The sequence below is a fragment of the Arachis ipaensis genome, chromosome B9, assembly GCF_059453495.1.
Source record: "Arachis ipaensis isolate K30076 ecotype BB chromosome B9, ASM5945349v1, whole genome shotgun sequence".
Lineage (NCBI taxonomy): Eukaryota > Viridiplantae > Streptophyta > Magnoliopsida > Fabales > Fabaceae > Arachis > Arachis ipaensis.
The window spans coordinates 62,181,840-62,253,928 of record NC_142444.1 but is presented as its reverse complement, the minus strand read 5'-3'; the positions used below and the strand labels follow the sequence as shown (position 1 = coordinate 62,253,928).

Sequence of the window (72,089 nt, the reverse complement as noted above, 5' to 3'; positions counted from 1 at the left end):
TGGACTTTCACTTATGTATTTTTAACGGTAGAGTTTCTACACTCCATAGATTAAAGTGTGGAGCTCTGCTGTTCCTCAAAGATTAATGCAAAGTACTACTATTTTCTATTCAATTCATCTTGTTTCGCTTCTAAGATATTCATTCGTACTTCAATCTGAATGTGATGAACGTGACAATCATCATCATTCCCTATGAACGCGTGCCTGACAACCACTTCCGTTCTACCTTCGACTGAATGAAGTATCTCTTAGATCTCTTAATCAGAATCTTCGTGGTGTAAGCTAGAATGATGGCGGCATTCAAGAGAATCCGGAAAGTCTAAACCTTGTCTGTGGTATTCCGAGAAGGATTCAATGAATGAATGACTGTGACGAGCTCCAAACTCGCGATTGCTGAGCGTTAGTGACAGACGCAAAAGGATAGTAAATCCTATTCCAGCATGATCGAGAACCGACAGATGAATAGTCGTGCCGTGACAGGGTGCGTTGACCATTTTCACTGAGAGGATAAGATGAAGCCATTGGCAAGGGTGATGCCTCCAGACGATTAGTCGTGCCGTGACAGGGCATTTGGATCATTTTCCCGAGAGAAGACCGAAAGTAGCCATTGACAATGGTGATGTATCACATAAAGCTAGCCATGGAAAGGAGTAAGACTGATTGGATGAAGATAGCAGGAAAGCAAAGGGTTCAGAGGAACGAAAGCATCTCCATTCGCTTATCTGAAATTCTCACCACTGAATTACATAAGTATTTCTATCCCTATTTTATTATATTATTGTCGAAAGCTGCATAACCATTTTATATCCGCCTGACTAAGATTTACAAGGTGGCCATAGCTTGCTTCATATCGACAATCTCCGTGGGATTCGACCCTTACTCACGTAAGGTATTACTTGGACGACCCAGTGCACTTGCTGGTTAGTTATGCGAAGATGTAAAGATATGTTTAGACCATGGTTCTGTGCATCCGTTTGTGGTGCCATTGACAGGGAAAGAAAGAGCGATGAATTTTACATAATCAAAGTGTAATCACAATTTCTGCGCACCAAGTTTTTGGCGCCGTTGCCGGGGATTGTTCGAGTTTGGATAACTGACGGTTCATCCTGCTGCTCAGATTAGGTAATTTTCTTTTTGTTTTCTTTTTCAAAAAAATTTTCAAAAATAAAAATGTTTTCAAAAATATATTTTTCTTCAGAATTTTTAAGAATGAATTCTAGTGTTTCATAAAGCATGTTGAAGCCTGGCTGGCTGTAAAGCCATGTCTAAATTCATTTGGACTGAGGCTTGCAATTTGTTATCAAGAGAAAGCTAGTAGTTGCTAATCCACCTGCTGCTATTCCTGATTTACATGCTGAAGCTTGGCTGGCCATTGGCCATGTCTAGTGTTTTGGACCGGAGCTTTCATTGAAAGCTTGGCTGGCTAGTGAGCCATGTCTAATTCCTGGACTGAAGCTTTAGACTAAGAGTGCAAGATTCCTGGAATTCATATTAAAAATTTTGGAATCCTTATTTTTCTTTTTCACATTAATTTTCGAAAAAATACAAAAAAATTAGAAAATCATAAAAATAAAAAAAAAATATTTCATGTTTCTTGTTTGAGTCTTGAGTCTTGTTATAAGTTTGGTGTCAATTGCATATGCATCTTGCATTTTTTCAAAAATTTCATGCATTCATAGTGTTCTTCATGATCTTCAAGTTGTTCTTGGTAAGTTTTCTTGTTTGATCTTTGCATTTGCATGTTTTGTGTCTTTTCTTGTTTTTCATATGCATTCTTGAATTCTTAATGTCTAAGCATTAAAGAATTCTAAGTTTGGTGTCTTGCATGTTTTCTTTGCATTAAAAATTTTTCAAAATTGTATCTTTGATGTTCATCTTGACATTCAAAGTGTTCTTGGTGTTCATCTTGACATTCATAGCATTCTTGCATGCATTCATTGTTTTGATCTAAAAATTTCATGCATTGCATCATTTTTCTTGTTTTTCTCTCTCATCATAAAAATTCAAAAATAAAAAAAATTATCTTTCCCTTTTTCTATCTCATAAATTTGAAAATTAGATTTGACTTTTTCAAAATTTTTTTTTAAAATCTAGTTATTTTTATGAGTCAAATCAAATTTTCAATTTAAAAATCTCATCTTTTTCAAAATCTTTTTCAAAAATCAAATCTTTTTCAAATTTCTTAGTTATTTTCAAAAATTCCAAAAATATTTTTCAAAAATCTTTTTCTTATTTTTATCAAATAATTTTCGAAAATAACAATACCAATTAATGTTTTGATTCAAAAATTTCAAGTTTGTTACTTGCTTGTTAAGAAAGATTCAAACTTTAAGTTCTAGAATCATATCTTGTGATTTCTTGTGAGTCAAGTCATTAATTGTGATTTTCAAAAATTCAAATCTTTTTCAAAAAACTAATTTCTATCATATCTTTTCAAAATATCTTCTTATCTTACCTTTTTCAAAAATTTGATTTCAAAATATCCTTTCTAACTTCCTAACTTCTTATCTTTTTCAAAATTTGTTTCAACTAACTAACTAACTTTTTGTTTGCTTCTTACCTTTTTCAAAACTACCTAACTAACTCTCTCTCTCTAATTTTCAAAAATATCTTCCCTCTTTTTCAAAAATTTCTTTTTAATTAACTAATTATTTTTATTTTTGATTTCAAAATTTTTCAAAAATTACTAACCTTTTTCAAAAACTATTTTCGAAAATCACTAACCCTTTTTCAAAAATTATTTTCGAAAATTCTCCCTCTCCCATCTTATTCTATTTATTTATTCATCTACTAACATCTCATCTCACATCTCTACCCTCCTCACAGCTGTGTTTCTTTCATTACATTACATTCTTTATCTCCCTCTTTTCTTCCACTCACAAAGGGATCCCTATACTGTGGTATAAAGGATCCATATTAGTATTATTATTTTTTTCTGTGCCCTCTTCTTTGTCATATGAGCAGGAGTAAGGACAAGAATATTCTTGTTGAAGCAGACCCAGAACCTGAAAGGACTCTGAAGAGAAAATTAAGAGAAGCTAAAATACAACAATCCAGAGATAATCTTTCAGAAATTTTCGAACAGGAAGAGGAGATGGCAGCCAAAAATAATAATAATGCAAGGAGAATGCTTGGTGACTTTACTGCACCAAATTCCAATTTACATGGAAGAAGCATCTCCATTCCTGCCATTGGAGCAAACAACTTTGAGCTGAAACCTCAATTAGTTTCTCTGATGCAGCAGAACTGCAAGTTTCATGGACTTCCATCTGAAGATCCTTTTCAGTTCTTAACTGAATTCTTGCAGATCTGTGATACTGTTAAGACTAATGGAGTAGATCCTGAAGTCTACAGGCTCATGCTTTTCCCATTTGCTGTAAGAGACAGAGCTAGAATCTGGTTGGACTCTCAACCCAGAGATAGCCTGAACTCTTGGGATAAGCTGGTCACGGCTTTCTTATCCAAATTCTTTCCTCCTCAAAAGCTGAGCAAGCTTAGAGTGGATGTTCAAACCTTCAAACAAAAAGATAGTGAATCCCTCTATGAAGCTAGGGAAAGATACAAACAGTAGACCAAAAAGTGTCCTTCTGACATGCTTTCAGAATGGACCATCCTGGATATATTCTATGATGGTTTATCTGAGCTATCAAAGATGTCATTGGATACTTCTGCAGGTGGATCCATTCACCTAAAGAAAACGCCTGCAGAAGCTCAAGAACTCATTGACATGGTTCCTAATAACCAGTTTATGTACACTTCTGAGAGGGATCCTGTAAGTAATGGGACGCCTATGAAGAAGGGAGTTCTTGAAGTTGATACTCTGAATGCCATATTGGCTCAGAATAAAATATTGACCCAGCAAGTCAATATGATTTCCCAGAGTCTGAATGGAATGCAAGCTGCATCCAACAGTACTCAAGAGGCATCTTCTGAAGAAGAAGCTTATGATCCTGAGAACCCTGCAATAGCAGAGGTGAATTACTTAGGTGAACCTTATGGAAACACCTATAACTCATCATGGAGAAATCATCCGAATTTCTCATGGAAGGATCAAAAGCCTCAACAAGGCTTTAATAATGGTGGAAGAAACAGGTTTAGCAATAGCAAGCCTTTTCCATCATCCACTCAGCAACAGACAGAGAATTCTGAGCAGAATTCATCTAGCTTAGCAAACTTAGTCTCTGATCTATCTAAGGCCACTGTGAGTTTCATGAATGAAACAAGGTCTTCCATTAGAAATTTGGAAGCACAAGTGGGCCAGCTGAGTAAAAGGATCACTGAAATCCCTCCCAGTACTCTCCCAAGCAATACAGAAGAGAATCCAAAAGGAGAGTGCAAGGCCATTGACATAAGCAAAATGGCCGAACCCAATGAGGGAGAGGAGGATGTGAATCCCAAGGAGGAAGACCTCCTGGGACGTTCAGTGACCAATAAGGAGCTTCCCTCTGAGGAACCAAAGAAATCTGAGACTCATCTAGAGACCATAGAGATTCCATTGAACCTCCTTATGCCCTTCATGAGCTCTGATGAGTATTCCTCTTCTGAAGAGAATGAGGATGTTACTGAAGAGCAAACTGCCAAGTTTCTTAGTGCAATCATGAAGCTAAATGCCAAATTATTTGGCATTGATACTTGGGAAGTTGAACCTCCCTTGTTCATCAATGAACTAAGTGATCTGGATCAACTGACATTGCCTCAGAAGAGACAGGATCCTGGGAAGTTCATAATACCTTGTACCATAGGCACCATGATCTTTAAGGCTCTGTGTGACCTTGGTTCAAGAATAAACCTCATGCCCCTCTCTGTAATAGAGAAACTGGGAATCTATGGGGTGCAAGCTGCTAAAATCTCATTAGAGATGGCAGACAATTCAAGAAAACAGGCATATGGACAAGTAGAGGACGTGTTAGTAAAGGTTGAAGGCCTTTACATCCCTGCTGATTTTATAGTCCTGGATACTGGAAAGGAAAAGGATGAATCCATCATCCTAGGAAGACCTTTTCTGGCCACAACAAGAGCTGTGATTGATGTTGACAGAGGTGAACTGGTCCTTCAATGGAATGAGGACTCCCTTGTGTTTAAAACTCAAGGATATCTCTCTGCATCCATGGAGAGGAAGCAGAAAAAGCTTCTCTCAAAGCAGAGTCAAAAAAGCCCCCACAGTCAAACTCTAAGTTTGGTGTTGGAGAGTCTCAACAATGCTCTGAACATCTGTGAGGCTCCATGAGAGCCCACTGTCAAGCTATTGACATTTAAGAAGCACTTGTTGGGAGGCAACCCAATTTTTATTTATCTAACTATATTTTTCTTAGTTATATGTCTTTATAGGTTCATGATCATGTGGAGTCACAAAATAAATATAAAAATTGAAAACGGAATCAAAAACAGCAGAAGAAAAATCACACCCTGGAGGAAGCACCTGCCTGGCGTTCAACGCCAGAACAGAGCATGGTTCTGGCGCTGAACGCCCAAAATGGGCAGCATCCTGGTGCTGAACGCCCAGAACAAGCATGGTTCTGGCGTTCAACACCAGAAATGGCTAGTAAATGGGCGTTGAACGCCCAAAATGGGCACCAACCTGGCGCTGAACGCCCAGAGTTGTGTGCAAGGGCATTTTGCATGCCTAAATTGGTGCAGGGATGTAAATTCCTTGACACCTCAAGATCTGTGGACCCCACAGGATCATCTCAAGATCTGTGGACCCCACAGGATCATCTCAGGATCTGTGGTCCCCACAGGATCCCCACCCACCTCACCTTCTCTCTCTCCATTCATGACCATCCCTTCTGTTTTCCATTCACCACTCACATCCATACACACATCCCTCCATCTCCTCCGTATCTTCTTCTTCTTCTATTCTTTCTTCTTTTGCTCGAGGGCGAGCAACATTCTAAGTTTGGTGTGGTAAAAGCATAAGCTTTTTGGGAGATGGAAAGATTCATCTCAAGGGTCTATAGCTCAGTGGTAGAACATGTGACTGCAAATCAAGAGATCCCTGAGATACCTCAGGGGATGCACTTCCCTCCACATAAATATTAGGAGCAAATCAACACCTCCCTAGGAGAATTAAGTCCCAACATGGGACAATTAAGGGTGGAACATCAAGAGCACTCCATCATCCTTCATGAAATAAGAGAAGATCAAAAAGCAATGAGGGAGGAGCAACAAAGACAAGGAAGAGACATAGAAGAGCTCAAGGACATCATTGGTTCCTCAAGAAGGAAACGCCACCATCACTAAGGTGGATTCATTCCTTGCTCTTATTTCTTCTGTTTTTCGTTTTCTATGTTATGTGCTTATCTATGTTAGTGTCTTCATTACATGATCATTAGTAGTTAGTAACTTTGTCTTAAAGTTATGAATGTCCTATGAATCCATCACCTCTCTTAAATGAAAAATGTTTTAATTCAAAAGAACAAGAAGTACATGAGTTTCGAATTTATCCTTGAACTTAATTTAATTATATTGATGTGGTGACAATGCTTCTTGTTTTCTGAATGTATGCTTGAACAATGCATATGTCTTTTGAAGTTGTTGTTTAAGAATGTTAAATATGTTGGCTTTTGAAAGAATGATGACTAGGAGACATGTTATTTGATAATCTAAAAAATCATAAAAATGATTCTTGAAGCAAGAAAAAGCAGCAAAGAACAAAGCTTGCAGAAAAAAAAAATAGGCGAAAAAAAAATTAGAAAAAAAATAGAAAGAAAAAGCAAGAGCAAAAAGCCAATAATCCTTAAAACCAAAAGGCAAGGGTAAATAAAAAGGATCCCAAGGCTTTGAGCATCAGTGGATAGGAGGGCCTAAAGGAATAAAATCCTGGTCTAAGCGGCTAAACCAAGCTGTCCCTAACCATGTGCTTGTGGCGTGTAGGTGTCAAGCGAAAACTTGAGACTGAGCGGTTAAAGTCAAGATCCAAAGCAAAAAAAGAGTGTGCTTAAGAACCCTGGACACCTCTGATTGGGGACTTTAGCAAAGCTGAGTCACAATCTGAAAAGGTTCACCCAATTATGTGTCTATGGCATTTATGTATCCGGTGGTAATACTGGAAAACAAAGTGCTTAGGGCCACGGCCAACACTCATAAAGAAGCTGTGTTCAAGAATCATCATACTGAACTAGGAGAATCAATAACACTATCTGAACTCTGAGTTCCTATAGATGCCAATCATTCTGAATCTCAATGGATAAAGTGAGATGCCAAAACTATTCAAGAGGCAAAAAGCTATAAGTCCCGCTCATTTGATTGGATCTATGTTTCATTGATAGTTTGGAATTTATAGTATATTCTCTTCTTTTTATCCTATTTTATTTTCAGTTGCTTGGGGACAAGCAACAATTTAAGTTTGGTGTTGTGATGAGCGGATAATTTATACGCTTTTTGACATTGTTTTTAGTATGTTTTTAGTAGGATCTAGTTACTTTTAGGGATGTTTTCATTAGTTTTTATGTTAAATTCACATTTCTAGACTTTACTATGAGTTTGTGTGTTTTTCTGTGATTTCAGGCATTTTCTGGCTGAAATTGAGGGACTTGAGCAAAAATCAGAGTCAGAGGTTGAAGAAGGACTGCTGATGCTGTTGGATTCTGACATCCCTGCACTCAAAGTGGATTTTCTGGAGCTACAGAATTCGAAATGGCGCGCTTTCAATTGTGTTGGAAAGTAGACATCCAGGGCTTTCCAGCAATATATAATAGTCCATACTTTGGCCAAGAATAGATGACGCAAACTGGCGTTCAACGGCTAGCTTTCTGCCTAAACCTGGCGTCCAGCGCCAGAAAAGGAGCCAAAACCAGAGTTGAACGCCCAAACTGGCACAAAAGCTGGCGTTCAACTCCAAGAAGGACCTCTACACGTGCAACACTCAAAGCTCAGCCCAAGCACACACCAAGTGGGCCTTGGAAGTGGATTTATGCATCAATTACTTACTTTTGTAAACCCTAGTAGCTAGTTTATTATAAATAGGACCTTTTACTATTGTATTAGGTATCTTTGATCAGTTGTATGCTATCTTAGATCACGTTTGAGGGCTGGCCTCTCGGCCATGCCTGGACTTTCACTTATGTATTTTTAACGGTAGAGTTTCTACACTCCATAGATTAAGGTGTGGAGCTCTGCTGTTCCTCAAAGATTAATGCAAAGTACTACTGTTTTCTATTCAATTCATCTTGTTTCACTTCTAAGATATTCATTCGTACTTCAATCTGAATGTGATGAACGTGACAATCATCATCATTCCCTATGAATGCGTGCATGACAACCACTTCCGTTCTACCTTCGACTGAATGAAGTATCTCTTAGATCTCTTAATCAGAATCTTCGTGGTGTAAGCTAGAATGATGGCGGCATTCAAGAGAATCTGGAAAGTCTAAACCTTATCTGTGGTATTCCGAGTAGGATTCAATGAATGAATGACTGTGACGAGCTCCAAACTCGCGATTGCTGGGCGTTAGTGACAGATGCAAAAGGATAGTAAATCCTATTCCAGCATAATCGAGAACCGACAGATGAATAGCCGTGCCGTGACAGGGTGCGTTGACCATTTTCACTAAGAGGATAAGATGAAGCCATTGACAAGGGTGATGCCTCCAGACGATTAGCCATGCCGTGACAGGGCATTTGGATCATTTTCCCGAGAGAAGACCGAAAGTAGCCATTGACAATGGTGATGTATCACATAAAGCCAGCCATGGAAAGGAGTAAGACTGATTGGATGAAGATAGCAGGAAAGCAGAGGTTCATAGGAACGAAAGCATCTCCATTCGCTTATCTGAAATTCTCACCAATGAATTACATAAGTATTTCTATCCCTATTTTATTATATTATTGTCGAAAACTCCATAACCATTTTATATCCGCCTGACTGAGATTTACAAGGTGACCATAGCTTGCTTCATACCGACAATCTCCGTGGGATTCGACCCTTACTCACGTAAGGTATTACTTGGACGACCCAGTGCACTTGCTGGTTAGTTATGCGAAGTTGTGAAGATATGTTTAGACCATGGTTCTGTGCATCCGTTTGTGGTGCCATTGACAGGGAATCAATTTAGAACAACAATTCACAACCCGAGTAGCAATTTCGCATACCAGTTACATAACAGAATTATTCATATATCACATGCTATAAATATTGTGCATGAAGAAGAAATAAACATAAATCTATAGATATATTTTATTACAAAATTCAAAATACAAGTATTTGATTTAAGAGAAATATATAAATTGAAATATTATGCATTGTCCAAATTTTTTAGATCTTTTGTAAAACTAAAATATTGGTTTGAGTTCTTACTGTTTACTTTAATCAAAGGAAACATAGTTGCATGCTTGGCCATATCTACTTTGCTCTCTGTTATTTGCTTCTTGCCCATTGGTGCGCGAATTTGTGACTCGCACAACTGAACCGACAACGTCCAAGTAATACCTCAGGTGAGTGAGGATCGAATCCCACGAGGATTGCCATATTGAGCAAGCTGTGGTTATCCTGCAGATCTTGGTCAAGCGAATAGAAAGTTGATTGTTGTTGTTGTAGGCGCATAAACAAAACAATAACAGTAAAACGTAGAAGCAATGGTAAGAAATTATTTAAGGCTTCGGAGATACTTATTCTTCTGGATTAATACCTCTTACAAACTATTCCAACAATGAGTGATTCATTCAATGGCAAGGCTGCAAGTGATTAAGCCATGGGTCGTGGTCATTAATCTCCTCTGATCCAAACTAAATGCCTGAACAGGTCATTCAATCTGGAAGAGGGTGAAGCTCACGCAATTCAATCTCTGATGATCCTACTCAAAACGCCACAGACAAGGTTGGATCTTCCAAATCGGAGAATAAAGCTCTATGATTCTAGCTTTGGAGCCACAGGAACCTTAATTAGCCATGACTAACGAGATTTCAGGTCACATATCCCTATTAGCCCAAGTAACTTGTTGGAACCTGTGATGTACTCTCAAGCTGTAGCTCAATACTATCCAGGTAAGGACTCGTAAAGACACATGTAGAATAAGGGGTCATACTTTTATTCCAGCCTAGCTTCATAAAGATGAAGAATGACAATACTTCATAGAATAGAATCAAACATATATTAAAGTATAAAAGTAATTATATTAATCCATAGGAATCAGCAGAGCTCCTAACCTTAACGTAGAAGGCTTAGCCACTCATACTGTACAGAAAATAATGTATGATAAGTTCTGAGGGGCTGAAGATCCTAAACATGGGTGATCTTTGCCTATATATACAAATCTAATAATTAAAAATTACAAAAATAAAATAAACTATGATAAAAGTGCGAAAATCCACTTTTGGGCCCACTTGGTGAGTGTTTGGGTTGAGCTTAGCGTCCAACTTGAAGGAGTGGGCCTTGAACGCCCACTACAGGGGTTTGTGTGCTGCTTCCTTACTTTCCTTGTGGCATTGAATGCTGGGTTTGGGCATTCAACGATGGCTTGAGTCCTGCTTGAGCGTTGAACGCCAGAAAAGGGGAAGTTTGGGCGTTCAATGCCCGTTTTGAGCAGTCAAATCCAAAGAAAAGTATAAACCATTATATATTGCTGGAACGCTCTGGAAGTTAGCTTTCCAACACCATTGAGAGCGCGTCTAGTGGATCTCTTTAACTCCAGAAATGCTCATTTGAATACATGGAGGTCAGGATCTGACATCTACATTCCTTTCTTTGCTTCTGAATCAGACTTTGCAAAACTTGCCAAGTTCACCCAAAAATCACCTAAAATCATAAAAAAAAACACAAAAGCTCAAAGTAGTATCCAAAAAGTGAATTTCGCACTAAAACCTACTAAAACATAATAAAACTTAACAAAATATACTAAAAATACTAAGAAAACAACATCGAAAAGCGTATAAAGTATCTGCTCATGAGAACACCAAACTTAAATTGTTACTTGTCCTCAAGCAACCAAAAATAAGTAGGACTACAAAGAAGATAAAGATACAATAAGTCTTAGAGTTTTCAATGAAGCTCAGGTCCAAATACTGAGTGGAGCTAATAACTCTTTACTTCTGAACAGTTTTGGCATCTTACTTTCCTTTGAAGTTCAGAAATATTAACATCCCTTGGAACTAGAATCTGGATGATATTATTGATTTTCTTAGTTTAGCTCTTCTTGATTCTTGAACACAGCTTCTTTTGGTGATTTTCACCTTTTGAGCCTAGCCGTGACTCTAAGCGTTATGTTTTCCCGTATTACTACCGGACACATAAACGCCACAGGCGCTTAACTAGGGGAACCCTTTGAATTCAAATTTAGCCTTGCTTAAATTCCCAAAAAATGGTGTCCAGAGTTCTTAAGCGTACTCTTTAGCTTTGGATGACGACTTTAACTGCTCAGTCTCAAGCTTTTTTTCTTGACACCTCCACACCACAAGCATTTAGTTAGGGATAGCAACTCAATTGAGCTTTTTAGGCCAATTTTTGACCCTCCTAACCATTGATGCTCAAAGCCTTGGATCCTTGCTCTTTCAATTTTTCTTTTATCAGCTTTCATTTCTTTCTTTTATTTTTCTTTTTCTTTTTCTGTTGCTTTTTCTTGCTTTAAGAATCAATATTTTTTTTTCTTTCAGAGAACCAGTAATACTTCTCTAAATTCATCGTTCTTCAAAAGCCAACATACTCAACTTCAATATCAATTATGCACTGTTAACTTATACATTCAGAAGTTAAATGCAATGCCACCACATCAACATAATTGGAATAACTCATGATATACTTAAAACTTATGCATCTCACTATTTCTTTTAAAAAAAGTTTTTTTAAACATGGTGAGGGATACAAAGGATATTGTATAACCAAAACAAAACAAGAAAATAAGACTAGAAAAGGACAACAAACTAGATGTGATCATGAACTTAGAAAAGAAAATAGACAATAAATAAAAGTACAGTGAAAACAAAAATAAAACAGAAAAGATGTAATGGGACTTAACAACCTCAGTGATGACGGCTGCTGCTCCCTCTGGAGAACCCAATGTAGTATTTGAGCTCCTCTATGTCATGCCCTTGTCTCTGCTGTTCTTCCATCAATCTTCTCTGATCTTCTCTCATTTCATGGAGGATAGTGGCATGCTCTTCATGCTCTACTCTCAGCTGCTCCATGCTTGAGCTCAGCTCCCCTATTGAGGTATTCAGTTGAGTTGGTAGGGCTTGCCTTGTGCATCTCTCCTCCATGTTGCTCCTTCCACACAAATATCCGCAAAGACTTGATCCAATCTTTGGTTGGAGTTGCCCCTTCTAGTGTAAGAGTGTGGATCTCCTAGCATGTGTGGAAATTGTAGCGCCACTTTCACACTTTTCGGGCTAAAGTCCAATAGTTGCTCTCTCACCATGGTGCGCCAGTTCTTTGACTTTGGGTTCACACTTGTATCATGATTTTTGGTGACCCAAGCATTGGCAAAAAACTCTTGCACCATTAGTGTTCCGACCTCTGAAACAGGGTTGGCCAGAATTTCCCAATCCCTTCTCCAGATTTCTTGTTGGATCATCGGGTACTCCCCTTTCTTGAGCTTGAAGGGGACCTTAGAAATCACCTTTTTGTACCTTACCACATCATATAAGTGATCGTGGTGTACCTTGGTGAGGAATCTCCATGATTGCAAAGGTTTGGAAGTGGAAGCAGGGGCTTTTCCTTTCCTCTTTCTTGAGGCTTCGCCGGTCTTTGGTGCCATACATAGGAATGGTAGAAGTCAAAAACCAAAGCTTTTGGAATACCAAACTTTAGAGTTTTTCTCATCTTCGAGCAAAGAATAATAAAAGAGAAGAAATGAGTAGAAAAAAGAAGGAAAAGATAGAGATAGAGGGAGAGAAGGGCTTCAGCCGAGTGGAGGAATAGGGAAGAAGAGGAGTGTGGAAAGTGTTTAGGGTGAGAAGGAGATAGTGTGTAGGAGGTGTGTGTATGAAGGGGATATTTATAGGGTTGGTAGGGTGTAGGGTTTGGTTATGGAGGGAAGAATAGGTAGGAATGTTTTGAATTTGATGTGGATGGGGTAAGTGGGGAAGTAAAGTGATGGGATTTCTGATGGGTTTGGGGAAGAGTATGTGTTGGGAAGAGGAAAAGTAGGCTGTGGGTTTCAAGGTTTAGAAAGTAGGAGAGAGAAGGGGAAGGTGGGGTAGGTTGAGATTCTGTGGAACCTACTAGTTGAGAAGGCTTTAGAACTCGAGCTTCTTACCCCCTACCTAGCGTTCAACGCCAAGAATGGGTGTTGAACGCGCAAACTGCTCCCTGTCTAGCGTTCAACACCAGCAATGTATCCCTGAGGGGTGTTGAACGCCCAGAGTATTCCTTCTCTAGCATTCAACGCTAGCACCTGGCTCCTCTATGGGTGTTGAACGCCTAACTTCCTCCTTTTTTGGCGTTTAACGCCAGCAAGGGGCTCTACCCAAGGTGTTCTGTTTTCAGTTATGCATGTCTCTGTCTCTGTCCTAAGTGCTGCACGTGATCACAAACATCAAAAAGCAAAGGAAAAACTAAAATGTAAAATTAAACTAAAACAAACGAAAAAAATTTAAAGTACTATGCTAGTAGTTGGGTTGCCTCCCAGCAAGTGCTTCTTTACCGTCATTAGCTTGACAGGCAGCTGATGCGTGAGCATCTTTCTTATCTTTTCCTAGTGAATTTGCATTTAATTTATTAAGTTTTATCAAGAATTAATTATCTTTTAGTCATTATGGATGCTACTTTGAGTTTTGTGAAATTCTGCTTATTTTAGGTAGCATTCGGATGGATTTGATGGAGTTTTTGCAGAGAAAGAGAAGAAACCAAGGAGCTGACAAGCGAGGAGCTACGCGTGCGCGTGTCTGACGCGTACGCGTGAAAAGCGAATCTGCTCAGCGACGCGTGCGCGTACCTGACGCGTATGCGTGACACGCGAAAAAGGCCATCGACGCGTACGCATGACTGACGCGTACGCGTGATATGCGCGACATGCAGAATTCGCAGAAAATGCTGGGGGCAATTTCAGGCCAAGTTTCGACCCAGTTTTCAGCCCAGAAAGCACAGATCAGAGGCTGCAGAGTGAAGGAAACAAGTGGTCCCCTCCCATCAACTGAAGACTTGTTAATTAATTCTAATTTAAAATTCAAATATTATTTTTAGGAAAAGATATTATTTTAGTTTTAGAAGATAGATTTTAAATTAATTAGGATTAGATATAAAAAGGGATTCCAACAGGGGGGTTCCAACTCAACATTATTCCATTCCAATTCACAATCCTTATTTTACTCTGAACCATGAGCAACTAATCCTCCATTGTTAAGATTAGGAGCTTTGTCTATTTGTATGGATTAATTTTATTGCTTTTTCTATTTTAATTCATGTATGGATTTATAATTTAAGAATTGTTTTCGCTCTTTATCTTATGAATTTGGGTGGAACAGAAGTATGACCCTCTTTCTAATTGAGTTCTTGTATAACTTGGAAAAGCTCTTTACTTGAACAATAGCTTGAAAACATATTCTCCTAAATTTTAATTATCTGGATTTAACGGGATACGTGACATATAATCCTTTTATTTTTGGGTAATTATAATTTCTGTGGCATATAAACTAGAATAATTGAATTTCACCCTCTAATTGGAATTAAGTGAGCAAGGAATTGGCGGTTGATAAATTTTAGAGGAGACTAGAAAGGTCTAAGGAATTAGAGTCTAGTCACATATAGTTTGCCATGAATTAAATCTTGCATGATTAAAATAGTTAGTAAGAAAAGTTAATCCGGAAAAATATATAACTGTGAAACCTTAACTGCTTTCTTTATATTTTATTCCCAACCTATTCACCTGCCTGTCTTCAAACTCTTAAATTACTATTTAATGCTCTTGGATTCTCAAACTCTATTTTTTGTTTGCCTGACTATGCCTATCACTTAATTATTGTTGCTTAATCCATCAATCCTCGTGGGATCGACCCTCACTCACCTGAGGTATTACATGGTACGACCCAGTGCACTTGCCGATTAGTTTGTGGGTTATAAATTCCGCACCAGCAGCTCCATTATAGAGGTAGGTAGGGACTCCGATCTTCACCCCTCACAGTGAACTTTCTTCCTGTGCTCTCATGAATGAGCTCCATATGCTCTAGAAACAGGATTCTACTCACTGTGTGTGGAATGACTGGACTCTTAGTGAAAACAACTCTCATGCCAGGTGAGAGGCCTTCAGTAGGGATCTTCTTGTCCCTCCAACCCTTAGGTACCTTCTTCTTTGTACCTTTCTTCCCAGTGCTTGATGATAGTTGCCCAATGCCAAACTTAGAATTGGTGTCTGGGGGCCGATAAACCCCAATTTTAGAGTTTATCTTATGTAGAATTTGAGGGGTTTTATCAACATTCCATCACACTTATCCACATAAAATGCATAGTTTTGTGTCTCCTTCCTAATTTCACTTAATGGTTGAAAACACGCTTTTTTAGGCCCTAAATATGCTATATTTTAATCTCCCTCTATTACCATTCGATGCCGTGATCTGTTTGTTGAGTGATTTCAAAGTTTATATGGTCTAGAAGAGAGAAAGGAAGCATGCACAAGTGGAAGGAGCATGAATAATGGAGTTTTGGAGCATTGGCATCAACGCGCACGCGTGGCTAACTCACACGCGTGGGAGCATGGATCTGGGATAGGTGCACAAAAGTTGACACATTCGCGTGGCTGGTCAGAAATCTCATCGACGTGTACGCATGATTTACGCGTACGCGTGGCTTGCAAAAACCAAGACGATGCGTACGCGTGACCGACGCGCACGCATGACGCTCGACACGTGACTTCAATAGTGAAATCGTGGCTAGCGATTTCTGAAGAGCTCTAGGTCCAATTTGAGTTGAATTCTGGAGGGAAAAGACCCAAGGGACCAAGGATTGAAGGAAAATTCACACATTATACACTTTTTAGCTAGTTTTTGAGTTTATGTTTCTAGAGAGAGAAACTCTCACTTTTCTCTAGGTTTTGGCTTGCTCAATTTCAATTTCACTTGGATCCTTGGTTAGATCTGAATTCAATTCAATTCTACATGTTCTAATTTGTAGATCTCATTCTTCTACTCTCATTTTAGTGTTCTTGTTACTCTAGTATTGTAGATTTTAGATTTGGATGTTGTTTACTTTGATTTCTATTAATGCATTGAGAAATTTCATGTTTATTGTTGTTAATTGCTTGATTGTGGTTAATTGTTTGTAGTAGATTTTTCATTATTGCTTACCAAGTGTTTGAGAAATTGTCAACTATAGTTATGGAGTAGCTTTTTACTCTTGGCTTGGGGGTTGGGTAATTGGAGACACTTGAATTGTCAAAGTCTTTTGTTGATTGACAATTGGAAGTTGCTAGTTGATTTGAATGTCACTAAAGCTAGTCTTTCCTTAGGACTTGACTAGGATTTGTGGACACAAATTGATTATCTCCCCTTTATTTTCCTTCATAGTTAGAGGTTAACTAAGTGGAGCAATGACCAATTCTTGTCACAATTGATAGAGGCAATGATGATAGGAATTCCAATTCTCACTCCTAGCCAAGGCTTTTATATCGATTGATTATCATTTACTCTTGTTAGTCTAATTTCTTGGTTTACTTAGTCCAATAGTTAATCGCTCATTGTCTTAATTCATGCTCATTTACTTTCCTTGTATTCAACTCCAAAAAAACCAAGAGAACTCCTAACCAATGATGTGCATTTTAGGGCAACTTCTAGGGAGAACGACTTGGGATTTTACTCCCGGTTATTGATTTTGAATTGTGGTGACACATTTTCTAAGTTTGGTATGCGATCGCTTGTTGGTTTAGACTATACTCACGATGGAATTTATCGATAAATTCTAGACCGACAAAATATCTCACATCAAAATGTTTCCTCTTTTACTTCCTTTTTTAGGATGGCCACTAAAAAAGGCAAGGAGAAGGCGTCCAAAAAACCGCCTACTAAAAGGGCGCCCCAAAGATCAAATGCCAAGGCGCACTCTTCCCTAAGAGCTAAGCCCATCTCCAGGAGGGCGAAGAGGATCGTTCATATTGATGAACAAGAGAAGGGCAATCCGGCATGGGATCCCACAACGTTTCCCAACCGCTTCTATGAGCTCATGTTTCCCGCTATAGTTGAAAGAAATTATCATTTTGAGCATCTACTCGCCCCTCCGGAGCACATTGTTCAGTATGTGATGCCCCGCATTGATCGGCAACAATGGGATTTCTAATGCGGAGACCACAGGAGGCCAACCTTTCTTGGGTGGTGGAGTTCTACTCTAACTACCACTCCCCTTCTCTTTAGTCAGTTTATGTGCGCCGGAAACATGTCCCGATTTCGGAGGAAGCTATTTAGCGGGTGCTTAATGTTTCACCAGTACCGGAGGAGATGGATGGTTACCAAGAGGTCCTACATTAGTGCAATGAATTTGGGTTTGATTGGGATTCGATCCTTCGGGTCATTGCCCAACTAGAGAATCATTGGACCCAAGGGAGACTTAGGATGCGGCCTAACTGTATTGACACATGCTCACTCACAGTGGAGGCTCGAGCATGGGCCCAGATCTTATCTCACTACGTGCTTCTAAGAACCCATGAGTCATCCATTACGACGGACCTATCCCTCCTTGTCTGGTGCATACTCACGGAGAGGCCAGTCAACATCCCTCTCCTCATCCGACAAGCGATGGGTCGGGTCCATGCCAAGGGTAATCTCCCATTTTTTGCCTTGGTATCAGATTTGGTCGCCGCTACTGGTGTCCCCTGCGAGGCTAAGGACATGAAAGCTATAATTCCGTCAAAGGGCGATATCGTCCTAAGCGGGAAATATCTTCAGCCTCCCACGGATACCACAAGCCTTGACATAGCTCCGTCTTCCGCCATTCCTACCACTTCATCAACTCCACATAAGTCCACCCATCAACTGCTTCTTGAGCTCACTGAGAAGATAGACCGATATGAGCGGCGGAATAAACAGTGATTTACTTACTTGAAGAAGCTTTGGGGTTGTGTCAACCCACCTACGAAAGAGCCAGACATTTCCACATCCGCTTCAGACCACAGGGAAGCAAGCACTCAGGACACGGATAGTGGAAGTTGATCCAACTTTGCGTATCACCAATGGCACAGAAGACCGTGCAAACTTCTAAGTGTAAGGAGGTCGGTTACCGACTTCCATAGGTAACAACCCTTTTCTTTTCAACACCCATGATTTTGATTTTCTTTCGTTAGTTAGGATAAATTGCATGGTTAGTTTTTGTACTTGAACACTTTTTGCATGTTAGGACTACTTGGTTAGGGTGATAACTTTTTTTCCAAGAAATTGTCTTTAGGGCACCCTACCAATTTGAAAATTTTTTTATGTTAATCTTGCTTGAAGAATTTATTCTGGAACATGGTTTTTGAGCTAAGAACACAAGCATGTGAGTTTTGAGCCCAACTGCGTGGTTATATCTTATAACCACTATCTCTCCTTCTTTTGTGATTATTCTCTTTCTATGATTGTGATCTTTGATTTGTTTGATTCTTTATGTCCATTATTCCATGTATACGTGTAATTATATGATTGAGGCCATCATTTCATTTAGCTTACTTACCCAAATAGGCTACCTTTCATCAACCATTGTTAGCCAATTTTGAGCTTATTTTAATCCCCTCTTGTTCTTAATTTTAGCACAATACAAGCATTAAAGCGAAAAAACAATAAATGTCCTTTATTTAGATCTTTGATTAGCTTAGGCTAATGAGTGTATATCATTTAAGTGTGGGGAAACTTGGGACATTGGTTGAGATAAAAGTGTATTTTGAGTTTTTCATTGAAAATATTGGTAATTGGGTACATACACATGTATTAATTAAATGTAAAACCACATGCATTGAGGCTCTTGTATATATATATTTTAGTTTGAAAAGAAAAAAATGAGAAAAACAAAAAGAAAAAAACTAAAAAAAATAAAAAAATGAAAGAAAAGATAAAGAAAAAGAAAGAAATAAAAAGGGGACAAAATTCCCCAAAGTAAGGTTCACTAACAATCAATGCATATGGGATGAGATAAAAAAAGGAAAATGCATGATTGTGTGAAAAAGTGAATAATGGGTAGTTAGGCTTATTTTAGATTTTTATAGGTTGTTATATAGGTTAGATGGGAAGCTTAGGTTAATCAAAGATTCAAATTTGGAGCTCACTTAGCTATATATAACTTTACCTTGACCCTAGCCCCATTACAACCTAAGAAAAGACCTCATGATATATGTATACATGCATTGAATGATTGTTGATTGTTAGATGAAAAATAAATCTTAGAAAGCATGATTAGAGGAAAATTAAGTGGTCAACCCTAAACACTAGAGAGGATAGAGTGCAAAGACTTCCGGTGAGTGTTGATGTGTGGAAAACGATCCAACACAAAACTCACCGGCAAGTGTACCGGGTCGCATCAAGTAATAATAACTCACATGATTGAGGTCGATCCCACAGGGATTGAGGGATTGAGCAATTTTAGTTTAGTGGTTGATTTAGTCAAGCGAATCAAGTATTGGTTGAGTTGTTTGTAATTGACAGAAACTAAATTGCTTGAAATGTAAAGGGAGAGGGGTAAATTGCAGGAAATTAAAGAGCAAAGAAAGTAAATAAGCTGAATCTTAAAGAACAAGTAATGTAAATTGCAGAAACTTAGATTGCAAGAAATGTAAATGACTGAATCTTAAAGTGCAAGAAATGTAAATTGCTTGAATTGTAAAAGGGATTGGGAGTTGGGATTGCAGAATTTAAACAAGAACAAGTGAATTGCAATTAAACAGAAGAGCAAAAGATGAATTGAATTGAATTAGATCTCAAACAGAGAGGTAAAATGCTTTGAGAAGTAAACAGAAAGGGTGCTTAATTTGCAGCAAAATAAAAGATGGTTGAAGATCTCAGGGGTGGAAGAGACTAGATAACAAGTCTAGATCTCAAATCCTTCCTTGATCCAACAAGAATAATTGCAAAAGAAATAAAGAAAAGTAAATTGCAGAATTAGAGAGGAGATGAAACAGTAGAGTAAACAGAAAAGGAAATTCAATTATGCAGAGAAAACAAACAAGAGATCTCAAGGTGAGATTGAAACAAAAGTTCTTCAATTCTTCACCCAAGATCAAAAGCAAGAAAAGTAAAGAGTGCTCAAGCAAGAACAAGGAAGAAGAGAGATCAATTCCCCTTCCCAATTCTCTAAGATCTAAATTCAAAATAGAAACTTAAAAAGAAAATGAAAGTTCAAAAGAAAAATTCAAAGTAAAGTCTCCAGGTGTCAAAGGTTCTAATTACATTAAACTAGCTCCTATTTATACACTTTCTATTCTTGGATTTTGGAATTTGGATGGGCTTCTGATTTGGTGAAGGAATGAATTAATTTGGATTTTTAGCTCAATTTTCAGCCCAGGGTGCACCTCCCAGGGAAGAGTTCGGCTCTTGGCGAGAGCTTTGGCCAAGAGCTTTGGTTCCCTTTCCTTCCAATGTGTTGCGCACGGTCCAAGAGAACAAAGCTCTTTGCAAGAGCTTGAGAGCTTTTGGCAAGAGCTTTACTTGTCCTTGAGGTCCTTGGTTCATGTCTTGGGTGGATCACTTGTGGAGCTAATTTCCTTGGCACTAGAGAAGCCCCCAAAGTCTTGCTTCCTTGACGTGCCCGGTTCAATCCTTGGTGAAGGAAGACAATCCAATTTTTCTTGGCACATGAGTGGCGCACAAGGCCTTGCTTCCTTGAGGTGCCTAGTTTGAACCTTGGTGAGTGAAAACAAGCTAATTTTGGCTTGTTTTTCCTTGTGAAGTAGCGCTGGCCCCCTCCCCTTGGTCATGGATTCAAGTCTTGGTGGGTGCATTAGTGAGCTTTTCCTTCTTGATTTCATCCAAGGCATGCACGAAAAAGCTCTTTGGCAAGAGCTTCAAAGCTCTTTGCCAAGAGCTTCAAAGATCTTTGCCAAGAGCTTGGCTCTTGGTTCCTTCTTCATGTGTTCTTGATAAAGCTCTTGGCAAGAGCTTGGCTTCTGATTCTTTACAGGAAAGCTCTCCATGAGAGCCTTAAAGTTCTTGGCAAGAGCTTTGTGCCCTTGTTTCTTGACTTCACCCACGCTTTTCCTTGTTTGAGCCACGCTTCTCTTCCTTGTGCCACGCTTTCTTCCTTTGCTTAGATCATGCTCCTTAGGCTATGCTTGTCTTATTTTTTTTTCTTTTCTTCACCTACAAGTAATCAAAACAACCAATCAAAGTATCACAAAATTCACAAAGCTTAAAATTCATTTAAGACCAATTAATTTTTGTTTAAACTTCATGATTTTGCATCAATTAAAGGGTGGTTGATTGATTCAAAGAAACCATGCATTTCCATTCCAAATTACTTACTTAGAATGCAAGAAACTACATAAAACCAAATAAAAACAAAGAAAAAGGCTAGTAAAACTAGGCTAAGATGACTTGTCATCACAACACCAAACTTAAAACTTGCTTGTCCCCAAGCAAGAAAAGAATTATGCTCAAAGGTTCTTTCAATTAGAATTGTTTTGAAGAATTACATGTACTATCCTGTGAGTGAAGTGATTAAGTGACAGTGGGGTGAACTCTAAATTATATGCTCATGCAAGGGCTTCAGTGCTTACTAGTCCCTACATCTTGGGAGTCTTAGGTCTTAGAACTTTCATCCAAATAATATCATGGAGATCTCTCTATAGGTAATCACCTTGAAGCAGCTTATAGTTTCTGTGCTTTGGCCTTGACTCTAAGTGTCATGTCTCAAAGCGGCTCTTTAGATAAGCTTTCAATCAATACTCCTAAACCAGTTGGTTTTAAGGTATTAGGTGTTGAAGCACCCCTTAGGATTTACTTGCTCAAGCTTCTCTCTTTGACACAGTTCGACCACAAGCATTTACTAGGATAATAACTCTTTGAGTTCTTGTTTCTTTCTTCTTTTCTGCCTAGTAATTGATGCTCAGAGCCTTGGGCCATGTTCTCTTTGTTTTTATATTTTCTTTATTTTCTTTTGTTTGCTACTTCTTGGATCAATAAATGTTCGAAAATCTCCACAATACTTCTTTGAACTCTATGTTCTGCCTATGAGCTCCCATGCAAGTTTTCATAAGCATGCAACCTCAATGCATAATCACACAACCAGAACCACCACTTCTCCTAATCTTTTGCTTGCCTCAAAATTGTTTAATTCCTCAATCCTTCTTTTCAAAGAACTATCATGTGGTGCCATTTTTTTTTTTTGAAATCTTGAGTGCACGCAAGTTTGAAAAGTGTAGTGTTGTGAATAATCAAGCATCTTAATTATTGAATTACAGAAAAATTATACTATGCAGACAGGCAGGGGTATTATATCACTTTCAATCATAGCAGTATCTGATATAAAATAATCACTGAACAATACAACCTTTTGGAATTTACTTGCTGTCCTCCTCCTCATTATCATCACTGCTGGTCTTCACATTCCTCTTTCATCTCTTTGATTGATGATGCTTAATCTTTCCAAAAGTTTGTATGGTGCTCTACAATGCTATTGAAAGTTGCTTGTTCCCCAAGCACTTAAAAAATTGTTAGCATGCATGATTTATTTGTGGGCCTTTGAACTTACTTTGGTGTGGGAACACCAAACTTAGTACCTTGCCAATGGTTCTCATGCATCAGATTAACCATGTGTGAAAATCTTTTTCTTTTTCAAAAGCAATAAAACTGAAAACTTAGGAAACAGTAGAATAGTTAACTAGTTCATCTAAATGCTTGAAGCTAGAATTATGCAGAAAGTGAGAATGCGTTTTATGATGAAATTTTGGTGGAACACCAAACTTAGAATCCTTCATTCTCCCTTACATTGTTTTGGTGTGCAACACCAAACTTATCTTCTTGTAGTACAGACAAAACTAATTGATCCTTTTTTTATTAAACTCGCTATGAAAAGATAACTACCTCACGTTGGGTTGCCTCCCAACAAGCGCTCTTTTATTGTCATTAGCTTGACATCCTTCATCCTCTGATCATGGAAGTTGAGGCTTCTGTCGCCTTTGGTTTCCTCCTCTTACTGTGGGCTTTTCCTTGATGATTGTTTCTTTTCCCGTAGCCCTCTTCTCACTTGCCTCTATGATCGCTTTTCATTTCTCACACCTGGCAACTTTCTCATTGTCTTTCAGGCTGTCTTCAGTGGCTCTGGGGGACGTAATTGCTTTCTCCTTAGCTATTTCTGCAAGGTGCTTAGCCAGTTGTGCCATTTGCCTCTCAATTCCTCTGATTAAGGCTTCTTGATCTTTACTTACTTCCTCTTGGTGTTTCATCATTCTCTCTATTAAGATCTCTAAGTTGGTGATCCTCTGAGAGTCTTGTGAGATTGGGTGGTCGTGGGGTGTCTGAGGTTGAAAGGGTGAGTGTTGTGGTGGTGATGTGTAGTGGTTAATATTTGTGTGGTGGTGTCTTTATTGGTTTGGGAAATTGGGGTTGTTGTGGTTGAAGTCCCTTGGTCCTTGATTTTGGTGCTCACTCCTCCTCCAGTTGTAATGAGTCCTCCAGGGTGGGTTGTACACATCACCTTGGAACTTGTGTTGGAACATGCTTGAGGTACTACTTGGAGAGTGTGATTGCTCATGATTTTGTTGCCCATGGTCAATTGTTCCAAAACCCTTTTCAGGTTGATTCCAACCATGTGAGTTTTGAGTTAGGTTGTATGCATTTACTATAGCAGTTCGCAGCTCATTGATTTTTCTGACCATTATCTCTAGTTGATGCAGAGTCTGCTGATGCATCTGCTTGTTTTGGTTCATGACTGCACTGACACCTTCAATTTCCACCACTCCCTTCTCTTGTGTGGATGGTTGCACTTCTGCCTCTAGCTTACCGATTTCCTGAGGTGGTTTCAACTTGGCCAGGAGTTCACTCATTAGATCTTCCCATCTGATGATGCTTCCTTGTGGGAAAGCTTCAAACCATTGAGCAACATCATTCATGGTGATGATTAGGTGCTTCAAGTTATGGGTTGCATTATCATCTAAGGTGGGGACATTACTCCCATGATTACTGGAATTCGTTGAGTTCCCCTCCATGATCTGCACAATCACAAACGGTTCAAATGAAGATTGAATATACTCATACCAAAATATGGTCAGAGGGTTAGTTGACACAATATGTCAAACAGTTAATAGACTTGAAAGACCAATAGGAGAAAATTGTTTCTCTCGTATATTCAATCAAGCAACGGCATAGGATTCACACAGATTCAGAAAAACCAGAAGAATTCCACTCTATTGCTAAAGTGGGTTTTAGTTAGCTTAAGCAAAAATTCAAACAGTTAGTGGGTTAGTCGAAAAATAAGGAAACAGAAAAGAAAAAATGCTTGATCTATATCACCACCTTACTTAATCATTGTCAATCTAATTCAATCCCCGGCAACGGCGCCAAAAACTTGATGTGTGGAAAACGATCCAACACAAAACTCACCGACAAGTGAACCGGGTCGCATCAAGTAATAATAACTCACATGAGTGAGGTCGATCCCACAGGGATTGAGCAATTTTAGTTTAGTGGTTGATTTAGTCAAGCGAATCAAGTATTGGTTGAGTTGTTTGTAATTGACAGAAACTAAATTGCTTGAAATGTAAAGGGAGAGGGGTAAATTGCAGGAAATTAAAGAGCAAAGAAAGTAAATAAGCTGAATCTTAAAGAACAAGTAATGTAAATTGCAGAAACTTAGATTGCAAGAAATGTAAATGACTGAATCTTAAAGTGCAAAAAATGTAAATTGCTTGAATTGTAAAAGGGATTGGGAGTTGGGATTGCTGAATTTAAACAAGAACAAGTGAATTGCAATTAAACAGAAGAGCAAAAGATGAATTAAATTGAAATAGATCTCAAACAGAGAGGTAAAATGCTTTGAAAAGTAAACAGAAATGGTGCTTAATTTGCAGCAAAATAAAAGATGGTTGAAGATCTCAGGGGTGGAAGAGACAAGATAACAAGTCTAGATCTCAAATCCTTCCTTGATCCAACAAGAATAATTGCAAAAGAAATAAAGAAAAGTAAATTGCAGAATTAGAGAGGAGATGAAACAGTAGAGTAAACCGAAAAGGAAATTCAATTATGTAGAGAAAATAAACAAGAGATCTCAAGGTGAGATTGAAACAGAAGTTCTTCAATTCTTCACCCAAGATCAAAAGCAAGAAAAGTAAAGAGTGCTCAAGCAAGAACAAGGAAGAAGAGAGATCAATTCCCCTTCCCAATTCTCTAAGATCTAAATTCAAAATAGAAGCTCTTAAAGAAAATGAAAGTTCAAAAGAAAAATTCAAAGTAAAGTCTCCAGGTGTCAAAAGGTTCTAATTACATTAAACTAGCTCCTATTTATACACTTTCTATTCTTGGATTTTGGAATTTGGATGGGCTTTTGATTTGGTGAAGGAATGAATTTATTTGGATTTTTAGTTCAATTTTCAGCCCATGGTGCACCTCCCAGGGAAGAGTTCGGCTCTTGGCGAGAGCTTTAGCCAAGAGCTTTGGTTCCCTTTCCTTCCAATGTGTTGCGCACGGTCCAAGAGAACAAAGCTCTTTGCAAGAGCTTGAGAGCTCTTGGCAAGAGCTTTACTTGTCCTTGAGGTCCTTGGTTTATGTCTTGGGTGGAGCACTTATGGAGCTAATTTCCTTGGCACTAGAGAAGCCCCCAAAGTCTTGCTTCCTTGAGGTGCCCAGTTCAATCCTTGGTGAAGGAAGACAAGCCAATTTTTCTTGGCACATGAGTGGCGCACAAGGCCTTGCTTCCTTGAGGTGCCTAGTTCGAACCATGGTGAGTGAAAACAAGCTAATTTTGGCTTGTTTTTCATTGTGAAGTAGCGCTGGCCCCCTCCCCTTGGCCATGGGTTCAAGTCTTGGTGGGTGCATTAGTGAGCTTTTCCTTCTTGATTTCATCCAAGGCATGCACGAAAAAGCTCTTTGGCAAGAGATTCAAAGCTCTTTGCCAAGAGCTTGGCTCTTGGTTCCTTCTTCATGTGTTCTTGATAAAGCTCTTGGCAAGAGCTTGGCTTCTGATTCTTTACAGGAAAGCTCTCCACAAGAGCTTTAAAGTTCTTGGCAAGAGCTTTGTGCCCTTGTTTCTTGACTTCACCCACGCTTTTCCTTGTTTGAGCCACGCTTCTCTTCCTTGTGCCACGCTTTCTTCCTTTGCTTTGATCATGCTCCTTAGGCTACGCTTATCTTATTTTTTTCTTTTCTTCACCTACAAGTAATCAAAACAACTAATCAAAGTATCACAAAATTCACAAAGCTTAAAATTCATTTACAACCAATTAATTTTTGTTTAAACTTCATGATTTTGCATCAATTAAAGGGTGGTTGATTGATTCAAAGAAACCATGCATTTCCATTCCAAATTACTTACTTAGAATGCAAGAAAGTACATAAAACCAAATAAAAACAAAGAAAAAGGCTAGTAAAACTAGGCTAAGATGACTTGTCATCAAGGGTTTGATGCTCAACTCCTTGTTCCCGGCTTTCACGAGCTTTCTTCATGCAAGTTACATACACTCCACTTTGATGTTTGAATTGGTAGAGTCATGAATTATTTTGTCATTTTGGCCCTATGTGCTCATATATATATTCTTGGAAGTTAATTCACCTTTGACCAAGTAGATAGATACATTCACTATAAGAAAAATACCCATTCAGCCACACTTTTTTTAAGCTATATTTGAAAAGCGTAGCCTATTCTATGAATAGGCTCTCCATGTTGCGCTTTTATAAGAGAAAAGGATATACAATTGTGGCATCATTTAAAAAGTGTAGCCTTAGGTATTTTAGAAATCACTTATAAAGCGTAGCCATAGGTTGATATCTATAGGTTCACTTTTCGTATCAAAGAGGATGCTTTTAGAGGGTAGCCCATTTGTTAAGTTTTGGGTGCGTTTTAAAAGTGATGCCTAATGTATCTAGAGCAAAAAATTTGACACTTAGTGAATTTTTTCCCTCTTAACTTTTTCTCGGCATAAGGACGCACACTCAGTTCACACTTAGTGAAAATTTTCCCTCCAAGAGAAGAAAACCTTTTCACCTTTCACCTTTCAGAGAAGAAAACCAAGAGTGATCGGTGTTTTTGCTACTTCTTCTGTTTGCAGTGGTCTCGAATGACCAAGGGTTATTCTCTTCTTTCTTACGCTTGCTTTTCTCAGTGAAGGTTTCAGAGAAGAAAACCCTCAGCTCACACTCAAAGAAGAAAACCCTCAGCTCACACTCAGCTCATCATCACCCTTTCACCTTTCAGAAAAGAAAACCCTCCAAAAGTCACCACTCACCACACGAAGAAAACCCTTTCAGAAAACCCTCCTGCATCGCGCGAATTGAAAACCCTCACCATCGCAAAAATCACACCCTAGTCACCACTCACCCCCACTCACCACTCACCGCCACACACCACTCACCACTAACCATTGACCGTCACTCCTCTTTGCCCTCCTGCACTGATCGTCACGCGCCGTCCATACCGTCGTCGATCTCTGCGCTTCTCGTCATCCTCTATGTGCTCACGTCGTTGATTAGGTATGTATTAATTTTCATTTAGGGTTCCGATTTTTGAAACCAGTTTCTGCTCTGTAATCACAAACACAACAACTATGGTCTTGTTTATTTCTTGTATTTCAATTAGAATATTGAAATTTGAGAGTAACCAAGTTGATGCAGGAGCCAGATACGCCATTTTTGAGCGGAAATCGTATTTGGTTTGGGTGACATTTTAAGATGTTTATTTATTTTTCAGGTGACATTTGTATTGAACTGTATTTAGTTAATTAGATTCGAGTAATTTGTTTGGTGTTTTGTTCACGGCATCTAAGGCCAAGACATTCTTTTTTACCATTTGATCACGAAAATTTTCTAAACACTTGAATAGTTTTGATTCCATCCAATACTGAATTCTGCATGCAAAATTATTGTCTTACTGTTAAAAGTTCCAATCTTTATAGATTAATTAAAATGAGTTTTGGTGCTGTTGCTATGTTAATTTTCATTTTTGCGGGAAATTGATTCTGGGTTTGGAAATTTGAGCTTTGTGCTATAAAAATACTAGATTTGAAGCCCTAGAATCACCTAAATTCCATGTAAGTTAGGTTTTTTGTGTGTGACCCATTGGTCAATGGAGTAAAATTGATGATCTATTTAATCCTAAATTTGTGTTGTGAGGTTAGCTACTTGATTGTACATTGTGAGATTTATCGAAGCTTTGCAAGTAACTGCTTGAATGTGCTTTGTTGTAAAGGGGTTTTGAATTGATGACATGGTATTCGTGATTGAAATCAAATAAGTTTTTAGTAGATTATCTTGTTACTAGAAATTGTTGATTTTTTGTGGCCCTCACCAGTAATAGATTTCATTGAGATGTTCCTGTGTCTATTACTTAAAAATCATAGACCAGAACACTGCAAACAATTTTAAATGGGAGAAAAATAAAATCTTCAGAGGGTTGTAAATACAGCTGATTATAATTGAATAAACTAATAAGCGCCACATGACTGAGTTACTTTGAGTTTAGGTTATAATTCTGTGAAACTAAATTTTGTTATCTAGAATGTGTTCAGATGTGGCTAAAACAGATACTTGAACTGTAATTTGATTATTATGGTTTGTCTCCTCCAAAATAGAACCAAATAATGTAACCTTTAGTTAATTTACTTCATTTTTTAATCTTATGTATCTGCAGCCTCTAATTTAAACCAATGGATGGTATGACAAGTATCTAATTAACCAAATACTCTTATTTATTGAAATGTATCTAGTCTACATTGGATGTACATTAGCAATCTGAGTTAAAATTTGGGGGTGCAATTGCCATCTATCAAGATATCATCACCCTTTTCTTGCACCTGCTTTCAATATTGAACAATTAATTAATTTAGTGATTCAATCATGCCACCTTTAATTAGATGCAGCTGAGCAGAGGCCTCGGATGCTCAAATTGTACATCGATACATCTCTATTATTTATTGAAAAATAGTCATGTATCTGTATGCTTTTTGTTTATTTTTTCTAACTTCATATATTAATATAATTGATTTTCTTTAATTGTAATAGATGTGATCACTTTTACACGCTAAGGGTTTTAAATGGAATGATATTGCTTGGGATTTTTTCTTTCCTTCAAATGTACAGGCAACTTGTTAATATTAAAAAAAAGAGGTGGACATATTAGGAGTAAAAGGAAGAAGAAATGAATGACTAAGTGAATTTAAAAGTTTAAAAATTTCAATTCATTAAAATTAATTTATGTGAGTAAATTTGGTTTCTTTCGCATTAGAATGTGAAACCAGTTTCTGCAAATTGGTTTATAGATATACATGTTGAAAAATAGTGGTTTTATAAAATTTTTGGTACCCTTTCAAGCAGAATATTACATCTCTAATTTATGTTGTTATTACTTGAGTTTTCTGTTTTAATTATTGTAGTTAACTTGTTATTAATGTGATTCTATTCTGTTGGCTGATTCTATTAGTTGATTCATGTTCTTGTTATTTTTCTTTTTTTCATTTTTTTTGTTTTTACAATGATTTTCTATTTAGATTGTTACTATGATTTCTATAATGTGATTTTTCTCTTGCCATCATCTTCTAACTGCTTCTCATTGCTCACCCAGCACCACCAGTGTCTGCTGTCTTTGCCGCCACTCCTCTGTTTTGCAGCCTCTGAGTCGTGAACTCCATCGCTGGTTCCATCTTCACCTAGCCGTTGAACACCCTTAACTTACACCACGAGGACCACGACTCGCCTTTTGCCTTCTTATATAGATATCATTGGGTAAAGATGCTTTATCTGTTTATTATACTCCACTGACCACTTCTTGTAAGTAAGAATAGTTAAATAGTTTATTATATTTAAATAAATTATTATCTTTTGATATGAAATTATGAATGCAACTTTGAAGAATAGAACTGCATCTGATACTGTACATGTTATACGTACTGACCACTTTCTTTTCTAGAAGAAAAATAGTTATTAAATTTATCTTTTGGGTTTGGGGTTCTACCTAGTGCCATGATCCATTTCTTTCACAGGGATTCCCAACCTATACCCGAAATGCAAATATATGTATGGCATATCTGACTTCAATAATAAAGAAAGATATAGACAAACAAATGCACTTAAAAGTGCTCCTGCTCATGAACCATCTTTTATATTTTTTATTTTCAAAATTTCTCTAAACAAATTAAACCAAAGTCTATCACTGTATGTTCAAGACAAGTGCTACTGTGCTAGTAATAAGTAGTTCACACCCATTTTATATTCAAATATCTGCAAATATATAGATATAGTTAGAAGGTGCGAACGGTAAATTGCAATGAGTTATGAATATATTTTGCACAGATTTATTTAAATTTCTAAAAAAACTATCTTTTAAATGGTATGGATATAAGGTTTTGCACATATCTAAATATCCATCTGTCTTTAATTTTTATACATTTCAAACTATTACAGACTTAAATATTAGAATTTCTTACATGTATACACCGCACATGTAATTGAACACAATTTAATATTTGCTTGAATTCTCTAAATAAAATGTTTTATTTTTTATTTTTATTTTTTATCTACATGCGATGAGTCAAGTTCAGCATTTTTGTTTCTGAAAATATGTTTATCTATTACATCTAGGGATCTGTAGGCAATAAGACATAAGGTGTGGCTATTTTTTTTTAATATGAACATGGAATAAGGCAGTAAAAGAGAAATTTAGTTACTTTATCATGGAGTAAGGCAATAAGACAGGGTACCCTGCTCAACTTAATTTAACAGATATCAAGAAAGAAATGGTAGTTAGAAATTTTGTCCCTTGCTTATCATTGCATATTCATTTTTCATTGCCTTTTCTATGTGCCTCCTATTTAGTTTTCACTTCTAGTTTAAGATTATCTGCATAAATAGGTAGAAAGATTTAGACACTTCTGTTTCTAGTCAGCGTAACTAGAGTTTGGTAGTCTTCCTATGTCAGTCCATGTTTAGTCTATAGTTTCTCTAGTGGCATCATGGTATTTAACGAGAGAGGGGGTGTGGATTTATGTTGTAGTTAACTTGACTTACATGTATAATTATATTTCAACTATAATTATATTTGGTAAATGTAAATAAGAAAATTTAATAAAATTTGTTTTCTCAAAAAGAAAAATATATCATCATCAAGGTTAGTATATTTCCCTTGCCTTTTCTTTTGGCAGTAATTTCTATTTATCAAACTTAAATTACAAATACAATGTTACATTTACAGATATGTTGTTAATGATTAATTAGTTAATTCATGACTACCAATACATGCTGAGAACTGGAAAATAAATACTACCTTTGTTTGGACATAACTGTCTAATTTTTTTTTTCAAATGAAATTATCGAATTGAAAAATTTGCGTTTTAATTTACAAAAATATTATTATAATTTGCGTTTAAGTTTCTTATGAATGGTTGCAAAAATATTATTAGAAAGTTGACTTTGCTTTTATTTGCATTGAGCAAGATTGAAGACGAAAGTTTTTAGTTAAGGTCTTCCAAGCAGATTTTATCAAAACGTTGACCGTGTCATGGCAAGGTACAATGCATACTTTAATTCTTTTGTTTTGTTAGTTTTGAAGTTGCAATTTAACTTATTATATTTGTACTATAAATTCTATGTTTCTCTTTATTTGTTTTACCTCAATGGGTTTCTAGAGAATTACTTCTAAGACTAGGAACTATTTCCCAACCTAATTACAAGGCTTTGAAAGTCCTTTTCGTTGCCCATTCCCTTTATAGCGAATAACATCTTTCCTCCTCTATTTTTGTTATCTTCACTTTGCAATCCCTTATAAATTTTCCTCCTAAAAAATTTAATAATTATCGATTAGGGTTTCTGATATGCCAAAGGATTGGATGGATCTACCGAGGTATAGCGAAGAGTATATCAATGGTGTTATTAGTTTTTTAGACTTTGCATACTCCGAGGGAGAACCGGATGGACGAAAAATTCAATGTCCTTGTAAGAGGTGTTGTAACATTAATTGGTATAGAAGAGATGTGGTATTTGACCATTTAGTAGCCGACGGATTTGTTAAGGGATATAGAACATGGATTAATCATGGGGTATGGAGAATCCCGATGGCGGTTGACGATGACACGGATGATGAAGAAGGTGCACGCGATGACATCGAAGGACTGCTTAATGATGCATTTGGAGATATACCTCATGCTGAGGGTGTTACTGTAGGTCAAAATGAAGAGGCTAAAAAGTTTTACAATTTAATAGATGGGGAAAGTCAAGAGTTATACCCAGGTTGCAAGAAATTTTCTACATTTTCTTTTACCATCTGTCTATACTTGTTAAAGTGTTTGCACGGTTGGAACAATGCCTCCTTCACTTCACTTCTTGAGCTATTGAAAGAGGCAATGCCTGACATTAACATACCTTCTTCTTTCCATAAGACGAAGGCTATGATAAGAGATTTAGCTCTGGATTATAAAAAATTGATGCTTGTCCTAATGATTGTCTCCTATATAGAAAAGAACTAAAGGATGAAAAACAATGTCGTGTGTGTGGAACTTCTCGATATACTGAAAATTCTAGTGTTAATAGCGAGAACCAACTTGACAAAAAAGGTCTTCCTATTCCTGCAAAGACTCTGAGATACTCTCCTATAATTCCAAGACTTCAGAGATTATTTATGTGCTCAAAGACGGTAGCTAGTCTGAGGTGGCATGATGAGGAGGGCGTAAAAGATGGGACGTTAAAGCATCCTGCTGATGGCTTGGCTTGGAAGAACCTTGATGAAATGGATGAAGAATTTGCAAAAGAATCACACAATATTAGACTAGGCTTGTCAAGTAATGGGTTCAACCCATTTCCTAGCATGAACATTTCATGGAGCACGTGGCTCGTGATGTTGATGGTATACAACTTGCCTCCGTGTATGTGCATGAAACCCGAATATTGTATGCTTTCTTTACTTATTCCTGGGCCATAATCACCTGATAAAGACATTGATGTGTATCTACAACCATTGATAGAAGACTTGAAGTTGTTGTGGGAAATAGGGGTCGAAACTTATGATGTGTCAAAGAATGAGACCTTTCAAATGCGGGCAGCTCTTTTGTGGATAATCAATGATTTTCCTGCTTATGCTATGTTGTCTGGGTGGGGTACAAAGGGAAAATTGGCTTGCCCTTGTTGCAACAAAAATACCTGTAGCTTACAACTAAAACATAGTCAGGAGACAATTTATATAGACCATCGTGTCTTTTTACCCATGGATCATCCATGGAGAACCAATACAAGGTCTTTTAATGGGAAACAGGAATTAAGATCCCCTTCACCTGTTATAGAAGGAACTGAAATTTTTGAGATGCTACAAAATGTTGAAAATGTCTTTGGGAAGAAGCAAAGTACATCAAATAGTTTCCCATGGAATTGGAAAAAAGATCAATTTTCTTTGAATTGCCTTACTGGCACAAGAACCCATTGTGTCACAACTTGGATGTCATGCATACAGAGAAGAACATACTTGACAGTGTAATTGGAACTCTCTTGGATATCCCAGGCAAGACAAAGGACCATTTGAATGCTCGATATGACTTAAAAGATTTGGGTATCTGGAAAAATCTTTAAACAAAGGAAGTGAATAATGGCAAGAGAACAAAGTTGGCAAAGGCATACTTTTCTATGACTGCTGCAGAGAAGTCAGTTTTTTGTGGTGTTTTAAAGACAACAAAGCTACCTGATGGTAGTGCTTCGAATATACCACGCTGTGTACATCTAGGAGAAAGAAAAGTTTATGGGTATAAGACCCACAATACTCACTTTATGCTTCACTATTTACTACCAATACCGATTAAAAGCATCCTTCCTGATCATGTGGCCATTCCGTTGAGTCGACTAAGTTCCTTTTTTCGTCGCCTATGCAAAAAATTCATCACACTGGAAGAGATAGATCTACTGGAGTTAAATATTGTGGAAACATTATGCCACCTTGAGAGGATCTTTCTCCCTAATTTTTTGGACATAATGGTTCATCTTCCCATTCATTTAGCAAATGAGGTCAAATTGGGTGGTTCGATGCAGTTTCGTTGGATGTATCCTCCAAAAAGGTACATGTGTACATTAAAATCATATATTCGCAACAAAAGTCGCCCCAAAGGTTCTATTACAGAGGCATATCTGGCTGAAGAGTGCTTAACTTTCTACTCAAGATACTTGCATGGAGGTGTGCAAACAAGACTTAATAAGCGGCCTCGGAATGAGATGATCCTAACGAAGACGAAGTCATGCCATCAAAGTTGTTTTCTAACAAAGGTCGTTCGTTAGGCATGGGAAATGGAGAACCAATTAATCTAGATGACATATCAATTGCTCAAGCCCATGTGTATGTATTACACAATTGTGAAGAAGTCGCAGATTATATTAGGTAACTTAATCAAACTTTTTTTTATTCCATTGTAAGTTCACCCATATTTTTTAGATCAAACCTAACTATTATTAATTATAGAGAGCATGAGGAAGAGGTTAACAATCATCGGGGAATAAAATGGAGAAACGTAAAAGTTCACAACAAAACGTTCACACAGTGGTTTGAAACTCGTGTGAGGGATCCAAATGTGCCTTCTTGGCTAAAAGAATTATCTCGAGGTCCAAGCTGTATTGCAAGAATATTTTTTGGATATGTAATTAATGGATATAGGTTTCACACCGTGGAGCGTGAGTCAAGGAGAAAAACACAGAACAGTGGTATCACATTAACTGCTTTAACTTCAAGCTTTGCAAGTGCTAAAGATAAAAGTCCAATCCCAGACACTGTAGCTTATTATGGCAGGTTGTTTGAGATAGTAGAGTTAGACTATTTTGGGCGTTTTAAGGTTGTCTTATTTCGGTGCGAGTGGTATGATGCTGGGAGGGATAAGTATGGTCTTACATTTGTTCACTTCCATAAGAAATGCTTCCAGAATGAACCTTTCATACTAGCATCTTAAGCAGATAAATGTTTTTATGTGCAAGATCCATATGAACATAACAAACATTATGTTATGGAAATTGTCCCAAGAGACTTATTTAAAACAAGCAACGAATCTAAGTCTGAGGCTCGTGAAACACACTATATTGAATAACACGAGCGTATAACAAGCCCTGCCATACCAGCTGATGATGGTGAACTTATTCTGGAGAGGACTGATTTACGACCCACGGTCATTGAAACGGTTCCCCAAGTGACTTCTGCTCAAGAATATGAGGCAGACTTCATTGGAGATTCTGATTCTGATGGGTCATCCTAAGCAATTTGCAGCTTAATATGTACATATGTATACTTAAGTTTTCTTCTTCACCTTTTTATTTGTAAGTAATACTTATTTTTTTGTTAATTTGTCAGTCTCTTACATTTTTCTTATATTGATTTTGATGTGTATATTGACTCTACTTAACTAATTTATTTGTGTAGGAATAAGGAATTTATTGATCTTAAAGCTACATCAAGTAAGAATTTTCTTAGATAATTTGAGGCTAAGAGACAAAGGATTGTAAACGCAAGAAATATGAAATGGAAGCTGCAGCTGCTAATGACAAGGAGAAATCTGTGCAAAGGGTGGATGAACCAGAAAGTCAATTGGAGATGCGTGCAACCAAAGGGCAGAAGAAATCCATGTCAAAGAAGTTGGATTTTTGTCATTTGCAAAGCACATTCAATTCTATTAGCAAAAGGACTAATTCCACGCCTACCACCTTGGAAGTACAGCCAAACATTCCTTCGCAATAGCCAGAAAATAAAAACAGAAAGGAGCTATTGACTGTGAAAAAGTCAAGAATGGAGTGCAGGGTGGAAAATCAACACAAGGCTTGAAGAAGTCTAAGCCTACAAACATGGAGGCAGATGAACTTATAAGGAAGCTCGAAGGAATTCGTAAAAGGAATAGCAACGTGCCAACAAGTTTAAGCCGAGAGCGGAGTTGTCCAAGTTCTACTCAACTCACAATCAACCAAGGGCAGCAGCAGAATATTCAACTCACAGATGAAGAGACTCAAACAGGGCAAGATGACACAACTTTGCCTACTCCTGACACTACCCCATAAAATGAAAGTGCAATGTTGGAGCAAGGAATATCAACAAAGGGTAAGAGGATGCCAGGAGTAAAGGCTACAACAATTGATGAATTCTTAAAGGAAAATGGGATAGACGTGGAAATTGAAGGACCAAGCACTAAACTAAGTGAGGACGGGGAAGAAAGCATGGCACTTGATAAAGACTATTATCAACATGTGATGGAGGACATTGATGATGAAGAAGGTACTGTTTTGCTATTTTTCTATCTTCTCTTGTAAATTGTAATGCTTCTTTTTTCAATTGGCATCACTTATTAGTCCTTAATCTCTTTCCTAATGAATGAAACTAGGAGAGCCAAAGAAGAAGAAAACCCGTGGAAAAACAACTTTCAAGGAGTTTTATGCAAGGACTATAGAATAGCGGGAAGAAGTCACTTTTGATATTAGACAGCCCGTAGGACCAACCGAACAAAGTGTTTCTAATTTAACTAGTTTTGTTGGCACTATTGGTAGAAATAAAAGATTCGTTAGTCTTTTGTATACAAGTTGGCATGCTGTTCCTCCTAAAGCTAAAAAGTTCATGTGGGACTATGTTAACATAAGACACTCGGTAATTATTGACTTCGATTTTTTTATTCAGCACAAGAGCATATAACAATTACTTATAATCATGCAGACCAAGTTTATCCTCCCAGACAGTGGAGAAAAGTGGGTAATGCAAGCCTGTTTTACTAAATGGACTACGACGGTTACAGATCTGAATTTTATCCATGCTTTATTTTTTTTATCGGTTTTTGTTTTCTGTGCTTTTGACTGCTGTCATTTTATGGCTCTGCTTTTTTTGTTTTCTCTTGAATCTTCTAATTGTTCATCTCTGGTTGCTAATCTGATGAAGTTCATTTGTATTTCTTATTCATGGATTAAGGAATTATTATTATTCTTATTCATGGATTAAGGAATCAGAAAGCGAAGGTAGTAGTAGCAGTGACAGAAAGAACAAAAAATCCTAATCAATTAACACTAGAGTACAGAAGAGAACTAAGGCGCATTATTTACACAACTAGAGAAAGTAACCACAATACTACAGAAGCTGCCAGAATTAGTTAAGAACTTCTAACTACTTTTTGACACAATTTTGATTTGCACAGTTATCATCTGCCATTATAATTTCAATACTATCGTTAATCTGAATTATATTGTTATAACTATAGCTAGGAATTATAATAGATAACTAACACCTTCAATAATGTGCAGATATTCTTTCATTTTTTAAAAAGAAAATCTGGTAAATTGAAATAAATATTACCTATATTGTTGTACTAGTTCAAAATTGAAACTAAACAGGGAAATCAGTTGTATAAATCATTGATTTTATACTACTAGTAGTTGTGGTAACATCTTGTACTTGTTCCATGTGGCTCAAGTTTGAAAATTGAGTGCATTTATTATTAGTTACTGTCCTTCATCCTCATGCATTTGCTTCTTAATAAATGCAAACTCCACATAGCTACTTTTGGTTGGACTTTGATCATCTTAAATCGTGATCAACAACGCATCTACAAACCAGAAGAACAGGGAGAGTTGTGCCGGTTGGTCACTAGTTTCACGAGAATCTTATATGATATTCTTTTTTTATCATCTTTGCTACACTAATTTTTTTCTATCTAATTTTAAAGGCAGGGTTAATATTTAACGAGTGAATGTGACATATTTTTCAGTGCTTTAGCTTAATAATACAGCCTTGCTAGTAGATTTGCCCAAATCATTATGCTGCACGTGTTAGTAATTGTATGCTAACTTTTTATTCACTTCCAGTCAATAAGTCAAAGAAACAAGCAACACAAGGAAAAATAGAAGTTTTCACATCGCATGGGGCCAATCGATTTTGGAAGAGTACGAGTGGCTATGGTAAAGTTCTTTAATATGAAATAGTAGATTTATATTTATTAGGATTTATATTTGCATAAATTGAAGGAAGAAACCAAAGTAAGATCTTGTTTTGCAGCGAGCAACAAAGAAAACAAACGAGGAACCAAAAAGGTTTGAGATGTTCATTGCTACCCGATCAAGTCGGAAGAGGAAAGAAGTGGATGTGGAAACACAAACTACTGTTGTAAGAGTTCATTGAATCATTCATAATTATATTTCAAATTTAGGATATGCTAACTAATTCAACTTTTAATTATTTCTTCTATGCAGGAAGACTTCCAACACCGCCAAGCTGCTGATGAAACAGAAGAGGAAGCATTTGAGGCTTTATTCGGGAAAGAACAACCAGGTCGGTTAAGGTTGTATGGAAGATCTGTGACAAAAAGTGATTTAAAAAATCACGATGAAATTAATGAAATCAAGAATCAGCACAAAGAAGAAGTGTCTGGTCTGAAGGATAAACTTGGACACATGGAGGCCAAATAGCAAAAACAAGAGGAAGAAATTCATGGGTTGTGAAATATCGTCAAGTTAATACTACAGCGATCGGAACCTGGAATGAGGCCAGAAGAACTAGAAGCTTTATTACAAGACGCCCAACAGTCTTCGATTGATGCGAATAGCGGCCATGGATCAACTCATTTTCCGAACTTGGATGTGGATCAACTCATTTTCCGAACTTGGATGTGGTATGTCCTTATCTGTTCCCTGTTCCATAGTTTTTTGCTTGCATTTACATTAATTGCTATGGCTGGAAATTATATGTTGTTGGCTTTATTAACACCGAAGTTGTATTGCTATGGCTGAAATTTGTTTGTGCAATTCTGGTTGTTGTATTTCTGATTTTGTGAACTTGGCACAAATGAATTTGTCCCTACATCTAATTTAAGTGTGAAAGTCTGGTTAATTAGTGCATGAACAGTGCTATAGGGACATATCAGGATTGTGTTAAAGGAAATGGAAGAAAGAAACACCTGCAGACTTTCATGGTTTGAACTTTGAATGAAACAAGATAATGCATAATTCTTTGAATTCACCTCTTTTTCTGTGACCATGTTATTTTTTTTTGTATATGCTTTCTTGGTTTACTATGTCTACACAGTGTTCCCTTCATTGCAAGCTCATGTGGGAAAATCTTGTAAAATGTTGCTTTTGGTTTGAACATAATAACATTACTTTTTTTCATAATTACGAATGTCATTATGAATATTTTTCTAACTACTTTTCTATATAATTATGCAGGGTAACAATGAAGATTGAACAATGAAGATTAAGCTGATTATTATTGTGGTTTATTGGCTAAGATAGAGTACTGTTTATAATCTTTACATGTATGGTTGATTAATGACTTTTATTAAAAGATACTTATGTATGTATTTAGAATATGTTTTTTTGTAGAGTATTAGTAGTAAATTCTAAGTGATATTATGGTTATTTTGATATGGCTATGCTTACTTTAGTGTGAGATGTATGACTTTTTACAATTAACTTTATTTTAGTACTTTTGGATTATTATTATAAATATATTTTGGTTAGAGATAATTTTTATTATATAAAAAAATTATTTAGTATAATTATGTATTTATTTTTATTTTATGATATTCAACTCATTTAAATAAAAACGCAAAATTATTATACATGTAATCATATTAACTATTATGTTGTATTAATATATATATATATATATATATATATATATATATATATATATATGTATATATATATATATATATATCTATATATATATATATATATATCGTAGCCTATTCTGGTAAAAATGGAAGCTGAAAAGCGTAGCCTTTCCTCCTAGACAGAATCACTTGAAAAGCACACCCTATTCCCAAACGCCAAAAGCGTAGCCCTTGGTGCAAAAAGCGTAGCCTTTGAGAATAGGCAATGGCCGAATAGGAATCACTCCAAAAAGCGTAGCCGTAGCCTAGAAAGCGTAGCCGTAGCCTAAGGCATCATTTTTTTTTTCACTTTTGGCTACACTTTTCAAGTGTACCTGAATGGATGTTTTTCTTGTAGTAATTTGTATTAGTTGCATCTATATAGGTAAATTGCATTTAATAAATTCCGTCTCCTATGTTCTTTGGTCTTTTAATTTTTAGCATCAGGACATGCTTGGTTTTAGTGTGGGAAGATTTGATAAGCCCCAATTTTAGGGTTTATCTTATGTAGAATTTGAGGGATTTTATCAACATTCCATCACACTTATGCACATAAAATGCATAGTTTTGTGTCTCCTTCCTAATTTCGCTTAATGGTTGAAAACACGCTTTTTAGGCCCTAAATTCCGTCTCCTATGTTCTTTGGTCTTTTAATTTTTAGCATCAGGACATGCTTGGTTTATGTGTGGGAAGATTTGATAAACCCCAATTTTAGGGTTTATCTTATGTAGAATTTGAGGGATTTTAGCAACATTCCATCACACTTATCCACATAAAATGCATAGTATTGTGTCTCCTTCCTAATTTCGCTTAATGGTTGAAAACACGCTTTTTAGGACCTAAATATGCTATATTTTAATCTCCGTCTATTACCATTCGATGCCGTGATATGTTTGTTGAGTGATTTCAGAGTTTATAGGGGCAAGAATGGTCTAGAAGAGAGAAAGAAAGCATGCACAAGTGGAAGGAGCATGAAAAATGGAGCTTTGGAGCATTGGCATCGACGCGCACGCGTGGCCGACGCGCACGCGTGGGAGCTTGGATCTGGGATAGGCGCGCAAAAGTAGACACATTCGCGTGGCTGGTCAGAAATCTCATCGACGCGTACGCATGCTTGATACGTACGCGTGGCTTGCAAAAACCCAGACGATGCGTACGCGTGACCAACGCACACGCGTGAAGCTCGTCATGTGACTTCATTAGTGAAATTGTGGCTAGCGATTTTTGAAGAGCTCTAGGCCCAATTTGAGCTGAATTCTGGAGGGAAAAGACCCAAGGGACCAAGGATTGAAGGGGAATTCACACATTAGACACTTTTTTAGCTAGTTTTTGAGTTTATGTATCTAGAGAGAGAAACTCTCACTCTCTCTAGGTTTTGGCTTGCTCAATTTCAATTTCACTTGGATCCTTTGGCTAGTTCTGAATTCAATTCAATTCTACATTGTTCTAATTTGTAGATCTCATTCCTCTACTATCATTTTAGTGTTCTTGTTACTCTAGTATTGTAGATCTTAGATTTGGATCTTGTTTACTTTGATTTCTATTAATGCATTGAGGAATTTCATGTTTATTATTGTTAATTGTTTGATTGTGGTTAATTGTTTGTAGTAGATAATCTTGATTTGAATTTTCTTCTCAATTTCACAATGTGTTTCATTATTGCTTACCAAGTGTTTGAGAAATTGTCAACTGTAGTTATGGAGTAGCTTTTTACTCTTGGCTTGGAGGTTGGGTAATTGGAGACACTTGAATTGTCAAAGTCTTTTGTTGATTGACAATTGGAAGTTGCTAGTTTATTTGAATGTCACTAAAGCTAGTCTTTCCTTAAGATTTGACTAGGACTTGTGGACTCAAATTGATTATCTCCACTTGACTTTCCTTCATAATTAGAGGTTAACTAAGTGGAGCAATGACCAATTTTTATCACAATTTATGGAGGCAATGATGATAGGAATTCCAATTCTCACCCCTAGCCAAGGCTTTTATATCGATTGATTATCATTTACTCTTGTTAGTCTAATTTCTTGGTTTACTTAGTCCAATAGTTAATCACTCATTGTCTTAATTCATGCTCATTTACTTTCCTTCTATTCAACTCCAAAAAGACCAAGAGAACTCCTAATCAATGATGTGCATCTTAGGTCAACTCCTAGGGAGAACGACTCGGGATTTTACTCCCGATTATTGATTTTGAATTGTGGTGACACATTTTCTAAGTTTGGTGCGGGATTGCTTGTTGGTTTAGACTATACTCACGATGGAATTTCTTGATAAATTCTAGATCGACAAAATATCACGCATCAGGGGCTCTGTAAAGCTCTGCACTGAGAGGGAAGGCTGAATTACTATGTGTTGTACAATTGTACCTCCTGTGTCAGAGGAAGACTGAGGGTTGGGGATCTTGAAAAACATACAGTCCTTATGCAACCTCAAAACTAGCTCTCCTCTTTCCACATCAATTATGACCTTAGCAGTGGCTAGGAAAGGCCTTCCAAGGATGATGGATTCATCTCTGTCCTCTCCAGTGTTTAGGATCACAAAATTTGCAGGGATGTAAAGGTCTTGAACCTTCACTAGGACATCCTCCACCATGCCATACGCCCCTTTTTAGGGACTTATCTGCCATCTCCAATGATATCTCGGCACACTGCATGATAAACCACTATTTTATGGTTTATCTTGTGCTCAGTTGAGTAGTTTTTATCAACTCTTTACCCACTTATTCATACTATTTGCATGGTTTTACATTTGCCTTCCTAATTATGTGCTTTGATTGAAAACATGCTTCTTTGGACTTATAATTTCTAATATTAATCCTCTCTTATCACTATTAGATGCCTTGATATGTGTGTTAAGTGATTTGAGATTACAGGGTAGGAATGGCTCAGAGGATGGAAAGGAAGCATGCAAAAGTGGAAGGAATACAAGAAGTTGGAGAAATTGCTAAGCTGTCCAGCCTGACCTCTTCGCACTCAAACGGCTATAACTTTAGCTACAGAGGTCCAAACGACGCGGTTCCAGTTGTGTTGGAAAGCTAACGTCCGGGGCTTCGATTTGATATATAATATGCCATAGTTGCCCTGACGCTAGATGACGCGACCGCGTGCTCCATGCGGCCGCGTCGCAGTGACAGAAAATTCAGCATGTTGAATTTGCAACCAGCGAATTCTGGGTTGTTTCTGACCCAATTCTCGGCCCAGAAAACACAAATTAGAGGCTATAAAGTGGAGGAATGCATCCATTCATAATCAGGCTCTCATATTCACAACTTTAGGAGTAGATATAATTTTTAGAGAGAGAGGTTCTCTCCTCTCTCTTAGGATTAGGATTTAGGATTTCTCTTAGTTTTAGGAGTGACTTTCAATCCCAGGTTCAATGTTCTTTTTATTATTTTTCCAATTTTATTTATGAATTCTTCTATGTTACAGATTACTCTTTGAATTAATGTTATTTGAGGTATTTCAGTTATTATTGCTTTCTTTTATTTACATGATTATTGCTTCCCATCTGAAGGCATTTTTATTCCAGTAGAATTACTTTTTTCCTTTTGGTTTTAGTTAAGAAATCAGTAACTCAGGAGTTATCCAATTCAATAGCATAATTGATAATTGTTATCTTGCCAATTGAATTAAACTTCAATAATCCCAATCTTTTCTTAGGAAATAAATAGGATTCAAAGATCAAACCAATTTGTCCCTTGACCTTCCTTTGCTTTAGTAAAGGTTAACAAAGTGGAATTAAGACTCAATTTTCATCATCTTTAATAAGGATAGCTAGGATAGGACCTTTAATTTCTTATACCTTGCCAAGAGATTTTATTATTATTATTTTATTTTACTTGTCATATAACATATTCCATCCTTACTTCCAAAACCCCAATTTACAAACTCATAACTAATAATAAGAACATACCTCCCTGCAATTCCTTGAGAAGACGACCCGAGGTTTGAATACTCGGTTATCAATTTCAAAGGGGTTTGTTACTTGTGACAACCAAAACATTTGTATGAAAGGACTTTTGAAGGTTTAGAAACTATACTTGCAACGAGGAATTATCCGCAAATTTCTAGACCACGCAAAAGTTCTCTCATCACTGCACCACTAGAATTCCTAGCCTCTTCATTACAGATAGAGGCATGAGGTTAATGCTTGAGCCAAGGTCGCATAATGCCTTCTCAAAGGTGATAGTCCCTATAGTATAGGAAATCAGGAAGCTTCCAGGATCCGAGAGCTTCTTCTGGACCAAGACACTGCATTCCTTTGTCAGCACCACAGTCTCATCTCCCTTTGAGGCTTTCAAACACGTCACGGAAGGGTATCCTTCTCCAATGCTACTGCATGAGAGGATTTGGCGTTCAGCTTCTAAAGGATTGCCATGAACCAAGAAATTTGCTCTTCCTTAGACTCCTCTTGCTCGTTTGAAGAAGAGTACTCTTCAGGTTCCTCTCTCAGCAAAGGGGCGTGCAAGGGGATTCTGTCAGTCTCCTCATGAGCTCTGATTTTCTTGAGCTCCTGGTGCGCGTGAACGCAAACCCCACTCTTTTTGTATAGCAGCAGTACTAGCAAGTGCACTGGGTCGTCCAAGTAATACTTGAGCGAGTCAGGGTCGATCCCACGAGGATTTTTGTAACACCCTACCACACAGAGCTTTACACCTAGGATGTAAAATTGAGGTGGCGAGGTGCTACGACCTCTAAAATAAAATATAAATATGTATAATAGTTGAAAGAATGTATTATACTAGGAACCTTGAAGAATGGGTAAGAACAACATCGCAAAAATAAAAGCGCAATGCTTAAGAAAGAAATTACTTGCATACGAAGAAAACTAGAGTTCACAAATATATATATATATATAAGAAGTAAGAGCAGAGGGCCAAGAATATAAAATAACAAGCTCCTGACTTAGCCCGCGAAGCTAAAGTTGGCCGGAGAATATTTACTTACATATATATACTTAACCCAGAACCCAAAATACATATATAATCAACCCTGATTCTCCATAAATCTCTAAGAGGTACAAAATAATATAGGTATATATATGAGGAGAATCTATACACATATAGCAAAAGACCAAAAGTAAAACCCAAAATGAATCCACTTCGCTATAGAAGTTCCAGACGCCAACCGAGGTGCCTCTCGACCTGCATCTGAAAAACACAAATATCGTATGGGATGAGAACCGGGGGCTCTCAGTATGGTAAAGGTGCCTGCATATATAAATATAAGGTCTTGGGAATACCAGAGGCAATCCTATAATGCCGACACTCTTATTATAAAACTTAAAGACTAAAGTAGAAGCCATAAGTCAAAGTGGTTTTCTAAATGTTCCTAACTTAACCAAGTGTTAAGCCTAACAAAATCCCTAACTTCTCTGCCTTTCCTCCGTTCCTCCATCTCCGAAGAAATTACAAAGGCAAACAAGTAGACAAAGGCAAACACAGGTAGAATACAAGTAATACAGATAGGAAATATAACAAATAGCATATTATAATCACTTAGGCAATCCCAATTTAAGCACAAACAAACAATTCAAACAATATGCATATGATGCATGCCTGTCCTATGGCTGATGATATCATCTATCGGTTATATAGCCAACCCGACACGTCCTGGTAGCTAACCATGGACTGAAACACCCATGCGGAGCAAGTGGGTTTGAGCTACAACCCGCTGACTATTACCCGCTTAACCCAGAGCCAGTGGAATAACCACTACTGTGGCTACTACTCAGGCGAGTGTTTGAAAGCTCAACATGGAGCGAGTGGAATAACCATTATTGTTGCTACTACTCAGGCATCACAATCTCAGACCTGGAGCAAGCGGGATGAACCACCATCCTTGCTACTACCCAGGTATCTCAAGCATTGACCTGGAGCAAGCGGGACGAATCACAATGCTTGCTACTGCCCAGGTATCTCAAATATATATTCATTCAATCTCAATTCATATTATCAATTATAACTCATCAAAAACAATCTCATTTTTACTTCATTTATCATATTCATTCATTCATTCATTATCAGTCATTAATTATCAATTTTATCATCATTCATAACATCATCATCCTTTTCGCACACTTCATTTTATCCAAAAATCCGTCTACAGACGATTACAAGCCTAATTCTCTGTCTCTAGACTTAAAATAGAAGTATTCTAGAAATCCAAACCCATTTGAAATAGTTAAGTTGAATAAAATAAAAAAGAAAGCCATTTTCTCTTTCAAAAATTCGTTTCAAGCTTGAAAATTCTGCAACACTAAGACAGCAAGCTACCCTGTTCTTAGAAAATTCACCAAACATCATATTTGCACTTGATATATCTGAAATTTTCCAGAAATGAAATAGACTTATAGAGCTTTAAGTCAGTCAAATTCCCATAGAAAAATCATTTTTTTGGAAAGAGTTGTACTGATTAAAAGTTTGCTTTTAAAAACTAGTTTCGCTATCAAAACAGCTAAGAACTCTATTTTTAAAACTAGCACAACTTCTTCAAACCAATTTATGAAAGTATGAAATTTCTACACAAACAAGAAAATAGTCCCAGAACCAATGTCTTTTTAGTCCTACTCAAAATTATGGTCAGGATTCGGAGATATAAGCTTGGAAAGTTGCTAGTTTGATTATGCAGCGGCAGAAAATCAGCCTTAAAGTAACAAACTTCAAAACTTTATATCTTCTAATCCAACCATTAAACTTTAACCAAATTTTGTAGGATTGATATACACATCACAAGGATTAAAGAAAAATTAATTTCATCCAGTTGTGATGGTTAGATCATTCCCAAAAAGCATCCGAATCTGCTGCCAGAAAATATATTATGCAGAATTTTGCCAAACCTCAACTTCCAAAATATTTCATCCCGAACCCCATTCAAACATACCAAATCTTACCATAGTGGCTCAAAACCAAACTCAACTATACACATCATTCCTCAATACACTAATTTACCATCCCCATCAAGTTTTCAATCCAACAACCCATGCTTAACACAACATCTTTGATATACATCATCATGATCATATCCAACAATTCAAGTTCAATATAACAATATACATACTCATCAATACCTACAACATCATACACTTCAAATATTATCTTTCCACCATCATCAACTATATTCATGTCACAAAACCAATGAATTTATCATGCCTTAACAAATTAAACATACATTGTCAACTAAACTACCAATCAAATCCAACATTCTTAATCCAACTTATCCTAGGTCGTCTAGCCTAAATTTTCACAAGACATTACATATTAAATACGAGAAAGCTAAACCATACCTCGGCCGATTTCTCCCCAAAGCTCAAAACCACCAAATTCAAGCTTCAAGATTCCTAATCAACTCAATGATTCCAGCCACCAAGGGTTGTTCCAAGAGCTCCAATTTACCAACTCAAACTCCAAATTAACATAAATTCAATCTAATTCACACAATTCACTAAATTAGCACTAAGGTACACAAAACTAGAAAAACAACAAGGGTTTAGAGTTTTCTTACCTCACCCATTGATGATTGGAATATAATCCAACAATTATCCAAGGTTAGATTACACCTAAACCACCAAAATAATCAAAATCACTCTAAATACACACAAAAACCTGAACAAAAAGGGGAAAGGAAATTGGGTGCAAATCACAAGGATTCTTACCAATTTGTTTGAATAGAAATGAAGAGGACTCCGAGACGAACGTGTGGCCACAAAAAGCTCGTCAATTGGAGCTCCGGATTGAAAGTTACGGAGGATTGAAGTTGGAAGTGGAATATGAAACCCTCACCTCACACCTCTCTTCAATTCAACGTTGATGCCAAAATGAAAGGGAGGGAGGCTGAATTTTGGCTTTTAAGTATAGGTAATGTATGTGGGTTTGGGCCCATTTGGGCACGGTCCACCCTGTTTAGCCCGTTTGGCTTAATTTTGAGTCAAATTCTTTAAAATTAGTGTCAAAATTCTTATTTTAATTAGCTCTATCCAATTAAACTATAAAATTTAGATTTTCAATTTCTTTTATTAAAAACTAGTTTATTGAGTAATTATTCGCTAATTTTGTGGGGTTTAAAACCTACCCACCTAATTAAGAATTTTGTCCTCAAAAATTAAATTTAGTTACTTGAAAAGAGGTGTGGGTAGTCTTTCCGCATATCCAATTCGAGTTTCCAAGTGTGTCCTTCGATTTCAACCTGATTCCAAGCAATCTTTATTATTGATACTACTCTTCTGCCTAGTTGCTTACACTGGTATTGTCAACCTCAACCGAAGTTACTCAATACGTCAACTCTCCTTTTCATTTAGATTAACTCAGACCGTAAACTGTGGTTTACTGCAGAGGCATACTGCCGGCGTGGTGGAATCTGGATATGTCGTGCAGGTTCAAAAGATACAGTGGAAAAAGCTGCTGGATACCTCACCCGCCCATAATCTGTCTTAATACTTTAAACGGTTTAATACACCTAGGTTTTAATTCCCTAGTTTTGATGGCTCACCGATTCTAGTTCGTTGAAGTAGCTTTTAAGAACGCGTATCTTCCTTCTTCAAACTATCTAAGCCTTCTCCTTTCTTATTCGTATAACTTATCTATTGGCTTTACGCAGTTATAATCTCAACTCAAATTTGCTTAATCTTTCCTCATTATTTTCGGCTATCAGTTCAGAACCTAAGACGCTTGATTCCCTTGTTCAACATACTTCAACATTCTTATTAACTCTTTATCCTCTTATTGCACTTCCCAAACTCTTGGCCTTACAACTCCTTGGAATTTGCAATCGATTCAGTCTGATAGCTCTAGCTGCTACCTCAACACCCAGCTTTAGATTACAATCTTACGTTCCTTCTCCTTAATCATCTTCCAACAACACTCAGGGTCTTCTTAGTGAGGGTGCTTGTCACCACTTTACAATGTTGCCTCCACATGCATCTTAAACCCTTCGATAATACTTTGTAGTAATTTCAAATGGCTTATTAGGTTCAAGTATCATGAGTACTGGTACAGAGATTAATCTTCCTCTCAAGATTCGAAAGTTTTCTTTGCATTCAGGCATCCACACACACGGTGCATCCTAGCATGCCAATGTAATTTCAGACAATACGATCGGCGATAATTAAGGCCCCCAACCTTCAGCAAACTTCCAAGACTCAAGAATCATTTATTTATATCAAAACAAGCTCAGGCTCACCCCTAGATGGCAAGATTCAAATATAAATATGTGCACGTAAAGGGGTTAGAATTTAGAGGATAAACCATTCGTTGTTCGAGGGAAAAAGGAATCCAAAACCAAATTCCGTTGTAGGTTACACAAGGAAAGCTAGATCGAGTCATGAAGATTCGCCAGTACTATCCCTCTCCCATACAGTCTACTACTATGGTCTTCCCATTCTACTAATAAAATGGGTGTTCTCCACAGGGTAGCACTCGGTCGAATAGATTATTCTTTCATTACTCCCTTCAACCAAGTCCTAAGATTAATACTAAGCTTGACACTTTCAATCTTACATCCTCATCCTTGACGCAGGCTATAAATAAATACGGTGTTTTAAAATCACATATTACAATTTAGGTTTTGGCTATCAATTTCGCAATTACCTCAATCCTGCTGATTTGATCATCCCCCATCTTGAGTATTTCCTTGCGGACAATTCCTGGATACTTGCCCTGGTAGACCACACTTCTAACATATGCCAAATCCAAAGCAGCACGGCCTGTCCAGATGACAGCAACCACATTTCAGACATGTTAGCTTGATAAACCCCATTTGTAGGGTTTATCTTGTACTTAATTTAGGAGATTTTATAACCTTTCCTCACATTTATTCAATGAAATAACATGATTCTATGATTGTCTCCCAGCTTGTGCTTAAGTGTGAAAACATGCTTTCTAGGCCCTTAATTAGTTAATTTTAATTCACCTTTAATTCCACTAGATACCTTGATTTGTTTGATATTGATTTCAGATTGAAAAGGCTATGAATGGATTAAAGGAGTGAAGAGGAAAGCATGCAAAGTGGAGAACACATGAAAAAGCTAAAGATTTGGAAATCTTCATCGACGCGCACGCGCACTGTACGCGCGCACGCGTGGATCGCGAAAACTCAAGGGACGCACACGCGCACTGTATGCGTACGCGTCGGTGGCCGCACGTGATTTTTAAATGGAAAACTTGCCCAGGGATTTCTGAGAGCTGTGGGGCCCAATTTGCACCCAACTTTGGCGCCAAAATGCTTAAAAGGACCAAGGATTGAAGGGGAATGCATCTTTGACTCATTTTTTACACATTAGGATTAGTTTAGTTTAGTTTTAGAGAGAGAAGCTCTCACTTCTCTCTATGATTAGAATTAGGATTAGGTTTAGGTTAATCTCTCTTCTTAAATCTTGATTGAATTGAAGCTTTGATTTACATTTCCTTTACGATTTCTTGTTCCTCTACTCTTCCTCTCTCTAATTTTGTATTTATTCTTGTAATTGTTTACTTTGTTGTTGATGCACTCTTCCTTCTTTTATTTTCTTTTGATACAATTTGAGGTAATTCATGTAGATCTTGTTTTCTTTGATTGTTGTTGTTAATTCTTTGCCATTAGTTGTTGTTAGAATTCATTCTTGTTGTTGAATTACTATGCTTTATTCTTTTGCCTTCCAAGTGTATGTCAAAATTCTTGAGAAGATGTTAGTGTAGATTTTAGTGCTCTTGGCTTGGGAAGGTAACTTAGGAACTCTTGAGTTACTAATGTCCAAGTAATTGATGATTGGGAGCCATTAACGCTAGATCTCACTAATTGAATTGGTGGAGAACTAGGACTTATGGAATTGAATTGATATAGCTCATTTGACTTTCCTTTACCTAGTTAGAGGATGACTTAATGGGATTGATCCATGCCAATTCTCATGTTGTGGTTAGTGATAAGGATAGAGATCCTTGACCACCAACCCTTGCCAAGACCTTTTCTAGTTGTTAGTTTATTTCCATTGTCATTTACTTTTCATAACCAATAACAAGGACACTACCCTGCAATTCCTTTGAGAGACGACCCGGGGTTTAAATACTTCGGTTTATAATTTTAGGGGTTTGTTACTTGTGACAAACAAAATTTTGTATGAAAGGATTATTGATTGGTTTAGAAACTATACTTGCAACGAGAATTCATTTGTGAATTCTAAACCATCAAAAATCCGAATCATCACAGCTCCTCCGAAGTATCCCTTGTTTCTTTCCCTCTTCACTTGAATTCTTGGCCCATTGGTGCCAAATTCTGATTGTAGTCTCTTAGGTGGAATTCCCGGCTATCATTCCTTTCCATAGAAGCCTTCTTCAAATAATTTTCCGTGACTCTACTCTTGTTTACCAAGTCTGAAAAAACTCTGATCTCCATCGGACCCACTAAACTCAGTATATCACTCCGAAGTCCCCCTTCGTATTTGATGCATTTCCATTCCTCAAAGTCTCCTGGAGCACCTTAACAAATCTTGGAGAATCGACATAATTCCTCAAACTTTTTTGTGTATTTGGCTACAGACATTTGACCCTGCTTCAGTTGCAACAATTCAAGTTTCTTAGCCGTCCTGACTGAATTGGGGAAGTACTTTTTGTAGAATTCCAACTGAAAGGCATTCCAAGGTATTGTAACATTGTCTTGCTGTAGCAGGTGATAAACCCCAATTTTGTGGTTTATCTTGTACTTAATTTGGGAGATTTTTTCAACTTTTCTCACATTTATTCAATAAAATAGCATGATTTTGTAATTCTCCCTAAATTTGTGCTTAAGTGTGAAAACATGCTTTTTAGGCCTTAAAATAGCTAAATTTGACTCACTTTAATTCCATTTGATGCCTTGATATGTTTGTTAAGTGATTCCAGGTTTAGAAGGCAAAGATTGGAATGAAGGAATGAAGGAAAAGCATGCAAAGTAGGAGAACTCATGAAGAAATGAAGAAATCGCAAAGCTGTCAAGCCTGATCTCTTCGCACTCAATCGACCATAACTTGAGCTACAGAGGTCCAAATGAGGCGGTTCTAGTTGCGTTGGAAAGCTAACATCCGGGGCTTCAAAATGATATAAAATTTTCCAGAGTTGCTTCGCGTTTAGGGACACACGTACATACCGATGCTGCACGTGTCCCACTAAAGGTGAAATCGCTGGGGGCAATTTCTGAAGCATTTTGGACCCAATCCAACTCATTTCTGATGCTATTTCATGCAGAATTCAAGCTTGGGCAAGGGGGGAGCAATCGTTTGTAGCTTAGCATCATGTAGGTTAGTTTCTAGAGAGAGAAGCTCTCTCTTCTCTCTAGAATTAGGGTTCCTAGGGTATTTGCATATTAGATCTAGGCATGATTTCTTGAATTCATCTTGTTTCTTTTACAATTTCTTGTTTCTACTACTCTATTCTTCTTAGTTCTCTTGTCAATTTTACTTTTATGTCTCTTTTATGTTTATGAATATTCATGTTGGATTTTGTTTACATTTGATGAAAATTAATGTTTGATGTTCTTTTATTGATGATTTGAGTTGTTGATTTAGTTTCCTTACAATTGGTAGTTGGTAGATTTATTATTCTTGCATTTTTACTATGCTTTCCTTTTATGCCTTCCAAGTGTTTGACAAAATGCTTGGTTGGACTTTAGAGTAGATTTTGACCATTCTTGGCTTGGGAAGAGTAATTGTGCAATCTTGAATCATTAATACCCAATTTAGATTGGTGATCTGGAGTTGTTAGTTAATATCATTTTCAATGACTCTAATCTCTTGCTAATTCAATTAGTGAGTTGATTAGGATTTTTGACTTGAGATTAACTAGTCTTGTTTGACTTTCTCTAATGGAAGATAACTCACACCTTTTTCCAACATTGGGGATGATGAAATAAGATATATTCTTGTTAAGTATTGTTATTATTAATAACTAGGATAGAAAGCCTATGATCTCAAACCTTGCCATGAATGTCTCTCTTTATTGGTTGCTTTCTGTAATTGCTTGATTTACTCTTTTTGTCATTTAAATTTCTTGCCTTCTTATCAATCAAACCCCTTGCTCCTTCATAGCCAATAATTACCCACTTCATTGCAATTCCTTGTGAGACGACCCAGAGTTTAAATACTTCGGTTAATTCTTATTGGAGTTTGTACTTGTGACAACCAATATTTTTTATTGGGAGGATTGTTTGTTGGTGTAGAACTATACTTGCAACGAGAATTAATTTTGAGAAATTCTATACCATCAAAGAATTCACTCATCAAAATAGCGCCGTTGCCGGGGAGTTGCAATGGTGTTATGTTATTAGCTATTGTTCATATGTAAATATGTGTGTCTCTTACTTGTTTGTTAGTTTTTGCTAGTGTAGACTTTACTTTCTTGTTCTTGTTAGCTTTTGTTTTTATTTTCTCTTTGCTATTATGAATTCTCATCCTCACTTCGGCTATGAGTTTGGCTCAAATTATGTTGTAGAAAATGGGAACTACAATGGTAACATGCATCAAGGATGGAACAATCAAAGATGGGAGGAGCCTCAAGGGATTGATCAACCTTATTGGCAACAACAACCTCCGGTTTCTTATGGGTATAATTCTAATCCTAATGCATATCAATCTAATAGATGTGGTGACCCTTATTGTGATTGTCAACAACCACCACCACATACCTATGAGCCACCTCCTCAACATAATTTTGAACCACCTTACTCACAAGTCCCATATCACCAAACACCTCATTATGACCCTAATCCTTATCCACCCTACCAACCACCTTATGAGCCAAATGAACCATACATAGAACCACCACAATTCCAACACAACTACTCCCAAGAACCACCTCTATATACACTATCTCTATACCCTTATCAATATGAACCACCTTCCAACTACAACGCCTTCCCCTCAAACAATGAACCCTCTCTTCCACCATCGCCCCCCAATGAAGCCCTCATGCTAGAACTAGGAGATCTTAACTCTCATATCCAAAGGAAACAAGAGGGGACAGAAAAGGAGTTCAAGGAGATAGAAGCCAAGATTGCCATCGTGGCGGAAGCCGTTAGCAACTTGTACTCATCCTATCTAAGCTCGCGCAATCAAGGAACTTCCATTGTTGAATGTGGAGAAGCAACCAAGGAACTTAGTGAGGGAGTGAGTTTGGAGCTTCAAGGTGAAGAAGAGGAGTTGAAGCAAGAATTTTCACAAAGGGAAGGAAGTTAAGATAATTGAGCCGGAAAGAGTGGTTGAAGACCTAGGAGATGTTGAAAGTCCATGGGAATGTAGAATTAGAGAGCCCTCTTTCAAGAAGCTTGATATTGATGTTGAGGAGGGTGTACAACCTCCAAGGCATATCATAGTGAAAAACTTTGAAGAGGTTGATCAAGAGATGAATTCAATCATTGATGAATTCTTATGTACAATTGAATCCTCTCTCATTGGGCTTGACATGGAGATTAAAGAAGAAGACACCTCACCTCCCATACCCTTGGTAAGCAATGAAGAAGAGATTGAATTGGAAGAAAGCTACTAAAAGGAAGAGGTTGAGCAAGAAGCAAGCTCTATCGTCGAAGATGCGTCCACACCAACCAATGTGTCTTTTACTCCCTCATTGTGTTATGAAATTGATGACAAGGAGGATTGTGCACAACCTCCAACATACGGTTTGAGCAATGAAGGGTGTATAGAAGAAGTTGGTGAGCAAGGAATTGAAATTGAGAAGCTTGCAAAGAGGTGGAAGATGCAAAGGAGGAGCACAAGGGAATGGATCTCACATTGGCTAAGTGTGGGGAGGTTTTCCTTCCTAAGTCACCATCCTTCACAACATTCAAGTGGGTAAAATTGTTATCCCTAAGCTTTAATTTCTCACTTGAATATGGTTTGATTGAAAATGATGATCAACTTAGTGCTCTTTGTGGAGTTAAGAGTAAGAGAGAGTTGTGTAGTGGTTGAAAACATCACTCTAAGTTCATGATGGTTTCATGCTCAAAGTTGAATAGCAATGGTTGGTGTAGAACCAAATTGCATGGGTCTAGGAGAATGTTTGGATGCTTAATTGAGAATTCACAAGCCTTGTCACCCAGACTTAACTATGGTAGTCAACAAGAAGATGGGTGCAAGAACAAAGTTTGAGACCCCGGAATTTATTTCCACAATCAAAACTCTTGGGGCCTTGTCATCTACCTAAGCTTACTTGAAGGCCTTGTGCGCCTAATTTGGGATCTCGGAGGCTATTGGAAATGCAAGCATTGGTGGGAATTCAAGGATGGATTCAAGCATAAGCCACCATAGCAAGGACCCCATCAATGGTCCAACTTAAGGACTTTAACTAAAATTGCTAGGTAAGAGACACCCCACCATGGTAAAATCTTTCCTTTTTCTCTTTTGTAAAAATTGGTAAAATTAGCTTAATTTCATGTTTTTATTGATTTATTGAGTTTAGTTGGTAGTTTAGTATATTGAATAAGGTTTTATGGTGTTTTGGTAGTTGTTTGGAGGGTTAGAAAGCTTGGTTTGGTGCAAAAACATGAAAAATTTTGAAAAAAAACAAAGCACCAATCCACACGTACGCGTGCTTCACGCGTACGCGTGACCCAAGCATTTTCAACCATCCACGAGCACGGGTCATGCACGCATACGCATGGATTGCATATTTTCACCACCAAGCCATTTTCCTGAGAGTTACGTGAACAGCGCGCACACTGCGCCTTTTGCGCAAGGCTTCTCATGCATACGCGCACCTCACGCATACGCGTCGCTCTCTAGATAACCCATTGATGCGCACGCGTGCTTGACGCGTACGCGTTGCACCCATTTCACCATTCTATGCTCACGCGTCACTGACGCACATGCGTGGCTTGCCCTGCATCAACCATCTTCTTTTCTTCTCTTTTTTCCATTTCTTTCCTTCTTCTTTCTTTCTACCTTTCTTCTTTTCTCATCTTCCTTTATATCTCTAAAAAAATTTTTTAAAAAAAAAGAGTTTTTTTCTCACCTTTCATTTTCTTTTGTTTATTGCATATGCATACCTTTATTCATCGCATTTTAATTTTGTTTTTATAGCTTATTTTTATTCTCTTTCTTAAGTTTCTTATTTTAATAATGGTGTTGCATTTTCCTACGCAATTGTTGAGAATTTCTTGGTTAATCTTGGTGTTTCTAGACTTGTTTGATATTGATGGGTAATGAAATTTCTAATTCAATGCTTAACCTTGATGATCCTTGTATCCTTTGTGCATTGATATGAGCTTACATGTCTTTCATGACCCACTCTTTATTGTTTGAACTTGATGCTCGACATGCTCTTCATGTTATTCACTTATGCTTTAACTTTTCTCTTGCATCAAGTATTAGTTGATATGCCCTTACCTATATTGCTCTCTCACTTACATGCGTAGCTAACATGTAGTGAGAACCTTACTTTTATTTGGCATTAGCCCCCGCCTATGTTCTACTTGCTTTGCTATCTTTGTTGTTGGCTTAATTTTGTTTCTTTTTCTTTCCTTTTAGGTTGGCCACCAAGAAGGAAAGGAATAGAAAAGCTTCTAATGGGGCAACAAACAAGTTCACTCGCACAACCTTTTGAAGGAGCTCATCAATTGTAGCAACCCATCCACCTTGCTCTTCTTTCCATGCACCAAGGACGGTGCAAATTTCTAAGTGTAGGGAGGTCGTCCGACCGATATCCATGGGTAACAATTTTCTTTTTCAACACCAATTTTTCAATTTTTGTCTTTGTTAAATTAGTTGTTACATTGCATGATAGGTTGCATGTTAGTTAGAATTTGTACATATTTTACTACTTCTTTTTATGTTAGGACTACTTGGTTAGGGTGATGATTTCTTTTCCAAGAAAAAAAAATTTTGTTTTAGGGCACCCTACCAATTCGAAAAAATTTTTGTTGAACTTGCTTGAAGGATTTATTTTGGAACATTGTTTTTGAGCTAAGAACACAAGCATGTGAGTTTTGAGCCTAATTGTGTGGTTACATCTTATAACCACTTATTTTTCATTCTTGTGTGCATTATTCTCTTTCTATGATTGTAATCTTTAGTTTGCTTGATTCTTTATGTCCATTATTCCATGTATACATGCATTTATATTATTGAGGGCATCATTTCATTTAGCTCACTTACCCAAATAGCCTACCTTTCATCAACCATTGTTAGCCAAATTTGAGCCTATTTAATCCCTTTTGTTCTTAATTTTAGCACATCACTGCCCCTAAGTGAAAACCAATAAATATCCCTTAATTTGGATTTTTGATTAGCTTAGGCTAGTGAGGGTGTGTATCATTTGGGTATGGAAAACTTGAGACATTGGTTGAGAAAAAAGTGTGTTTTTGTATTTTTGTTGAAGATTTTTGGGAATTGGGTACATGCTTATGCATTAAATATGTAAAACCATATGCATTGATACGTTTGTATATACTTTTGGAAAAAAATGTGTGAAAAAAAAATGTAGAAAAAAAATATAGAAAAAAAAAGAAACAAAAAAATATATATATATTTAAAAAATTAAAAAAAATGCAATAAAAAGGGGACAAAAATGCCCCAAAGTAAAGTAATAATAACAATGCATATGGGATGTGAATTAAAGAGAATGCATGAGTATGTAAAAAAGTGGGAATCATGGGTAGCTAGGTTGTGTATTAGAATTGTATAGGTTGTTATATGTGTTTGGTGAGAGCTTAGGTTAATCAAAGATTCAAATTCCAAGCTCACTTGACCATATGCATCCCTACCTTTACTCTAGCCCCATTACAACCTATGAATAAGACCTCATGATGAATGTATGCATGCATTGAATAATTGTTAATTGTTAGATGAAAAATAAATCATGAAAAGCATGATTAGAATAGAATTGAGTGATTGACCCTATACACTTGAGCGATTAGAGCGGATACACTTCCGGTGAGGGTTTGATGCTCAATTCCTTGCTCCTGGCTTTCATGAGCTTTCTTCTTGCAAGTCTATTTGAACTTCATTCTGATATTTGAATTGGTAGGATTCATGAATCATCATATGATCTTAGCCCTACTTGTTCATACATGCTCTTGGAGATTGATTTGCTTTTGACCTAGTAGGTAGAATCATCTTGCATTTAGTTGCATGCATGTAGATAGGAGCATATAGTCTCTTTGCATTGAATAAATGTTCATACCCTTTTTCTTGTCCTTCTTTATTCATAGCATGAGGACATGCTTGGTTTAAGTGTGGGGAGCAGGCGTCGCGTACCCTGCCACCAATACTGAGCTTCACCCGTTAACTGATAAGTTGCAAACTCAACACGTTGACTTTTAGGAACTTGTTGTGCTTGTAATGCCCGTTCTATTGCCTGAAACAAGTTATCTACCTCTGTAGGGTTCGTTGTCCCTCTAAAAATGGGCGGGTTTATCTTCAGGAAGGTTGCTAAGGTCATTGGCCCATTTCCTCTGTCATCACCATTCCCATTACCGGCTTGATTCCCCAATGCCGCAGCCGTAGCCTGCATAGGAGCAGCCATGTTCTCCAGGGTAGTCATAAAGTTTACAGGATTATTCTCAGCTGTCTCAGGTTTTAAGTTACTAGCCCTATCTTTCCCTCGACCGCGACCGTGTTCACGAGTCGCCATCTGGTCCCTGTTCACACCAAACAAGTGATATCAAGATGATCAGTCTCAATATCACAAGTATAGTGCTTCAAAGTTCCAAATGCATGCTCATATATCAGTTAGATATCCTAATCAGCATGTATAGACACTCAGAGTATGCCCGGAAGCATAGTCAGTCCATCTTTCAGGCTCTATAGGAACGAACTGCTCTAATACCATAATGTAACACCCTACAATACAGAGCTTTACATCTAGTATGTAAAACTGAGGTGGCGAGGTGCTACGACCTCCAAAATAAAATATAAATATATATAATAGTTGAAAGAATGTACTATACTAGGAGCCTTGAAGAATAGGTAAGAACAAAATCGCAAAAATAAAAGCGCAACGCTTAGGAAAGAGATTACTTGCGTACGAAGAAAACTGGAGTTCACAAACATATATATAAAAAGTAAGAGCAGAGGGCCAAGAATATAAGATAACAAGCTCCTGACTCATCTTGCGAAGCTAAAGCTAGCCGGAGAATATTTACATACATATATATACTTAACCCAGAACCCAAAATACATATATAATCAATCCTGATTCTCCATAAATCTCTAATAGGTGCAAAATAATACAAGTATATATATGAGGAGAATCTATACACATATAGCAAAAGACCAAAAGTAAAACCCCAAAATGAATCCACTTCGCTGTAGAAGTTCCAGACGCCAACCAAGGTGCCTTGATGAAGGGAAATTTTGATAGTATAGAATTTCACAAATAAATTCTTGTTGTAAGTATAGTTTCTAAACCAGCAAACAATCCTCAATCAAAAATTTGGTCGTCACAAGTACAAACTCCAATAAAAATAACCGAAGTATTTAAACCTCGGGTCACCTCTCAAGGAATTGCAGGGAAGTGTTCTTGTTATTGGTTATGGGACAAGTATATTTTGGGATTTTGAATAAAAGACAAGAAAAATAAATGGCAAGGAATTAAATGAAACTCAAATGGTAAAATGATCTTAGCAAGGGTTGATGGTTAAGAATCTTTATCCTTGTTACTAACCACAACATGATAATTGCAAGTATCAATCCCATTAAGTCATCCTTTAACAAGTAAAGGAAAGTAAAATGAGCTACATTAATCCTAATCCATAAGTCCTAGCCACCTCACTAATGAACTTAGTGGAAGCTAGAGTCAATGGACATTAATTATCAATCACTTGGACATTATTTACTCAAGTTCACCTAAGTTACCATCCCAAGCCAAGAACACAAAAATCTACTCTAACATCCTTCCAAGCATTTTGTCAAACGCTTGGAAGGCATAAAAAAAAGCAAGACAAAATTGCAAGAAATGTAAATCTACAACTACCAATTGCAAGAAATTAACAACAACAAAGCAGTTAGACAATAAAGGAAATCAAACATAAATTGCATTAAAGAAAAATAGAAGAAACAATAGTGCATCAACAACAAAGTAAATAAATACAAAAAGTAAAATACTAACTAGGAAAGCAAAGGTAAAGGAATAAGAAATTAGAAAGGAAAAGTAAATCAAAGCATAAATTAAACCTAGATCTAAAGAAATCCTAATCTACATCTAACCTATTTCTAGAGAGAAGAGAGAGCTTCTCTCTCTAGAAACTAGCTTAACCATGGTGAAAACTCAACTATGTGCTTCCCTCCTTGACCCCTCTTGATTTCTGCATGAAATAGTCTCTGGAATCAGTTGGATTTGGGCCTGGAAAGCTCAAAAATAGCCCCCAGCGTTTTCTCTTTAATGAGGTCACGTGCGAGCTACGACGTGTACGCATAGGTCACGCATACGCGTCATGTCACGCGTACGCGTTGCCAAGCGACTTCATATCCACACGTACGCGTCGATGTATGCACTCCCAATCCTTGATTTTCCATGAGTTCTCCACTTTGCATGCTTTTCTCTTCACTCCTTTGATCCATTCCTTTCCTTTTCAACCTGAATTCACTAACAAACACATCAAGGCATCTAGTGGAATCAAAGGTGAATTAAAACTAGCAAATTAAGAGCCTAAAAAGCATGTTTTCACTCTTAAGCACAAATTAGGAAAAAGTTATTAAACCATGCCATTTCATTGAATAAATGTGAAAAAAGTTGATAAAATCCCCTAAATTAAGCACAAAATATACCATGAAATAGTGGTGCATTAAATCTCCCCACACTTAAACCAAGCATGTCCTCATGCTAAATCAAGAAAGAGGCAAGGGGTTTTATCATTTATTCAATGCAAAGAAACTATATGCAACTATCTAAATGCAATCTATCTAAATGAATACAACTACTTGGTCAAAATAAATCAACTTCCAAGAAAGCATATATGCACATGAGGGCTGAAGCAATAGCAATCAAATCAAACCCACAATTGAATTGAGTTATTAAAGGTTTTAAAAACTTGCAAGAAAAGTGATGATCCTAGGTGAAAACATGTAATTGAGTAATCGAACCCTCACCGGATGTGTATCCACTCTAGTCACTCAAGTGTATGGGGTTGATTCACTCAATTCTCCTCTAATCATGCTTTTCAAGATTTGTTTTTCATCTAACAGTAAAAAATTATTTCATGCATGCATACAAATATCATGAGGACTTTTCATAAGGTTTTAATGGGGCTAGGGTCAAGGTAGGATGCATATGGTCAAGTGAACTAGAAGTTTGAATCTTTGATCAACTTAAACTTTCCACCTAACCTATGACAACCTATACAATTTCAAATCTAAACTAACTACCCATTCTTCACTTTTGACACACTCATGCATTCTCTTTTTTATCACAACTCGTATGCATTGATTATTACTGAACTTCTCCTTGGGGCATTTTGTCCCCTTTTATTGCTTTTCTTTTTCTTTCTTTTTCTTTTCTATTTTTTTTCTTTTATTTTTCTCATTTTTTTCTTTTCAAACTAAAATATATATACAAGAGCATCAATGCATATGGTTTTACATTTAATTAACACGTGAGTATGTACCCAATTCTCAATATTTTCAATGAAAAACTCAAAATACACTTTTACCTCAACCAATGTCCCAAGTTTTCCCACACTTGAATGATACACACACTCACTAGTCTAAGCTAATCAAAGATCCAAATTAAGGACATTTATTTTTTTCGCTTTTAAGGCTTGTAATGTGCTAACTTAAAGAACAAAGTGGGTTAAGTGAAACATTGGCTAACAATGGAAGATAAAAGGTAAGGCTATTTGGGTAAGTGAGCTAAATAAAACAATGGCCTCAATCATATAAGTGCATGTATACACAAAATAATGGACATAAAGAATCAAACAAATCAAAGATTACAATCATAGAAAGAGAATAATACACACAAGAAGGAAAATAAGTGGTATATGATGTAACCACACATTTAGGTTCAAATCTCACATGCTTGTGTTCTTATCTCAAAAATCATGTTCCACAATATATAATTCAAGCAAGTTCAATGAAAATTTTTTACTCAATTCAATTGGGGTACCCTACAAATAAATTCCTTGAAAAATTTCATTATTTTGACTAAGCTTATTATGTATATATGCAAAAATAAGAAAATGCAACTAAAAATCCTAAAAGACCTAAGAATGAAATGCAAAAGTGTTGGGATTAGAAATGTGTCACCCAAAAAACGCCGATTGGGTCGGACGACCTCCCCACACTTAAAAGTTTACACCGTCCTCGGTGCATTCAAAGATGACAAGGGGGTACGACGACTCTCCGAATTGCCACCTTCAGCTGGTGGATCAATTGGTGCTGCGTGTTCTTTCTCCCGCTTCCGTTTTTTGCTTACGGTGACTTATCCTGAAAATAGAAGACAGGATAGTAAGAAAAGTAAATGCAAAAGTAAGGAAGCATAAATTGTTGGAATAAGGTAAAAACCACTAGAATTGAGTGAGTGAATTAGTGTTACATTTATCAAAATAGGTGTGTGGGTTCTAAATTGTTCGCGGTTTAGAACTCACACTAGCATAAAAAGTTATGTCACAAAAGAAGCATGCACTTCATACATTCTAGTGTGCTTTGAAATACTTCAAAGATAACTTGTAGGTTAAGACAAGCAATAAAGAGGCATAAAAACATTCAAGCAAAAATCAAGCAATTGTGAATTGGATAATGAGTGGACATTGATTGATGTGTAAGTAGACTTTAATGAACAAATGGTGTGTGAAACTTACACAACAAACAATGACACACTTTGAATTTAGGCTCACATTACCTAGTGGACATAAGACGGGAAACATGATTGCTATGCAATGTAGGAAAAAAGAACTAGAAGTGAAAAGTCAATCACATAGCAAGCATGGTCCATATAGCTTGGGAATTTTAAGAGGCTGTCCCTAGGTGAGCTTCCAATCCAATTTTTCAAAAAAAAAAAACATTGTGCCAAAATGACTAGTTTTAAATATGTGTAGAGCACATAAGTAAACAATTAATGGTCAATCATATCATTAAGGCATAAGCATATCATATGGATGCATATGATCAAGAAACACAATGCATTAAGATAAATGCACAACATCCATCAAGAAATTGCCTAATCAAAGAAAAAGATTCAAATCACATGTTGGCTAGCTACAACATGTAATTCAAAGAATTTAAAATGCTTGAAAGGCAATTCTCATGCACTTGGTATCCAAAAATATTAAGCATTAGGAGCTCAAAATCAAGTAGTAAATTGTAACCTCAACAAAGAATCCAACAATGAATAACAAAAACAATTATGCTAAAATAGCATCAGGTTAATAAGCAGCAATAGACAGCAAACAATTTTAATAATTCAACACTTATAATGAAAAATAGAAAATGAAATAAAAATTTAACTAACTAAACAACTAACTAACTAACTAAAAGAAATGGTGTTAGAAATGGTGCTTGGTAGTGTTGGATGATGGTTGAAGGGTGGAAAGAAAAGAGAAGAAGGGAGGAGAAGGAAAGAAATGGAAAGAGGAGAAGAAAAGAAGGTGGGTGAAACAGGGCTATCCACGCGTACGCGTGGTGTGACGCGTAAGAGTGGGGTAGTGAAATGGGAGCGACACGTACGCTTGCTTCACGCGTATGCGTGATGGGTTATTCAGAGGTGCGACGCGTACGCGTGGGTCACGCGCACACATGGGTGGGTTTTGTGCTAAAGGCACAATTCCAGCCCAAAACTCGCACAACTCTCTGGAATTTGTATGGGAGGTGAAAATTTTTGGATCCACGCGTACGCGTGAGTGACGCGTGTGCGTGGATTGGCGAAATTCTTGGTGTCACGCGTATGCGTGGGTGACACGTATGCATGGAGTGGTGCTCTGTTTTTCAAAATTTTTCAAGTTTTTGCACCAAACCAAGCATTCCAAACCTCCAAACAGCTACCAAAACACCATAAAACCTTATTTAATATACTAGATTACCAACTAAGCTCAATAAATCAATCAAAATATGAAATTCAACTAATTTACCAATATTTACAAAAGAAAAGAAAAATGAAAAGATTTTACCATAGTGGGGTGTCTCCCACCTAGCACTTTTATTTATTATCCTTAAGTTGGACTTATAGGGAGCTCCTCATCAAGGTGGCTTGTGCTTGAATTCATCTTTGAACATCCACCAATGCTTGGACTTCCAATAAGCTACATTCTTCAAAATTAATGCCACCAAGCCTTGATAGAGTTTTGCACAAGCTAAGGGCTCCCAAATTTGATTTTTCTTGTGCGATTCGGGATCCCACACTTTGTTTTGACACCCATCTTCAAGTTGATCATCATTTTTCTATCCAGGTGCCATAATCTTGGAATTCTCACTTGAGCGACCAAACATCATCCTAGACCCGAGCAATCTAGTTCTACACCAACCCTTGCTATTAAGCCTTGAACATGTAACCATCATGAACTTTGATTTATAATGCCAACCACTAACCATCTCCCTTTTGCTCTTAAAGCCATAAAGAGCTCTAAGTTGCCCATTCGTCTTAAGAAAACCATATTCAAGTGGAATCATAAAGCTTAGGGATAAGAGATTTACCTACTTGAATGAAAGAATGGATGGTGATGGCTTGGGGAGAGGTGGTTCCATTGGTCTTGCAAGCTTCACTCCCTTATGTTCTTCCTTGATTACCTCCACCTCTAGGCGAACTTCTTCAATTTCAATCCTTTGTTCATTAATTTCATCTAACTCTTCTCCATCACTCAAATCATAAATGGGAGGATGAGAGAAATCTACCTCCACATTGCTTTTTATCTCACCGGGAGAAGGTTCTTTCAAATTCAAAGGATTCACCACCAAGAAGGTTTTGATGCATGATCTTCATCACCAAGGGAATTCAATTCTTGCTTCATTCCTTCCAAGTCTTCATTCAACAATTGTTTTGGAGGTAGTGCACTCTCATCCTCAACACCAAATTCAATCTTCTTGGAGGGGTTTTCTATGATTCTAGATTCCCATGGAGGTTCCGCATCTCCTAAGTCTTCAACCACTTCTTCCTCTTCTTCCATAATCATAGGTTCCTCCAATTGTTCTAACATGAAGCAACATTCCTCATTTTCCACCGGAGTTCCCAATCTCTCCTTCATGCTATGCTCTTCAATTGATTCTCCACATGTGGCCATGGGAGTTCCTTGAGTGCTTAAACATTGGGAGGCTAATCAGTTTACCACCTCGTCCAAGGCGGCCGTGAATTCTAGTATCCCCCTTTTTATCTCTTCTTGCCCTTGAAGGATAAGACCAAGGGTTTCATCTATTGGAGATTGGGGTGGATAGGAGGATTCAATATTTTGGAGAAAGGGTTCATAATAGAAAAATGTTTCTTCTTGGTATATGGAGGTGGTGTATATGAAATGTGTGGTTCTTGGGAGTATTGATGTTGGAATTGTGATGGTTCTATGGGTTTTCTTACATAATGGTCACAAGGATGAGGTAAGGGTGATTGGTTATATGATGGATGAGGGTCATAGCAAGGTGTTTGGTAAAAAGGGGCTTGTGAGTATGGTTGAGGGCTATATTGAAGATGAGGTTTATAGGCACATGGTGGTGGTTGTTGACAACCACAATGAGGATCATCACATCCATTAGATTGATATGCATTAGGAGTGGAATTATACCTATAAGAGATCGGAGGAGGTTGTTGCCAAGAAGGTTGTCCATAAGCTTGAGGATCCTCCAACATTTGAGTGTTCCATCCTTGATGCATATTCTCATTGTAATATCCACTCCCTACAACATAATTTAACGACACTCATAGCCAAAAGGGTGAGAATTTGATATGTGGTCAGGAGGACATTTTCGTAATCTTAGAGCTAAGGGACGGAATGATAATCTTGTCATATTCAAGGATCTGAATTCTAGAAGAATTGTGCCATGCCAGTCTTGGACATCTAGAAGACCAAGAGTCCGTCTCAAAAACAGTGGTGCTGAAAGGGCGACAACTCATAAAGCCCATTGGGCTAAGTCAGGACAGCAAGAAGCCCAATAATGCTTTTCAAATTCAATTAGAGACATAATTTATTATTAATTTTCGAATTTTTAGGCATTTATGTTAGTTTGTTTTGTTGTTAGAGTTTGTTGAAAGATTTGAATTACTCCTGATTTGCTTAGTAGTATTTTTAGGGATTTTAAATTTAAATCAAATCTGATCTAATCTAATAAGATCAAATCTGATTCATATCTTTAGGATTTTAAAATTTAAATCAAATCTGATCTAATCTAAATAAGATCAAATCTGATTTAAATTAGTTATCTTATCTTTTAGTTAGTTTGTTAGGAGCTTATTTAAACACCTCTGGTGAGACCATTTGGAATAACTTTGATGAATAAAATTTCTTTAGTGCTTTATGCACGTTTTTTAAGTGTGATTGAGTGAGGTGAGTGATTTGCTTCGCTAGTTGCATGGAGAAGATTGAGTGATTCAATTTTCATCCCTCTGATCTAGGTTGTCAAGGACAGGTTCTTTGAAGGTCTAGTAGGGAGCCCCTTCCGGTGACCTAGGTTGCTAAGAACAGGTTTCTTAGAGGTCTAGTAGGAAAAACCCCCTTTATCTAACATCTTTGTTTTAATTTCCTTATCATCTGGTATCAGTTACAGGTCGTAGGTAAATTCTTATTTATCTACACGTTCCATGGGTCTTGTTTAGTCTTTTTTTTTTCTCTTTAAATTTTCTGTAAATTCATGTTAGAGTAAAAAAAAAAACGAAATTTTTTTCTTTTTTTAATTTTGTTTTTGCAATTATTCTATCTTTAAGTCAGTGTCTGAAAAAAACAAAAAAAAAACAAAAAAAAAATGATTGAGTACGAAAGTGATGATGACGGAATCTCGTATGTGAAAAAGGGTTTTCGGTTGAAAATCCCTGTATTTAAAGGGAGGAACAACCCTGAAGCCTATTTCGAATGGGAAAGAAAGGTAGAGTCGTTTTTTGCAACTTGCATCCTTTCAGAGGAAAAGAAGGTTCGACTAGTACAAGCCAATTTTTCCGATGATGCCCGTATATGGTGGACTGAATTAGGAAGATCCAGAAGACGGTACGGAAAGAGTCCAATTTACAGCTGGGAGAAGATGAAGAAAATCATGAGGAGACAGTTTGTGCCATCATCATACCACATGAGGAATCGAGTTGTACCATCATCTTACCCCAATGAATTTTTTGGAAGATTTTGTAAGTTGCAACAAGGTTCACAATCAGTGATGGAGTACCACAAGGAATTTTTATATTTGATGGACAAGGCTAATATCAAAAGGAGTCCTGAGGTTCTTATGGACCAATTTTTGTTTGGATTACGCAAAGAACTTGCAGATACAATCCAACATTACCGTTACACGACCATGGATGATTTGGTCAAATTGGCCATTAACTGGGAGCAAGTGCAACAAATGATAGATCGCCATAACAAGAGGAATTCTTCTACGCCTATCTTTCATTCTTCTTCAAAGCCAGAAATGAAAGACTTTGTTGAGTATGCTGTAAAGGGTGATGTGTCCTTGGAAGATTCAACAGTGCAGAATTTCTCAACTGGGTCCTTGGGATGTGAGCAATTTGAAAAATATAAGAGAAAAGAAATTGAGAAAGAGAATGAGTGTTTGAGTAAAAAAAATCCATGTTTGATTGAAAGTGAGAGTTTTGAGAGAAAAGATGATAATAGTGAGCGAGAGGAGTCAATAAGCGAAAAAGAAACTGAGTTCATTAAACACACTTGTGAGAGAGATCTAGAAAGTTCTAGCTTAGACAAGAGTGCATTAGTCTCATTGAAATCCACAGAGTCCTTAGTTTCTCATACATCTAACCATGAAATTCCTAGTGTTTTTATATCAACTTTCCCAGGCTTTGTAGATTCACTGATCAACTATAGAGGCATTAATATGGATGAAAAGAAAGGAAGACAAATTGCACACTTTGAACAAGATGGTGAAACTATGGTTGGAAAGATTGAACTTGCACACATGAAGGACATAGCCACAATTCAGTGGGTAGAGAAGAGTCATCAAACCATGGTATTTAAACTTGGAGATTGGGTTTGGATTCCTTGGAGGGACGAAGAGCATCTCATGCAAGATTCGAGGACGAATCTTTTTGAAGAGGGAGAGAATGATATGTGGTCAGGAGGACATTTTCGTAATCTTAGAGCTAAGGGACGGAATGATAATCTTGTCATATTCAAGGATCTGAATTCTAGAAGAATTGTGCCATGCCAGTCTTGGACATCTAGAAGACCAAGAGTCCGTCTCAAAAATTGTGGTGCTGAAAGGGCGACAACTCATAAAGCCCATTGGGCTAAGTCAGGACAGCAAGAAGCCCAATAATGCTTTTCAAATTCAATTAGAGACATAATTTATTATTAATTTTCGAATTTTTAGGCATTTATGTTAGTTTGTTTTGTTGTTAGAGTTTGTTGAAAGATTTGAATTACTCCTGATTTGCTTAGTAGTATTTTTAGGGATTTTAAATTTAAATCAAATCTGATCTAATCTAATAAGATCAAATCTGATTCATATCTTTAGGATTTTAAAATTTAAATCAAATCTGATCTAATCTAAATAAGATCAAATCTGATTTAAATTAGTTATCTTATCTTTTAGTTAGTTTGTTAGGAGCCTATTTAAACACCTCTGGTGAGACCATTTGGAATAACTTTGATGAATAAAATTTCTTTAGTGCTTTATGCACGTTTTTTAAGTGTGATTGAGTGAGGTGAGTGATTTGCTTCGCTGGTTGCATGGAGAAGATTGAGTGATTCAATTTTCATCCCTCTGATCTAGGTTGTCAAGGACAGGTTCTTTGAAGGTCTAGTAGGGAGCCCCTTCCGGTGACCTAGGTTGCTAAGAACAGGTTTCTTAGAGGTCTAGTAGGAAAACTGTATCTATCCTTTTGTTTTTCTTTATCTATCTTTATGTTTCCGCTGTGTCTCTTTCTGCCAATAAATTCCTCTTCTTGATGTCATTCTTTTCTTATCCCCTTCCATTAGGATTTTATTACTTGGAATATATTAAACCCTTAAAACCCCAATTAAATCCTTATCAGAATTCATAGTGAAAAGAGAAAATAAAGACGAAAGCTAACAAGAAATAATGAAACAAAGTCCTAAAACTAGCAAAAACTAACAAGCAAACCAAAAATCAAGCTATTCACAATATCAACATATATACACAATAACAAATAAAAAGCGCACATTTGCAATTCCCCGGCAACAGCGCCATTTTGATGAAGGAAATATTTGATGGTATAAAATTTCACAAATAAATTCTCGTTGTAAGTATAATTTCTAAACCAACAAACAATCCTCAATAAAAAATTTGGTTGTCACAAGTACAAACCCCAATAAAAATAACCGAAATATTTAAACCTCGGCTCATCTCTCAAGGAATTGCAAGGAAGTGTTCTTGTTATTGGTTATTGGACAAGTATATTTTGGGGTTTTGAATAAAAGACAAGAAAAATAAATGGCAAGGAAGTAAATGAAACTCAAATGGTAAAAAGGTCTTGGCAATGGTTGATGGTTAAGGATCTTTATCCTTGTTACTAACCACATCATGATAATTGCAAAGACCAATCCCATTAAGTCATCCTTTAACAAGTAAAGAAAAGTCAAATGAGCTATATTAATCTTAATCCATAAGTCCTAACCACCTCACTAATGAACTTAGTGGAAGCTAGAGTCAATGGACATTAATTATCAATCACTTGGACATTAGTAACTCAAGTTCACCTAAGTTACCAACCCAAGCCAAGAACACAAAAATCTACTCAAACATCCTTCCAAGCATTTTGTCAAACACTTGGAAGGCATAAAAGAAAGCAAGATAAAATTGCGAGAAATGTAAATCTACAACTACCAATTACAAGTAATTAACAACAACAAAGCAATTAAACAATAAAGGAAATCAAACATAAATTGCATTAAAGGAAAATATAAGAAACAAGAGTGCATCAACAACAAAGTAAACGGATACAAACAGTAAAATACTAACTACGAAAGCAAAGGTATAGGAACAAGAAATTAGAAAGGAAAAGTAAATCAAAGCATGAATTAAACCTAGATCTAAAGAAATCCTAGTCTACATATAACCTAATTCTAGAGAGAAGAGAGAGCTTATATCTCTAGAAACTAGCTAAAGCATGGTGAAAACTCAACTATGTGCTCCCCCCTGACCCCTCTTGATTTCTACATGAAATAGTCTCTGGAATTAGTTGGATTTGGGCCTGGGAAGCTTAGAAATCACCCCCAGCATTTTCACTTTAATGAGGTCACGTGCAAGCTGCGACGCGTACGCATGGGTCACGTGTACGCGTCGCTTGGCATTTTTACTCTCCATACGTACGCGTCGCCAAGCGACTTCATATCCATGCGTACACGTCGATGTATGCACTCCCAATCCTTGATTTTCCATGATTTCTCCACTTTGCATGCTTTTCTCTTCACTCCTTTGATCCATTCCTAGCCTTTTCAACATGAATTCACTAACAAACACATCAAGGAATCTAGTGAAATCAAAAGTGAATTAAAATTAGCAAATTAAGGGCCTAAAAAGCATGTTCCCACTCTTAAGCACAAATTAGGAGAAAGTCATGAAACCATGCCATTTCATTGAATAAATGTGAGAAAAGTTGATAAAATCCCCTAAATTAAGCACAAAATGTACCACGAAATAGTGGTGTATCATGCCTCTCAACCTGCATATGAAAAACACAAATATCGCATGGGATGAGAACCAGGGGTTCTCAGTATGGTAAAGGTTCCTACATATATAAGATATAAGGTCTTGAGAATGCTAGAGGCAATCCTATAATGCCGACACTCTGGTTATAAAACTTAAAGACTAAAGTAGAAGCCATAAGTCACGGTGGTGTTCTAAGGATTCCTAACTTAACCAAGTCTTAGGCCTAACAAAATCCCTAACTTCTCCGCCTTTCCTCCGTTCCTCCATCCGATGAAATTACAAAGGTAAACAAGCAGACAAAGGCAAACACAAGTAGAATACAAGTAATACATATAGCAAATATAACAAATAGAATATTATAATCACTTAGGCAATCCCAATTAATGCATAAACAAACAATTCAAATATATGCATATGATGCATGCCTGTCCTATGGCTGATGATATCATCTGTCGGTTATATAGCCAGCCCGACACGTCCTGGTAGCTAACCATGAACTAAAACACCCATGCGGAGCAAGTGGGTTTGAGCTACAACCCGCCTACTACTACCCGGTTAACCCAGAGCCATTGGAATAACCACTACTGCGGCTATTACCCAGGCGGGTGTTTGAAAGCTCAACCTGGAGCGAGTGGAATAAGCACTACTGCCGCTACTACCCAGGCGTCACAATCTCTTACTTGGAGCAAGCGGGACAAACCACCATCCTTGCTACTACCCAGGTTTCTTAAGCATTGACCTGGAGCAAGCGGGACGAACCTCAATCCTTGCTACTGCCCAGGTATCTCAAACATATATTCATTCAATCTCAATTCATATTATCAATTATAAATCATCAACAACAATCTCATTTCGACTTCATTTATCATATTCATTCATTCATTCATTATCAGTCATTGATTATCAATTTTATCATCATTCATAACATCATCATCCTTTTCGCACACTTCATTTTATCCAAAAATCCGTCCATGGAAGATTACAAGCCTAATTCTCTGTCTCTAGACTCAAAATAGAAGTATCCTAGAAATCCAAACCCATTTGAAATAGTTAAGTTGAATAAAATAAAAAAAAAAGCCATTTTCTCTTTTGAAAATTAGTTTCAAGTTTGAAAATTCTGCACTAAGACAGCAAGCTACCCTGTTCTTAGAAAATTCACCAAAAATCATATTTTCACTTGATATATTCAAAAATTTTCCAGATATGAAATAGACTTATATAGCTTTAATTAAGTCAAAGTCCCATAGAAAATCATTTTTCTTGAAAGAGTTATACCGATTACAAATTTGCTTTTAAAAACTAGTTTGGCTATCAAAACAGCTAAGAACTCTATTTTTAAAACAAGCATAACTTCTTCAAAACAATTCATAAAAGTACGAGATTTTTACACAAACAAGAAAATTGTCCCAGAATCAATGTCATTTTGGTCCCACTCAAAATTATGGTCAGGATTCGGAGATATAAGCTTGGAAAGTTGCTGGTTTGATTATGCAGCAGTAGAAAATCAGCTTTAAAGTAACAAACTTCAAAACTTTATATCTCCTAATTCAACCGTTACACTTTAACCAAATTTTGTAGGATTGATCTACACATCACAAGGATTAAAGAAAAATTAATTTCATCCAATTTTGTAAGTTAGATCGTTCCCAAAAAGCGTCTGAAGCTGCTGCCAGAAAATAGATTATGCAGAATTTTGCCAAACCTCAACTTCCAAAATATTTCAACATCAACCCCATTAAAACTTACCAAATCTTACCATAGTGGCTCAAAACCAAACTCAACTACACACATCATTCCTCAATATCTAATTTACCATCTCCA

General features: G+C 37.0%; 1 protein-coding gene across 1 annotated transcript; it reads left to right on the top strand.

Annotated features, from left to right (window-relative positions):
• Positions 1-37,860: 37,860 nt before the first annotated feature.
• Positions 37,861-38,406, top strand: LOC110266638 (uncharacterized). The gene is made up of 3 exons (XM_088498417.1): positions 37,861-37,899; positions 37,997-38,104; positions 38,191-38,406. The coding sequence occupies exons 1-3, from the start codon at positions 37,861-37,863 to the stop codon at positions 38,404-38,406; spliced, it is 363 nt and encodes a 120-aa protein (XP_088354543.1).
• Positions 38,407-72,089: the final 33,683 nt, after the last annotated feature.

What these genes read in the sequence shown, in the direction of transcription:
- LOC110266638 (XM_088498417.1), top strand. Translation starts at nt 37,861, where the DNA reads ATGGGGCCAATCGATTTTGGAAGAGTACGAGTGGCTATG. An exon ending in GAAGAGTACGAGTGGCTATG is followed by an intron (nt 37,900 to 37,996) that starts GTAAAGTTCTTT and finishes CTTGTTTTGCAG; the next exon opens with CGAGCAACAAAGAAAACAAA. An exon ending in TGGAAACACAAACTACTGTT is followed by an intron (nt 38,105 to 38,190) that starts GTAAGAGTTCAT and finishes TCTTCTATGCAG; the next exon opens with GAAGACTTCCAACACCGCCA.